The sequence below is a fragment of the Ixodes scapularis genome, unplaced genomic scaffold (assembly GCF_016920785.2).
Source record: "Ixodes scapularis isolate PalLabHiFi unplaced genomic scaffold, ASM1692078v2 PGA_scaffold1__304_contigs__length_218370807, whole genome shotgun sequence".
NCBI classification, from domain to species: Eukaryota; Metazoa; Arthropoda; class Arachnida; order Ixodida; family Ixodidae; genus Ixodes; species Ixodes scapularis.
Window position 1 is genome coordinate 21,205,027 of NW_024609846.1, and position 71,593 is coordinate 21,276,619.

The 71,593-nt window shown below is 45.6% G+C and overlaps 3 protein-coding genes and 1 non-coding gene across 4 annotated transcripts in view; 3 read left to right on the forward strand and 1 right to left on the reverse strand.

Annotated features, from left to right (window-relative positions):
* Nucleotides 1-562: 562 nt before the first annotated feature.
* On the reverse strand, nt 563-40,577 carry LOC121045842. The gene is made up of 9 exons (XM_042290095.1): nt 38,753-40,577; nt 32,362-32,515; nt 28,269-28,419; nt 24,571-24,774; nt 17,602-17,854; nt 15,453-15,618; nt 14,730-14,889; nt 11,027-11,232; nt 563-806 (listed from the first exon to the last, which is right to left on the reverse strand). The coding sequence occupies exons 1-9, from the start codon at nt 40,575-40,577 to the stop codon at nt 563-565; spliced, it is 3,363 nt and encodes a 1,120-aa protein (XP_042146029.1).
* On the forward strand, nt 1,264-1,336 carry Trnat-ugu. The gene has a single exon. It is a non-coding gene; the product is annotated as a tRNA-Thr (tRNA).
* Nucleotides 40,578-51,090: 10,513 nt separating the features above from the next.
* LOC120836671 (coagulation factor IX-like) lies at nt 51,091-61,518 on the forward strand. Its single transcript, XM_040205680.1, has 4 exons — nt 51,091-51,220; nt 59,122-59,302; nt 60,489-60,625; nt 61,319-61,518. Exons 1-4 carry the CDS (start codon nt 51,091-51,093, stop codon nt 61,441-61,443), a joined length of 573 nt encoding a protein of 190 aa, XP_040061614.1. The 3' UTR covers nt 61,444-61,518.
* Nucleotides 61,519-69,767: 8,249 nt separating this feature from the next.
* The window catches only part of LOC120836224 (chymotrypsinogen A-like), a 3,715-nt gene continuing 1,889 nt past the window's right edge, over nt 69,768-71,593 (forward strand). Inside the window, exons 1-2 of the mRNA XM_040205679.2 lie at nt 69,768-69,916; nt 71,195-71,334. Of these exons, the coding sequence (XP_040061613.1) occupies nt 69,775-69,916; nt 71,195-71,334 (282 nt within the window). The 5' untranslated portion in view covers nt 69,768-69,774. The remainder of the gene's footprint in view (nt 69,917-71,194; nt 71,335-71,593) is intronic.

The window sequence follows — 71,593 nt, forward strand, 5'->3', positions numbered from 1 at the left end:
TTTCAAACGCACATATCTATGCGGTTCCTTTGGCCTTCACATCGTGACGTCACAGTTGTAGAACGCTGCGGTTTGCCGAGATTCTGGTTGTCGTGTCTTCTGTAGTAACTTCATCAACGGCCGGTCAATCTGCAGAAAATCCAACCCACACGCTTGGGAAGCCCCATGAGCGTACCAATCATCTTGCCCAATTCTTACTTCCCAAAATTATATAGTCACATTAGTTGCGGAACGATAAGAAGCTGCTTGGAACTCGTCAGCCCTCAGTTTCTCAAGCTGCCACTGCTTAAGCTTTTGCAATAAAATTACATTGAACGAGACCCAATGCCTTGAAAAGTTCTAACCAATCATCTGCTGACAAAAACAAGAATTGTCGAAATAAAACAAAGCAAAAAGATTCCGCCCTCTTATTCTTTTAATTCAATATTTATGTAATAAGACACTGATAACTGTTTCATACTTTCTAATCCCGTAGAGTTTATGTCGATTTCAAACTAGCTTAAGTATAAACAGAAACCAAAGTTTTATGCATCCTTTCGGGGGCACTGTGTCCGGTTTTCTCTCAGTAAGCCATGGCGACACCGCCACATCTTTGATCCGCGCCGCACCAGAGAACGCCATCCTCAGTCCCGTGGCCATCTGATCCGCGCGTCTCTGGGTCCCACCACCTGCCCCTGGAGATGACGTGGACGTGGCCCATGTCCGATCTATCGATGCCGCTGACGACCTGCTTGAAGGCGTGGCCTCTTTCCTTCAGGCCCTCGATTAATTCAGCGTCGACGTCGTCTTCCACCGTGAGTGGGTCACTGAAACGAAAAGAAGGGGGATTAATGTACGGAAGCGCGTTGGGAGGATAGGTACTTGTACGATTGGGCATAACATGTACCTTACATCCAGATTATTTAATCTGGCTCATTAGAGAATGACAGTAGGGTGCAATCTCAAGACGACACAATTTACACTTTTGGACCTGGGCACTACTTAGCATAGAATCCTATACAGGTCTATAAAAGAAACGTGTAAAAGGTAAATACCTTCCTTAACGAAAATAATCCACGGAGAGAGAAATACGAGGGACAAAAAGACAAACACAATTAGGTTTCCGTCATTCTTGTCCAGCCCACTTGCACCCTTTCATTTACTTGCATTTTAATAATAACCTTCTTTAATGACGAAAGTAATCCCTGGAGAAGGGGAACAAGAGGGACAAAGGACAAACATGGTGGCGGCTGATAAAACCCGTTTGCTCTACTGGCGTCTAACCCCTGGTTGGCTCAGTTGGTAGAGCGCTCCACTTGTAATGGAGAGGTCCCGGGTTCGATACCCGGACCAGGCGGATTTTTTCGGTCGCTCACCAGTCACCTAGCTGTGTTTGGAGTTAATGTTTGTCCTTTGTCTCTCTTGTTCCCCTTCTCCATGGATTACTTTCGTCATTCTTGTCCAGCTCGCTTGCACCTTCGCATTTAATTGCATTAGAATTATAACCTTCTTTAAATCGGCATTATCTCCTTCGGGCTACATTGTTAAGGCTTGCCTGGAGATAGTGCTCCCACACTAAAAAAAAAAAAAAAATTCTCGGCGTAAACTATTTTATGCTACGTCACCAAGGCTAGCGTAGCCTCCCCTCCACGGTACTCCAGCTTTGTCAATGCTTTACTTGGTTACAGCTTACGTCCAAACGCAGCCGATGCTACGATTTTACGGAAGCAATCAATCGGCGTGAAAAGAGCGAGTCACTGGGCCATTTTTACCATGTTGAATTAACCTGAGACATGGCAAAACATAGGACGGGCAGAAAATTGGCAGGACGACGTCTAAAAGTAGACAGGACGACGGAGGAGGGTCCGGCCTTCAGACGTTTTTCTGTCCCTTCTACGTTTTGATGGTTCTTTTCTACTGCATGCTTAGCTTAATTCGACGTGGTGAATATTCACGAGCTCGCCCTAACCCTTACTGTATTTTCTCCGGGCCTTTGACGTTTAGGATTGGTTCAACGAAGATCGAACACGTATAGAAACATGACAAACACAATGATGGTGAGGTTTTAACGCTCTCTGATTGATTTCCTCTGCTCGTAGCGTCGATTACGCCAGGACTTAAAGGGACACTGACAGGGTACGTATGGTCGTCGAGATTTTTAGTTGTACATGGCATATGAGAGCCCAACTACCCAGAATACAATTGGTGGCTCGAAATTCGGTTTCTTTACGCTCCAATACCGCCAATCGAAAACTCGCCGGTTTGAGTCACGCTCACTTTCTCTTCTGTGGTCACGAGCCGTTTTCTAAGGTTTAGACACGACCACCAAATTTTATCAAAGTCGTGGGTCATTGAAGGCACACGCTCAATATCGAAAATAGAAAGAAAGATGAAACACATTTTTCGTGGCTATTAAAATCTGCAAATGCGTTGATTGAAAAAAAAAAAAGAGTTGCACAGAAAACCGGAAGCACTCTGTGCGTTCACTGAGTAATTCTCTACATGGCGTCGCATCGCGTAATGTGAGACTCGCGTGCTGGGCAGGGATGGAACTTGGCAAAGCAGCTTTGGAGCGGTCTTGGGAGAAGAAAAAAACTATTGCTTGGAGTTGGCTGGGAACAGCAAAAACGAGGCCCTGGAGGAAGTTGGGAGCAGCATACGAGTTTTAAGTACGTTCAAATAGAGGCTAAATGTCACCTGGTTCTCAAAACTCAAGGAACTATGGCATTCAGATAACTTCATATTAACTTAACGGCAGTTTCAATTAACATTTTGTTTAAAACACTTTTCACAAAATTACGTGGAAATTACACAAAACATGTTAAGCAAAACTCTACGACAGTGTCACGCGTGATGGAACTGACTTCCAAAGAGGTAAATATCAACAAACAGAAACAGCTTCCAGCTCGTACCTTGCTCCGTCATAGGCCTCACCGCTCGCTCACCTTCGTTATACTTCCAAGTTTTCTGCGCGGGGCCGCGGGGTGGGCCAGCAGGGGCTGCGAGCTCGCAATACACCTTTCCATAAAAGCGTATTGGTGCGCGTTCATGGCTGTGTTTGTGTGTTGTGTACGCACAGTTTCTGACTGGCCGCAATTGCGAGCGAGCGCTGGTTGGACTGTGAGTTTGCACGTGTGGACTGTGATTTTTGTAAACAGTGGAAACGTCTATAGTCACGCAAGTACAGCCAAGGGGGAGGCGCACATAAACACATTTTTAATTTATCTCAATACGGTGGTGCTGTTTGCTCCTCTCTTCACATGAAGTGACTCCAGGATTCCAGAAAAGCACACAGCAATGGCAATCATACTTTGCCTCAACTAATTATGCCCAGACGCAGCCGATGCTACAAGCGCCAGCATAGCCTTGAACAGTGCTTGCACTGCACGAGCGCGCGTTCTTGGCAGGGACGCTTAAAGTCCCGTGCTCGCTCTTGTAGCATCACTTAGACGAGGCAGAGGGACAGCGAATGGCTTCAAAGTCGTCTGGCAGCAGAATCATCTCAATGAGGGATGCTGTAACAACTTGTTATAAGCTGAAACCAAGGGTACTAGATTAGCTCAGTTACGGAACTGCTCATAGACGCTGCATGCACGAGCAGTAACCCCCTCACTCACCACGACTCGCCTGCCGTCGCTCGACGCGCCGGACGGCTGCTTTGGTAACTGCAGTGTATTATTCTATGGGATACGTGCGATTCGAAGCACGGCGTCTAGATGGAATTTCAGCTCTGCTTTATGGAACGCACACTTATGAAACGAAAATCTTGATGGCACTTCGAACGACGGCAGGCGGATTGAAGTGGGTGAGGGGGGTACCCTTTCCCGCGGGAGTTCCACAACTGAGGTAATCTAGTAAGGTAACGTTGGCTGAAACAAAGTAATAACCATGGCAGCGACATTTGGATACAGAGCTTCGGATTCGAATCCACCAGCCAACGTTACTAAACAACTCAGTTGGGAAACTGCCATAGAGACTGCTCTCAAAAAGTGGTCCCGATCTGTCCTCGAGAACCGAGCTAATGGCGAACACAACGCCGCCATACCTCCCGCAGCGGCCACTCTATTTTGGCTTTTATCGACCATTTCGGCGCCAAAACAGATACGGTGAAGAAGGTTACAGAGGTGCCCACCTCAATCTCCCCAGCGGACGCGCCGCGTTTTACTACCGAAGTTAAAATCAGCCTAGGTCGGGACGCGCTACCTGAAAGCACCGCTGAGGCATGGTTGTATAAAATAATATTAATTGTGCCGTAAAACCTTGCAAACTAAAGATTTTAAAAAACATCACGCGCCCATCATTTTGTACTAAACTCCAATAAATTTTATACAAAAAGAGTCTTTTCCGTTTGTTTTTACGCAAAAAACATGCTTTGTAAAAGCTCGAGGTGACCACAGTACAGACAAATGATAAAAAGTGGCGCTGTTGTCGTATTTAGCTCGGTCTCGGTGGGCGCCAGCGACCCAAGTTTCGACGGCGAGTTTCCGAACTGAGTGTTTTAGTAAAACTTTGGCTGGTGGCAACGTTACTAAAACAATCAGTTGCCAACGTTACTAAAACACTCAGTTGGGAAACTCGACGTCGAAACTTGGCTCGCTGGCGTCCACCGAGACCGAGCTAAATACGACAACAGCGCCGCTCTTTATCATTTGTCTGTACTGTGGTCACTTTGAGCTTTTAGAAAGCATGTTTTTGCGTAAAAACAAACGGAAAAGACTCTTTTTGTATAAAATGTATTGGAGTTTAGTACAAAATGATGGGCGCGTGATGTTTTTAAAATCTTTAGTTTGTACGGTTTGCGGCACAATTAATATTGTTTTATACAACCATGCCTCAGCGGTGCTCTCAGGTAGCGCGTCCCGACCAAGGTGCATTCTAACTTCGGTAGTAAGTCGCGGCGCGTCCGCTGGGGAGAGGGGGATGGTACCCGTGTAACCTCTTCCGCTGTATCTGTTTCGGCGCCAGAATGGCCGAATAAAGTCAAAATAGAAGTCACGTGCAGTTCCTCGAGTGGCCGCTGCGGGAGTAAGGCGGCGTTGTGTTCGCCATTAGCTCGGTTCTCGAGGACAGATCGGGGCCACCTTTTCGGAGCAGTCTCTATGGCAGTTTCCCAACGGAGTGTTTTAGTAATGTTGCCACCAGCGCTCCTTTGGGCCGGAAGTTTCGATGTCGAAGTTGTCAACAAAAACTGCGAGCCGGCTACTTTCGACCAGGCTGGTTTATAATTTCAGTTTGGGCGCACCTTGGCGCAATTTCGTTCTAATTTATTATTTTGTATCAGTGTGGCGCACGAAACGTCATTAGGCGCACAATAGCGCAATTGGAGCAGCAGTTCCATCCCTGCAAATCAATTGCACGGCCAACAGTACCCGCAACGCTGCAATGTCGTCTGCTGCGTGCAAAAAAACAACAAAAAAAAAAAACAGAGGAGGAGAAAAAGCGTGTTTGGGGGTAGCCTCATGTACTTTACTAGGGGAAATACATTCCACTCCGCTCATTTTTTATTTTTTATTTAATGGCTATTATAAATAGCCATTTGCATTAAACAGAACGCCTACAGCGCCGAATCCAACCCTGACGGAGGGGAGGTCCGCGTCAGTCCACGCGCATGTGCACGTGGATGTTCGCGGCGGCCGCGGCGGTGTCGTTTCCGATTCCACCTAAAGCCCCTTCATGTTTCAAAAGTAGCGCAAGCTGCGTTGATGCACGAGGCACGTGCAACGCGCAATGTGCAACCCTTGGGAACGTGCAACCCAGCAAAGTATTTGGCTACCTCTAGAACACTGTAATTTGGCGGAGCACAGAGCTAGATTTTAGACGCCATGTTCTTCCTAGAAGTGGCGCGCGGCATGTGTCTCGAGCATTTTTGCAACAATGAGTTTGGTCCACCCGATAGCTGAGACCTCCCCGACGAGAGATGGCTCTCGCCAAGCTCAAAAAAACCTGTCCGCACCGGGGCTATTCCCCCTAGTAAAGTATTTGGTAGCCTTCTGATTTCCGACAGACTCTCCTCCATATTTCTCCGACCTCCGTGCACAAGTTTCGGTTTCGGTTTCGACGAGTTGCGTTTCTTGGCTTTATTAAAAATATACGTGACTCAGTAGCAAAATATCGATTGGGTAGTCCTCTGGAACCATATTAAATAGCCTAATAAACAATTAAAAAATTGTGGAGGTGTCAGTGTCTCTTTAAGGTGACACACAGTATAGTTGCGCGCGCGCGTGAGAATGATACGAAAAATGAAACCATGTACTTTTTCAGGAGCGCGGGTGAGCAGCGCTGTGGACGTTACGCTCACTTTGGCAATGAAACACGATATGGTTGACGCCTAGTGTAAGTTAAAAAGCCTCAGAGCTAAATTTTCCTGCCTCCCTAAAGAAAGGCACCGCACAGATTGGACACGAGAGCAACGTCAGCTATCGGCTAGGATTTGTGTCCTCGCCGAGTGAACACGAGTTCGACACGGACGCTGACACGCCACTCCTGTCCAATCCGTGAACTCTACCTTGTTTCGTAACGTAGGAAAATTCAACACTAAGGCCTCCTTATCTAGCGGGAGTTGGCAGAGCTCCGGTACGCTGAAAATAATAGCATAGACAAAATAAACGAGCGCAGCAAAACGAGCAACCAAATTAAATTTTCTCAAGAACACTTTTTTTCGTCTCTGAAGTATCTAAAGTTCTTCAAAAGCGCCATGGACGTAGTGCGTTGAATTTCTGGTTTTGAAAAGATGCGTGGACGCAGTCATCATGAGCCTATTTCTCACTGCCGCCAAATTTGATGTGGAGAGACCAATGTGGTCTTGCGTTAATGATCCCTACAAACCATACGTTGACATTAGTACACTACATGGTCTCCGACCAGCAAAGAAGTGCAGGGCGTGGCGAGCATCTTATTATCACGGCGTAGCCAGTGAGATTGCGACAAATGCCGAAGAGAATTTGTCACAATCTCAATGATGAGTCACACCGGGCGTTTCTTCAGCTATCGCTGACAAATTAAAAGTTTCGTAATTACAGCCGACCGATCAGACGCCGTTTTAGGGCAGGATTAACTCCTACTCCCTTAACACTCGTACCCCATTATTTGTTTTGAATTTAGAAGCAAAACGAAATTGCCCAGTTAATTGCATTTTTTATGCACCAGCTTTTATTTAGTCCCCGAATCAAAATTGCATAAACAGAACTTAATAATGCCAATATTTAGTTTGAAATATCTATAGTGCGGTGCCGGTAGAGAGAAGACAACGCGAATCTTCAAACACAGCTGAGGAAAAAAACCGGAACAGATCAAAATAAGACACGGGAGACAACGAGGACGTCAATCGTACTCAAGCAGGATACATGTGCCCAAAGTGGGTACACATCAACTCCCAACCAGATTCCGCAACAAATAGGTGGTATATTGCAGCTTGGTAGGGACAAGGACAACCGATAACATAGTCAAGGGGAACAACCGAACGACCACTAAGCAACAAAACATTTTGGTCAAGCAACAGCTAGCAGAAGAAAACAAAATATTTTTTTTATAAAGAAACGTTTTCATGTTATTGCCTGGATAAACGGAGATGTTGCTAAAACAATTCGCGCGACTATCAATCATCAACTGAAACAACACAATTGCTTCCGGAAGAGATAATTCACTAATTCTTAACAATCAGACTTGTCCTTCAGCGCTTGTTTATGCGCAATTAACATGTAATTAAGTCACCTAGAAGACAACGAGCGATGAAAAACCAATCCGAGGGTTGAGAATTAAGGAGTCATCTCTCTTCCTGTTGCAATTGTGTCGTTGGCTGGGAAAGTAGTGAGGTGCTCCACAGGGAAGGGGATTCTTGCAAACGCTTAGTGAGAGTCGTTGATGATTGATAGGCACGCGAATTGTCTTAGAAACATGTCCGTTTCTCTAGGCAATAGCATGGAAACGTTTCTTAATCTATACCTTTTTTTATTGCTTTAGCATAAGTGCCTGCATGGCAGGAAAATCTGATGTCGTCCGTCTGTAGACAAAACGGTGGAAAGGGAAGCGCGCCGCGTAGAGAGGAGGAGAATAGTGAACGATAAAGGCGAGAGGTATGTGACGTCACGGGGCGGAAGCCAATGTGCGTGCGGATGCCGGAACGAGCCTAAACTTGCAGGTGTGCGCAGCGCGTATGCCTTGGTTTGGCCTACAAAATGGAGTGTGCACCAAGTGGCAGCGGAAGACGGATCGTGAATGGAGGAGACGGGCTGCCGAAACCGCTGAACAGGGAAACCAGAGTCACGCATCGGATGCCGATGTGCGAAAAGGGCCAACGACACAAAGGACCAGTTCTGATTTTTATATGTGGAATAGGTCTATTAATTACTGCAGAAAATGTGAAGCCATCAGGCCAGGAAATGATGGCCATAATACTCACTCCGGGTGAAAGGTGCGGCTCCATCCAATTCTGAGACGGGGTTTGTCAATCGCCTCTTGGGGGTTTAGACCGTGCTCGACCATGTTCAATAAAACCTGAAAGACGAACCATTTCCGTTGTAACGTACTACCTTTTCGGCTAATTAATATGTTCTGTCGTGGGGACTACTATCATTGACAGCTTAAAAACCTCTGGGCGTGGCGAATCTTGAGAGTTCTATTGTAGCGACCACGAAGATTGATGCATTAGCGAACGCCAGAAAAAGAATTGCGAACCAAGAAGAGCAAACATAATAACTTCATTAAGCTACGCCCTTCTTAGGTTGTCATTAAGTATAGTGCTTCACAAACTACTTAATAATTTTCATTTTTGAAAAAGAGTGCGGGCGTGCAGCCGGAGTTGCAGAGGCGCACAACAGATTGCAAAGGTTGTTTCTTTGGGCTGAGTGTAACTTCGATCGATTTACCTCCACCTCCTGCACCTGCGCAGAAAAGTGTAGGGCAATGCACTTCCGGTCGTATCTCAATAGACATACCGGAAGTACACTGTCCTACATTTTTCTGTACCGGTCCAGGAGGTGCAGATAAATTGAATGCAGCAAACTGATTATCATCCCCAACCGATTCCAAGGCTTAGAGTGAAATCAATGTTAGATGCTTCCTGGACAAATCAACTGGAGGCCCTTTTCGGATTATTTGAAGGGAAACGAAGCGGTTCTGTACCTGAGTAAAAACACTTAATACAGGTTCACGAATACTGAGATCATTTTTCAATTCGGTGCACGGAGTCTGCGAAAATCATTTTCAAAGTACCGATGAAGCCCCTCCCTCCCGGAGCGTGACGTCATAAAAGGAGTCTTCCACGGAATCTCCGATCCCGCGCATCTTGAGCGCCTATCAAAGCTATGCACGCGCACTTTTTCTATTTTCAGAAATGTCAGAAAAAGACGTCACGACTGGTGTCAGTGCGGGGGAAATATACCTGGCAAGCTTGCAATTGCACCCGCTGCCCACACGAGCGACACGCGCTTGGTGGGAGAAGGATCCTTTATGACGTAACGACTGGTCGGAGATTTTTCGTCGTTTCTCGGGTTTAGTTATATCAAAATGGTTTGTTGGGTTAGTTGGTTCATGACTGGATAGAAGCGTTGAAGGACTGGAACATTGTGACGGAGGTAACGAAGCGCTCTGTGTCGCCGTTACCTCCTTCACTTGGTCCTTGTCCATCGGCGGTTCTCTCCAGTTTAGTTACATCTGCGGAAAAAAACGCACGTGATGTTCAGATTTACGGGATAAAAATACGCTAAAAGTCAACCCTAACTCATTTGTTTTAAGAACCTCTTCAGCTCTTCTTTAAGTTCAGCTTGTCCTGACAAATTGAAGTCTCAGTAACTCTAGGCCCTTTTAAGGTTCACAAACATCAGCCGCTGCATTCGTCCCATGCGACTTCCGGTCTCTTCGCCTTTGCAAGCTCGCCGCGTTTGAGAAGTCACCAGTGTTACAAAGCATAAATGCAACACAGACAACAAAGTTGGAGATTAAGCGAGGGCCTTAGTCTGTATGATTCAGCGTCTTGGAGGAGGCAAGTCAGTTTACGAGATATGGCAAACATTTGAACCGATATGTTGCGCTTTATGGTTGCTGTGGCGTTGACCTGGAGAATCGGCGGTCAGGCGTTTCATCGACGTTTCAGCCAGCGGTGTGAAGGTGAGCTTTGTTCATTATTTTTTTATCGCGTTTGCAAATAAAAGGGGCTATAGTCACTGACAGTTGAAGAAACGCAGCGCGTCGGCTGTTCTGAACATCGCATCGTTCTGAAGCTGTTAGTTGTTAAAGAAGCAAAGCTGATGGTTAATTGGTGAAACCTGGGGTTAGCTTACACGGCACTAATAGTTTGGAGCGCATTAGAAGTGATTTTAGCCGGGCTTCTAGAACGTATGCGGTTCTAAGACAATTTTTTTTTTCTGTTGTTTTTTTTGTTTGTTTTTTTTAGTGCAACTTTTTCAAATGCAAGGGGCGGATGGAGATCGCCCGAGTCTGCTACGCAGATTTACCAACGCCATTGATCGTTGACCTGCGATGTGTTGGCTTTAAAATTCAGCTTAATAATGACAATACTTTATAAACGCAAATATACATAAAAATATAAAGCAAGAAAAAAGAGTTCATTGCAGTGTCCAAGTTGGCGAACAAAAAAACGGTGCTGGTGGGCGATGGTTTGATCAAAAGAAACCTGATGGTAACGGCTGGGGGGTTGAGTAATCTTAAAGATTAAACTGTCTTCGTAAAACATCTGTAATTTAATATTTTCACCAGCGGTAATTTAAGCAACTTAGACAAGAGAGGCATAGATTTTAGTTAACATGTTTTCGATGTTAGCAATAGCACCACAAATTTGTTTGTGGCGAGATCATGAGATAGAAACCAATGTGTTTCTCAATATAATTCTCAGAGCCTAAATCGTTTTGTGGAGTTTTGTTTAAAAACAATATTGACTTCTAAAACTTTATCCCTACAAAATGTGTCATGAAGTCCACTCCCCTCGTGAAGGTGTAACCACCTGTGTCGAAGCTGGTACATGATTTCCCAGATTTTCATCAGCTTCTCAAACGGGCATCCAGTGAAGCAACATTGTACTAATTCAGTGTACCTTGAATTGGGCTCACTGTTAAGCAGAGTAGTTACCTGCAGGATTGCTTGTGGTTGTGCACTCCCTCCCACTGTACCAACTAGAGACAACAGTTTTCCTGAGGAGCTGTCTGTGACCAACACTGGCATCAAGCTGTGAAAAGGCTTCTTGCATGGCGCTGCGCAGTTGGGGTGTTCAAGCATTGTGTTGAAACCATCGCCACGTGCCTAGAAGTACAAGTTCCGAAGTAGATCGAGAGTCACTTTCAAGCATCACCACATCTACAACATGCCTTGTTAGTATACGAGCTTTGGGCGGGAAATATCGACGTCTATTCTGTGTCTCACTGAAGCTTTGAACAAATAAGAACACTGACGATGATCGCCAACGCAAACACACAGCTACTGCAGGATGACAAATTTTAAATGCTAACAAGAGATTCGATTAGTGATCTTTGTACTCGTCGACACACAAATTTAAAGAAATGCAGTTTTAGCTTTAAGAGAATGGATATACGCGCACACACCCCGCGACACTGTTAGCGAAAACTGGCCACCGCCGCCCCCCCCCCCCCCCCCCTTCTCCCCTTTCCGTACGGAAGGAGTGTCATCAAAATTACTATAGTTGCGAAAAGCACTCAGCTTGGGCATTACACCGAGGTGGTAAATTGTGATGCTCGCTTGACACCTTTACAAGTAAAATGCGAAAAACCGCTGAAGTCCCGTTCGCGCCAGACTTGTCGCGCATTGAACAAAACGTATGTCCATAGATGCTCAAGGACGTGATTCACTTTGTCACAGATGTCTAATGTCTACTCTTCTCAGGGGCTCCAGTTGAAGCGACGTGACTTGCATCTGCATTTGTGCTCTTCTAACACCACTTCGTCTCAAATCCAGAGGCTATAACTACATAGTATTCCCATTATTATATGGGAAACAAACTCGAAGTTATAAGGGCCTTTAAAGTGAAGCAAACGTTACTAGAACCACTCAGTTGGGAAACTGCCATAGAGACTGCTCTAAAAAAGTAGTCCCGATCTGTCTTCCAGAACCGAGCTAATGGCGAACACAACACCGCCATTTCTCACGCAGCGGCCACTCCAGGAACTGCACGTTACTTCTATTTTGGCTTTAATCGGCCATTTTGGCACCGAAACAGATACAGCGGAAGAGGTTACAGGGGTGCCACCCCCGTCTCCCCAGCGGACGCGCCGCGAATTACTACAGAAGTTAAAATGCACCTAGGTCGGGACGCGCTACCTGAAAGCACCGCTGAGGCATGGTTGTATAAAAACAATATTAATTGTTCCGCAAAACCTTGCAAACTATAGATAATAAAAATATCACACGCGCTTCATTTTGCACTAAACTCAAAAAAATGTCAAACAAAAAAAAGTATTTTCCTTTTGTTTTTACGCTGTGAGCATATGTTAACCGTAGCCATCTGTTATTCTTCCATCCCCTCTGCCGCCCCCGCTCCGTTCTTTCCTTTCAAATTGCTCCCCGCAACCCGAGTTCTCCAGAGCCAACGAGCCCTCGCCGTTCGATCCACCGTCCGTTCTTCTCGTCCTCAGTTCTACTCATCGCCCAAATGTAAACACCAGCCAAGTCGACTCTACTCGCAAGCCCCGGCAGCCGACCTGTTCGCCGCAGCTGTAACCTTGCCCCTCACCTCATAAACTAGCCTCGCCCTCGCCCCTGCCCCGCTGCCATCGTCTCTTCGCCTCAAGATTCTCCAAGCCCGCGTTCTTCTCTTCCAGTTGCTTCCGCCCGTCCCCCACTGACTCAGACATACCCTCCTTCTCAGTAATAAACATCTTAATCTTTAAACTTGCTCTTTCTTCCTGGGGCCTACCACCGGCCCTCACAACGCACAAACATGCTTTCTAAAAGCTCAATAATAACCACAGTACACACAAATCATAAAGAGCGCTGTTGTCGTATTTAGCTCGGTCTCGGTGGACGCCAGCGGCCCAGGTTTCGACGGCGAGTTTCCCAACTGAGTGTTTTAGTAACGTTGAGTGAAGCATATAACCGGCGCTCAAGGTGTACCCGTACAAGCGCGACCTCGCCCTTTCACTGCCTTACACCAGAGGGTTGTCCCCCAGGATAGAGTCAACAAACTATAGTCACTGACAGGATGGAAACGGCAGGGTAAATTTTCAGTTGTCTTGCCTCCAGCGCGAGACCTTTAGTAACGCTGCGGCGTGTAGGCTACATTCGCGAGCTCCCTGCTCTAGGGCACATCTCGGCGGCACAAGCTCCCGTGCGTTAAAAGCAGCTCCCAACACTATGAGCTCGCGCTTCTAGCCTTTTCTGCGGTACAAGATAAGGTGAAACAGAGTATAGTGAGCATCAAGTATGCACGCGCCTTCAAAACACAACGAAAAGCAACGAACGCGTGCTGTAAGAAGGACGTTTGAAAGAGACGCTCGATAGCCCTCACCTTGCCGTCGACTACAGAAACTCTAACAGTAATATGTTTATGTTATAGGCCTGTAGCTCTCAAGTTCTGAGCAACGTTTCAGGCGAGCAAAATAGAATATTTGACTCGCGTTGCGTCAATGCGCTTCCCCACCGCAGATTTTTTTTTTATATATATATATATACTTTGAGTTCCATTTTAAGTGCCAGCGTAGCAGAGGGTAGAAGAGCGATCTGCGAGCTTTCAGCGTCCCTGCTAAGCACGCGCGTTCGTGCAGTGCGAGCGTCTTTCAGGAAGAGGTGCTTTTGCGAGTAGCTTCGGCTTTGCTATCACGTAAAGTGAAATATGCGTGCTCGCGGAAGCTATGAGAAAAAGCAAAGATGAAAGGAATGTTTATTGGGACGCGAGCTGCATATTTCTTTTTTTATACGTTTTCTTACCGCGCATCTACAGATGCGTGGTAACAACCTTCTATTCGAACGTGGCACGTGCAATATCGAACGTCACAGCGCCACACGTATGGTGCAGTCAGCATAACATGGTCGCGTCTTGCGAACGCGCTCGCGCCTCTGCCCCAGAGCAACGGGTCTATAGAAGACTATAGGCCTCCTGCACTGAAGCATTGAACAAACTGTAGCGCCCTCATTTTGGGTAGTACAAGCTCACCTGATCGTGTTTCGCACTACTTAGAGCACGTTGGTTGAGCTTTTTTTCATTCTGTGTAGCGCTGAAGAACGAAAAAACACCTATGGACGCCAGAAATGGGCCTGACTCAACGTTGCAAGACAATCGAAAGTGCCAAATTCATGACACCACCGCTAGGGCACGCGTCTCTTATCTCTGGGTGGTGACGTCAGAACACCTGTGTCGCGACGCTTTCATTTTGTTTTCATTTTCATGTCTACTTTGGAACACGTGAAACGGCATCTCTTGGCTCGCTCTTAGCGTCTTAGCTCTGACGGCGTTCGAATTTTTGTTGTTTCTTTGTATTTTCATCGCGATTTCGCGCTCCGCACCAGAGCAGGCTCGCTTCTGCATGCTTGACAGTTTGAGACGCTAAAGTTTGTACTACCCAAAAGAAGTCCTAACAAATCCCTTTTCGCAGCACCCCCTGGGCAACGCAGGAGGCCTATATGGTGGAATGAGTGTGCACATTCGTTTGTTTGTTTTTTGCGTTTATTTGTGACACCTCTATAGTCCATTCTTTGTTTTTTGCCGGCCTATGTTTAAGTTAACGGGCCTTTCAAATGTGCCGTCCCTAGTGACAAGACATTTAATAGACGGGCAGTGCAAGCCTTACGTGTACTCCGAATCCATACTCTGGGACAGTGGTACAGCCAAAGGGATGAGCGATGCTAGTGATGAAGGAGCATGCGTTTCCCCAGGGGTCCACAGCGGCCATGAAGGTAGTGCCGCCCTGTTTGCCATTGGGCAGGTCCTTCGAGCAACGGGGCACGAACCTAGCCGATGAATCGGAGCGTTATTAAGTGGTAAAAATGAGACGTTGTTTACACCATAGTATGCTTTATTATTCCTTTTTTTTCAAGTTGTTCGTTTAGAACAAAAGTAATCTCTTGTGGACGTCCATAGCCAGCACCAAGTAGATAACTTCAAGGCGTTCACAGTGACTCCGTTTTACGGCTGTGACGTCACTACAATGACATTTTACGAAAATCGGGGAGAGTGGGCGGATAGCCAACGCCATCTAGTTGCATAGTGAGTGCCACAACGTGGCATAACTTGGATAAGCATGCCTTGAAAGGAAAATAATGCTGGACCTTCGGAAGAAGCGTAGTTTACGTTTCTGCCAAAGACTTGCTTCTTCGAACTTCTAAAGTAGCTCAGCCTCCTTGTGAAACGTTGCTCGGCGTTCAATCTTGAGCAGTTCCCCGGAATTAAGGATCATCTGAAGCCAAGCCTGAAGATGCTTCGATAGTGAGCTTCTCCCATCACCGTTAGAAGAAACAGATAATTAAAAAAAGGAACGAACCCAATATATGTGCCGTGATGCCCACAGCCTTACCTCTCGACATCAAGGAGTTCTTTCCTCTTCTCGCCATGTTCCTTCCGTATCAGTTGGTCTATATTCGAGAACTGTGGATCGGCAACGTGAAGCAAGCCGTCTTCTGAGGCCAACCTCATCGCTTCAATCACAAGGTGATAGTATTTTGCAGGATTCGACTTGGTAGCTAGGCAAAAAAAAAAAAAAGGTAATATTTTTATTACCATTATTTTACTTGGGTAGGTGGCAAGTCATAGTGAGTGTAAAGACCGGACCACAGGATGCGAAAAACGACCGACTACACTGCGAAAGCCACGAACGAAATTCGAACGGCCAGCTAGGCTTCTCCCCTCTTACGAAAATGGGAAACGATTTGAGATACAGAGCGCAAGATATTTTATTGGACGAAGTCTCCAATTTTCGATGGCTTGGCGCGAAAAAACCTCGCCGTGCCTTGAAGAAATAGTAAAGCATTGCGATTTCTGTGCGTGTGTGTGTGTGTGTGGGGGGGGAGGGGGGGAGGGGGGGGATGCCTCATGTGGCCCGTCTTCCGAAAATGGCGTACAACGGTTTTTCAATGGTCCGATTTCCGTCCGATTCTGTGTCTATATTTTCGCATCATGTGTTCCAGCCTGCACTTACAGTTAAAACTATGGTAGAAATAAATGTATTTCCCCTCTGTACCGATCTCCTACTATTTCTAGTAGAGCCGAACGGTTGGATTATCATATTTACAAGGTGGAATCTACATGCTTTCTTCTATCTGCAATTTGCAAACTCCATTCAATTTTAAATTGCTTAGTCCGTTTAGAACGAATTACGTTACGTGCAGCTTCGTTTCCACGGCAGTAAAAATAGATTTTAGAAACATACAACTTTGTTTGTTATTTATTTAATAAGGAAATTGAAAACTGGACTTTACTTCTTGGCAATATTTGAGTTACAAACTCTATGGTTTCTCGTTTGAGGTCATTAACATTTCAAATGCGTAATGACGTCATGATGCAACGAGCATGAGCATCTTTCTTGCTGGGAGAACTCTGTATAAGGATTTATCGCCAAGGTGCATAACTCATAAAGCCATGGAGATACCTAACTTCATCTCGATGTCTATACGTTAATGAAGGTTGACATGTAGCGAAACGAACAGGTTGTGCTTTTAATTATTACTAAGAGTCGGCTTGAACTTTGAGACGTGCGGTATAGAAAACGTTTTTGGCCAATCTGCCACATCCTTACATACACATCGCGACACTGTTAGCGCGAACACGACTTTGGCGTCTTTTCGCAATTTATTAGGAAAGAGTATTAGTGGGCACACATTTTTACCCCTTATATGAGAGCCCTAAATGAGTTCCTTCTACAACAATAATATATTTGATGACATCCTTTCGGTTCTAAGAGAAAAACAAAGAAAACTGTCGATCGCTTGTTCGCACTAAAAGTGTCACGCTCGGTATATCCGTCCCTCTTTTACGAACTAAAACCTCTGGTGTTGCTCTTGAGATTAGCAGCTTCTTATTGGTGTCTGTGTGCGTAAAGTAAATCCTGCTCTAATTTTAGATTGTTGGCCCCGCTTATTTATTCCGAAAAGACTTTTAAAATTAGTTAACCAAGAGCGAAAATATGAGACGCCAAAGGACACCGGTGCTGTAAGTTTCGATTGGCAAGGTATAAGCCCCAAATGTTTGAACTTCCCTGTAGAGGCAAATCCATCTCATTGCCTTTAATGATGGCACACAATGACGATCGAGAAACACAAAACAAATAATAATAAAATTAATAATAATAAGCGAACGAGAAAGAATAAAAATGAACTTGAAGAGAAAGGTCCATGAAAAAGAGGAGGGGGGAAAAGAAAGGAAGGTGAAGGAGAGAACAAACGATGACAGTAAGAAGAATACCTCCAGGCTAACTTCTCTGCTTTCTTTTATTTCTCTAATAAAAAGTGGAAGGGGGGGAGGAGGAACAGGAAAAGAAGAATAAGAGGGAGAAGTAAGAGAGGAGGAAGTAGAGTGACATTTGTTTTAATTTGCATCTTGCTTCGCTTTATGTGCCATGGAGCTCTAGGTCAGACGAGCAAAACTCTAATTATGATAACAGTAGATTTTTTTTTTTTTTTCAATTCTGCTTTCTTGGCTGCGTAGGTATACATGCCAGTTGAACGCACGTTCAAGATCGAATAGCTCGAGGATGTTGAGGGCGTCCAACAAAATGGCCCCCTGGCTCGGCAAGGGCGTCGTGTGCACCGTCGTGCCTCTGTAGGTCGTTGAAATGGCTGGCAAGACCGTCGGCTCGGAGGACTCGAGGTGTTTCCGCAGGTCATCCAAGGTCATGAGTCCTCCGACCTCCGCCACCGCCTCCACGATGTTTTGGGCCACGGGACCCGCGTAGAGGGCGCTGGGACCTTCGTCCGCTATCCTCTGTGAGCAGAAACGGCCACAACTATACAGCGTGTCCACGAGTGCTACTTGGGTGCAAAAAAAATTTAGAAATAAACCAACAAACAGAGTACAGTCAAACTTTCCACAAAGATGTCTTATAGATTATGCACTTGTTATACCCCAATTTCGTGAGTGGTTTTTTTTTTTTAGAAAAAAAAAAGGCAAAAAATAAATATACTGTTCTCAACTCCAACACCCTATAGATGGCGGGGCGGTAGTTCCAAGATAGCGGAAGAGACGGGGATATTTATTTTTTTAATTTCCCATGCGCCTGCTTGCTGATGCATGTAAGTGTGCAAAAACCCATTTATTTGACTACACATGCGAAGCGGTCAGGGCAGCAGCACAGTGACGGAGATGACGTGCTTGAAGAAAATGAGCACGTTGCTTTTTAAAAGTTGCGAAGCGGATCACAACAATTTATATTTTAAGCTGCTCACATTTTCTGTTAAAACTGCATGATGCACCAACATGCCTACCAGAACCATGCGGTAACAGCAACACTAAAGCCGACAGTCTCCGCCAACGCGTCCGCGCCGTCCTCGCTTCTCTAATCCTTTGTTCGTTCACGAGAGTGAGAGCGGCGGGCTGGAGTTGGGAATACAACAGGGGGAACATACTTGGATCTGCTGGATCTGCTGTACTTTTGAGATGCTTTAAAGTGTTTGTACAATAAGGTGCTTCATGTCAATCTACGCTTCTCTTCGGCTTTCGCCTCGTACGTATACAGGTAAAAACAAGCTTTTCTCTTGGATTTGTTCTGAGAAATCTACGCTCACAGAATATGACATTATAAATGCACCTCTTAAAGGCGTTTTTGTAAAAAAGTTTCATTGCGCTCAGTTTTTGGCTCATTTACACAAATATTTTTTACGTCCCAACAGCGCTCGGAAGCACCCTGTGGTTTCATTATTCGCTAGGGATTGATTTGGGGGAAAAGTCTGATAAATCACCGAAAAATGAGAGGCAGAGTAAATCTGGCCACCGCTAACAAAGTCTGGGGGAGGACACCTTGGAGGTATGTCTGCATCATGTGTAAAGTGAATAGACGCGGACTGCTCAAATGTTTTTTTTTCTTGTTTTTTTTTGCATTTGTGGCTTCTGATTTTTTTCGTTCGAGGGTCCGCTAGTATATTAATATGATCTTTGAACGTAAGTGTTTCATTCGAAATTACATTATGTTGTTCTTCACTCTAAAAAAAAAAGCCCGTGCGTCTACTTTTCTGCACAACACTTGGAGAGCAAATCACCGCAACTTATGAAGGCAGCTCAGGTCGCCTGGCTTCCGAGCTATCAAGCCGTATCGCGATGAGCTCCGTAGGAGCGGTAACGGCCGCTGATAGCCGTGGGATTTCTGCTGAGTTAGGCTCCCAAGGATACAGGATCGTACTGCCTCCCCTGCCCAAGGGCGCTCACGCCCTGAATTCTGTCTTTCTGCACGCCGACATTACGGCGCGGCCTTATCGCATTGAAGATTTTAAGCCGGACTGGAGAAAGCGGGAGTACTAGGCGAAATAGCCGCATGTGGTTCATTTCGGATGAACCACGTGTGGATGGTGACTCTGAAAACACCGTCGGCAAAGAAGAAGCTGGTGGACGCCGCGTCCTTCGAGGCTAAAGGGAGACGCTGCATCGTCGTCGACCCGGAGAAGGCCGAGGTGAGGCTGAAGCTTCATTGGATTTCTTTTCACCTTCCGGACGAAACCGTGAAGAAGGCCGTAGAGCCGTATGGCAAGGTTGAGGACGTCGCCCGAGAGACCTGGCGTGTCGGAGGCTACGAAGGTGTGCAGTCGACCACCCGAGTCGTGAGGCTGACCCTAAGGGAAGGCGTCACGCTCGAAAACCTGCCGCACCAACTACGGCTCCTAGGCTGCGCGGCCTTGGTGCTGGCCCCGGGTAGAGCTCCGCTCTGCCTCAGGTGCCGTCGAACCGGCCACATTCGTAGGGAGTGCCGAGTGCCGCGCTGCGAGAGCTGCAGGCGTTTCGGACACCTACGCGACGACTGCAAGAAAACCTACGCAGACGTGGCTAACGGCGGCCCTGAGGACGACGCCTCGGAGCTACTCATAGACCAGGATGAAGCTGAGGACGCGGCAGGCGGAAACTCGGAGGACAGCCAACCTCAGGGGCGGGCCGAGACCACCGTGGTCGTCCCACCACCCGAGACGTCCACCACGACCGAGCCCCCCGCAGATAACACGGACATCCCGAAACCGGTAGGCGACGACGTCGCACGCGTTTCGGCCCTCCAGGGAGACGAGCGCGGGCACGACTACACCCGCCGGGAGTCGACCCTGGCTGCCGTTGAAAGGAAGAACGACCAGAAGAACGGCGAGATGGACGCCGTGGGTGGCTCTGCCAAGCGTTCCCTGGAACCGACACCAACCCAGGAGCCCGGTCAACCGCAGAACCTGCAGGAGAGGGTGCTCCAGAGGTGGCAGACGGTGGCTTCCAAGAGGGGCCGACGCCACGCCCCCCCCCCCCCCCTCAAGGACCACCGGAGAGCCACGTGCCGAAGGCTCCATAGTGAATGAACTGTACTGCGGCTGAGTAATATTGCTTAGGCGGCCTAGTACAAGTAAGAGTGTTGTATTTTTTGTATGTGTTTACGTGTTTGACTTAAGCGGCTTTTTGTATCGTAGCCTAGCCTTCTCTCTATTTTAGCTCCGTGATTGTAATATGTCTCTTAGTTTCGCAACTTCAAACGTCCGTGGGTTGGCCTCGTCGAGGAAGCAGTACCAACTGCAGCGTCTGGTAGAAGACGAGCAGCCGGACTTTCTTGCGGTGCAAGAAACTAAATTACAGACAGAAGAGAACATTGAGAGAGCGCTGAGGCCTTATCTCCAGCGATATGAAGTTGCCTCTAGTCATGCTGCGGGTCGGTCAGGGGGCTGTTTTCTTTTTTAAGGAAGTCCTTGAACTATGAAAACTTGCAAGTTGTTATCGATGAGTGCGGGCGGTTCATTTCTTGTGATTTTACGCTGTCAGATGTCCAGTGGCGCGTGATATGTATCTACGCTCCCAATAACGCGAAGGATAGAGAAGTCTTTTTTTCAGTTTCTACGTAATTATCTGGAGTGTGACAAAGTGGTCGTGTGCATGGGTGATTTTAAATGTGTCTTTGACGAGCGGGATAGTACTGGAGCGGACACGAGTGGTGACAGCAGTTCGAGACTTTTGAAAGAAATGGTAAATGTTTGTGGGCTCGAGGACGTCGGTGCTTTATGCACCATAAGAAGTAGCGTAAGGTATACGCATTTTCAAAATACGTCACACGCTCGTTTAGATCGTATTTATGTTACAGTTGACGTACTGCGCACTGTGCACGGCTACCGTGTCCAGCCCATTTTTTTTACTGACCACTGCCTCGTAAGCGTAAAAATTGGCAGGAAAAAAAGCAGAGCGTCTCGTTTTAACTGGCAGCTTTGGAAATTAAACCGAACACTTTTGAATGATAAACTTTTTGCAACCACTGTCGCTGAGCTGCTGCGGGGTGTGGTCGAAAAAGAGACTTGTATCAGGGAGGCCTGGGAAGGATTCAAAGAGGGAGTTAAGTTGGCCGCGGCAGAAAGGGCCAGCAACATCACTTTCCAAGCTCGAGCTCGCGAAAGGCAGTTGAAGCAAGACCTTAACGCATTGTGTCGAGTAGAGTGTGAGCGCCCTCGAACTTGTGGCGATGACATTCGGCACATGAAGATGGAAGTAGATCAAATATACAATGAAAAGTATAAAGGGGCAGTCGTGCGGGCACGCTCGGAGAAAGTTCTGTTGGGAGAACAGCCGACTAAGCGAGCTCTGGCTGAGGAAAAGAAGTATGCCCTGACTCGAGAAATAAGAGAAATAGAATATAAAGGGAAAATTAGCAGCGATAAAGATGTTATAGAAGAAGATTTTGTTGAGTACTTTGGGAAACTTTTTGGGGAAAAATGGACTCCCGTAGGATTTCGTAAATTTAAAGATTTTTTGTCACTCATGCCCAAGTTGGATGAGGAGGTTACAACGTGGCTCGAGGGAGAAATCACGCTGGAAGAGGTTGAACTAGCAATATATTCGCTAGCGAGACAGAAAATCCCGGGCCCTGATGGGCTTTGTGCAGAATTTTACCAAACCTTTAAAAATGCCCTTAGTCCCGTACTCTTGGCCGTATTTAATGAGTCATTCGAAAACTACTGTCTACCGCGTTCCTTTGTGGAAGCTCACACCATACTGATACCGAAGTCGGAGGACTTGTCGAAAAGGCTCAGCATGACGGGATATAGGCCGATTACATTATGCAACATAGACTACAAGATTTTCAGTAAGATCATTACGCGTAGGCTCCAGTGTGTCATTCGAGAACTCATCGGAGATCACCAGACGTGTGGCATTAAAGGAAGGTCCATTCAAACTAATATCCATATAGCGAGAAGCACTTTTGAGGCTGTTGGGAGGGATAAAGTGGCAATGATACAGTTAGACTTGGAGAAAGCGTTTGATAGAGTTAGGCATGATGTTCTAAAGAGTATTTTATTGCATGTTAATGTAGGCAAAGTTGTCCTAAAGGGCGTGGATATGGCGTACAAAGGTTGTACAACCAGGCTGGTGTTAAATAATAATGTTTCTAACAAAATTGCAGTGCTTTCGTCAGTCAGGCAGGGATGTCCCCCACCTTTACTATTTGCTCTGTAACTTGAACCTTTCTGTGTGAGCGTGATAGCTAGCAAGAATATCCGGGGGTTTCTTTTCAATAATGTTGAAGTTAAAGTGTCCGCCTACGCTGACGATGTGGCTATGTTTTGTTAAGATGAAGAAAGCGTCATGGAAACTGTCGTCCTCACGAAAGAATATTGCAACGCCACAGGAGCGGCAGTGAACTGGGGGAAATGTAGTGGGGTGTGGCACGGGAGGTGGGCTTTAAAACCGCATTACTTTGCAGGCTTTAATTGGGAAGCGACGCCATGTACGTATCTCGGGGTGCCCTTGGAACATTACAAAGTTAGCACGCCGTACTGGACGGAGCTCGCAAAAGATTTGAAGACGAAGGCTGACACTTGGGTCAATCGGAACTTGTCAATTTTGCGCGCGCCACAGTGTGTAATATTTTTTTGATCGCAAAGATCTGGTACATTATGCAAGTTTTGGCATGTACACCAATGAGTATCCAAAAGTTCCATAGGGTTTTCGCCACTCTCATCTGGAAGTCCGGGTGGGAAAGGATGAGAAGAGATAACCTTTTCCGGAGCGTCAAGTCGGGAGGCCTTGGCCTCTCGCATCTTTTCGTCCGTAAGATTGTTTCGCGCTTCTTTTTCCTACGCGACCAGAATCATCCTTTCCTACGTGCAATTATCCAGGTGAGACTGGTGAACTCTTTGCCGGCCGTGTCGGTGACTAGTGAATGTACTGAACCCCCTTGTTTTTATGGTTATTTAAAAGAAGTGAAAGAGGCTGTATTGTTTTTGCGAGCGCGTTTTTCGATGGGACTACCTGGGTAGTGTCACTAAAAAGGAGCTCAGTCGTGACCTGATTGAGCACCTTTTCCCTGCGCCACTGTATTGATCGGTGTACAGCCAATGTCCGGGTCAAGATGTGCTGCGGCGTGTGAAAAGGATGTGTGTTCCACCAGGGGTTAAGTCCTTTTTCTTTAAATTGCACAGCGAGATATTGCCAGTAAAGCCATGGCTAAGAGATAAGGGGATCTTTGTTCCTTGGTCGGTGGATTGTCTCCTGTGTAAGACATCAGAAACTATCGAACACGTTTTTATTTATTGTTCGGATACTGTGTTTTTTTAGGACATTCTTCAAACAACCCCGAAAAAAGATTTTATGTTGTCCCCGGAGACCATTAGGTATTTACCTGTTGAAGAAAATGACACTGTGCCCTACGACCTTTTTATGATATTCGGACTGTTTAGAATTTGGAAAACAAGGATGGAATTTCGGCATGCTGACCCAAAAATTAAGTCTGTACAGAAGCATTTCATCGATATTGTAAACGAGGTTCAAACTGTGTATTGCAGAACACCAGAAACTACGCCTGAGTGGGCACACTTGTTCAGTGAAATTAGGAACATGAGAGAACTTTAGTTCGCCCACAAGTCGCTGGGCGTGAGCTCCTTGTAATGACATAGCGTTTTGTGCTGAAATGTTGAGTTTAATAAAGAAAAAAAAAATATGAAGGCAGCTCAGTGAATGACGATGCCCAAAAATACGTTTGGACCAAAAAACGTTGTCTGAGTTGTGACATTAAGCAATGCAAAACGCCACGCTTGCATTGCTTAATGTCACAACTCAGACTGCGTTTTTTGGTCTAAACATACGTTTCTGCATCGTCATTCGCTGAGCTGCCTACGTAAGTTGCGGTGATTGGCTTTTCGAATGTTGTGCAAGAAAGCAGACGCACGGGTTTTTTTTTTTTTAGAGTGTTGTGGGAGAAGAGTTATTCTTGAAAATCTACACCCATCCGCATCTCTCGAATCGATACCCTCATTAGATTCATTTAAAACCGCTTTTATTTGCAAGTGTCTTGGGATTATGTGTAACGACGTTTTCTCCTTATTCTTATTCTTTTCATATGTTGTTGCTCTAGTAGCCGCGTTCCCTCTTTAACGCCCCGTGGACTTTAAAAGTGCTGTTATAAATATATAGATATATAAAAATAAAAATATACTTTAACCACGCCACAAAATCGCCCGTGGACGACCTTTGATCTGACAAACCTTTAGCAGGCCTGCCATTGGGACGTTGTTCAAAATGTCTCCAGGAGACGGGACGGTCTCCCCGTCGATGAGATAGGCTCTTCCACCGTGCATCCTCAGCAGTTTAGGCTTGGCTCTCTCCCATAACAAGGCCCCCGGAAGACTGAGGGGAAAACCTTCTTTTGCGAAGCGAACGGCAGGCTCCAGGATCTCTGACATGGAGAGCTGAAAGGTGGTTTTCAATTCACATCGAACTTCAAACTATTGTGACGCTTTAGAGCTGGTTATTTAAGGTCACGTTTCTACAGCAGGTACTTCCGTTTTGTTTTCTTTTTTCGGGCAGGGGACAAAAGAGGGGCCAGTAAAAGAGGCTAAGAAGCCTGACGAGGCACCGATTCCTTGTAATTCACAGAGGTACATAAACTTAATGGACAAAAAATACATTCATATGAAACTTACAAACTCACAATGATCGGCATCTTCCTGATGATATCATATAAATATCACCTCAAAGTACTGAAGAAGTCAGAATAAAACAGAAAGTTTTGAATATATAAGCAAAAGCAGATAACGCAAAACCCTTAAAGGGACCATGAAATGATTTTAAAATCGAGTTTCATCCACCGCACGTCGTAAAAGGTGTGAAAAGAAACACAAAAACACAAAAATAGGGAGCCCAAAAAAATTATTTGCTATAGAACTTTTAAAAGAAAACTGGACTCTTTTGCGCCTTCCTTCCTTCGCCTGTTCACTACGATGCATACGCAGAATCGGTGCACGTCAGCCGAATCCACATCGCCTATTGGGTAACAGCCAACCTCACCAGCACCGCGATCGTAAACAATAAATAGCCGGCGAATGTTTCCTAAAAGTTTTGTTAAATAATATTCAGATCCACATTTTGTAGCATAATTAGAGATGTGTGGCGAAAATTGCCAAATTTGATAATGCTGAGAGCCAAGCGCCATCTATCGTGTGGTAAACGAAGCAACTACTGCGCGTGCGCAGTAGGGCAGGGCCGCCAGTTATTTGGGTGACTGCGACCGACGAACATTTATTTTCTTTGTTTTCCTTCCTCTCAAAGCTCTGACTGACTGAACGTTTATTTTTCTACGTGTTCTTCCCGCGCGTGCCGACTTCAAGCAGCAAGAAAACAGTACTTAAAACAGACCACGACGAACAAGAACGCTGGATTCACCGACTCCGACGAAGCGTATAGGCCTAGCAGGCATTCCGACTCGGCGCTGCGTTGCTTCGTCGCAAGACCGTCTGCCTACGACCGGCTGGCGTGCTAAATGGAATATGCCCGCGCGACCCTTGTGGACCCTTCCCGTATTATAGTTTGATCACTGACCTCAATTCTAGATTAAGAGGTGAGGAGGTTAATCTCTTCCCCTTGTTTTCCGAGGCAGTGTTGACGAACACTCGTCGAAAAGGGACTCTCGTCGATTCTATCTTCTTGTTTTGTGTGATATAGAGCTGAAATAAACGCCGTATGGATTGCCTTCGTAACACGGTATGTACACTTTGTTATTGGTATGCCATTTTTATTCTGACAGACTGCACGTGTCGACCCCGGTCCAACCTTTCTTTGCCGAGTGTCGCGTGTGTCGCGAAGCGCTTACCAACAGCGCGAATACAAGACTTCCATCAAGCGCGCGCGTCCGCTCCGAGTGTAAACAGGTATTTACGTGGCTCTTGCTGACACTCGTAGTTCAAACGTATCTTTTTTAACGTCGGCTCGCTCCTGCATCTCCGAGGCCGCGAAAAACGCCATCTACGTCGCTTTGCAAACGACTGACACGGGCCGGCCCTTCTGCCAACAATGACGGGGTGGTGACAAGACTCGCTGCACTTCCCAACAGGCATACCGGCGTATGGGACTAGTCCCATGCTGTCGCTGTAGCGCAACATATCTCATTGAATTTCGCTCAGCTGCGATGCGGCGATGAGAGGCGCCGATTCAGGAAATACGTCGGTGACATCAGCGCAGTAAAACCTACCGGCGCACCCCAACTCGTTGCCGCTAACACTCCCATTCTCCTACTGCCGAGAGAACTTCCGGTTCCGGAAACGGTCTACGTCACGGCTTCTTTTGCGGTCAGTTGGAGAGAATGAAAAAGTCGATATTTCAATAATTTTTTGTGTAAAAGTTAATAAACCGAGACGAAAACGGATGCCTGTTCGGCATTCAGTGAACATTGACGGTTTAATGTAAAAGTTATCTGGAAAAAGTAAAAAGGTCATTTCATGGTCCCTTTAACAGCATGAAGAGCAAAAATATTCATACACGCATGTTATGTTTTATTTACAATACAATGTGGCGTACATTTTATTGAAATTTGTTATGCCTGTCTATTAGTTCTCTCCACTATTTTTGAATAAAGTTAAATATTCTATTTAGTTTATATCAAGTGAACTATTATTAGGTTAAATGTTTCATATTGTGAACTTTGCATTCCGTAATAAGTCCGGGGAATCCTTCGTGCACCATGACGCAACGTATACAACGAGGCTCCTGTTTAGCCGGCAGTAACATACAACTTTTGTTCTAAGCATTGATATGTGAGGTTTTTATTAGACTGGCTATAAATGTGACATTAATAACTTCCTAACCAAATATTTGACTAAGCCTCTGGGAGTTTTTTTTTTTTTTTTTTTTTTTGTGCAAAGCCTGTCATTTATTAGATAACTTTCGCGACAAATTGTAGCTTTTAATTAACGCCTCCTTTTCATCACTCAGACTGCCCAACAAAAATTGTTTTATTACAAAGCACAAAGGAACTAGAATAAGGTAGAAGTTTCTTATTATCTGGCAGCGAAAACGATTTAGAAATTTATTAGGAATTTATGTTTGGTGTTCCTGTACTTTCGCATATGCTACACTCTGTTACACCATCTCAGTTATCCTGGCTGTACGGTCTCCCTGCATTTAGCACTTGTGGCCTAGATAGTAAAGTGAACAAGTTACGACTATATCTGCGGCTCTTTTTTTTTGATTGCGTTATGAGATTCGAAAATGTTTTCTAAGCTAGAAATGCAGGCCTCGTAAGCATGTGGCAAAAGGTGATTGTGGGTATCAAGGCAGCTTTACAAAAAGGGTCGACTAGAATTCGTTTCGTTAACAAAAAAAAAAAACATAATCGTTGCATCACTATTATGAATCTGTTGACTCACTTCTAAATTTATGGGGAACACAGCACGAACTAAACGGGTGACAGATTTCTTCTTTTTTTTCTTTTAATATGTGGTGAGCAAATTGGCTTCATCGCTTAAATGCCCAATATTAATAAACACAAAACTGCAAAGGCAAAAACCCTTTGAAAGTCATATTCCACTGAAAGCCTGAGTGTAAACATTTTAAATGCTAACAGCAATATAGTCCTCTGTGGTATTCTCACTATCACTCGTTCAGGAGCCACAGGATATGCCATCGCCTGGCGAACACTTCCTCCACATTAGAACACCATGGCTGGATACTACTGAGTTAGATACATTCCCATTTAATTATAATAAACTTATGGCACTATTGAAATGTTTACCTACAAAGAAAAATTGGCGCCTCAAAGAGCGGGACAGAGAACAAGACGGCACGGAGAGCTAATTACAACTGCATGTCGCCCTCTTGTTCTCTGTCCCTTCTTTGAGGCGATTATTTTTTCTTTCGTGCACCACCTAGCCGGATTATTCATTTTGCTGTAATGTTTAGCTAGCCTCACCTTTCCACTTCCGAAGTGCTCCACGGTCTCAAACCAGGCCTTTACCGCTCCCGGTACCGTGGCTAGGAGACCCCGGGAATCAGCTTTGATGAATCCATCGGTTTCCGCAGCCATCAGGTGCTCTTTAGTCAAAGCAGCGGGGCTCCTTCCGCTACGAGGTTGATTGAGCAATGATTTCAGCATCGTGAGTCTCGAAACCTTCGCGCTTTTGAAGCATTTTGAATCATTTCATTTGGAGTATCTCTGAGAAATATCTGTTTCTGTCTATGTGAAGGTACCCGACTATCGTTTAGATATTGCTTTTCCTATAGCTCACATATTTAATCGCTTTGGTTTGTTTCAACACCAAAATATTTGTAGTGTGGTTTTTCGAGGGGGCTAAAAATAAAGCAGCACGACTAGAGGCATATTAATCAAAGCCACCCACTTTGAATACTTGCAGACGAACTGTCGGTAAGGTTATTCGAGCGTTCACATGTTTGTTCAATTATTTATGCATTTACGACGTAGAATTTCCAGGTTTTTGTTTTCGTGCAAAGGACATATTTTAATAATTCAGCTATTCTTATTTTATAGCACTTCAAAATTTCGATGCCATTTAGTGTTTCTAGACGATTTTCTGGCAAGCATTTCTTTGCAGAAATATTTTGGACAGCATTCTTTCGTAATTTATAACGATTCAAGATAGTGTTCCTCTTCTGTCGATCGAGGCGTCGTCCCCCATTTCCATGCAGTACCTACCTTTTAAAGGCTTGTGATGAAGCACCCATTCGTGTTATCGTACCTACAGACTAATCATCCACGGCCAGAATGTCTCATTTGTTGCTCGTAAGAACAGAGCGAAAATGATTAGACGGTACATTTTTATATTTTTAGAAATTAAGAAAATTGGTTTGTCTCGTATGAAGATCAGAGATCGAGATTTTTGGTTGAATTCATTTAAAACTCGCTCTCATGAGAAAAGTTAAAGCTCACTTACCCTGTCCCTCCCGGGCACACTCACATTCAAGTCCTCACTCACCAAACTCAAATACGCGTGAACTTACCGAGCTCATAAACTCGCCGAACTCAGGAACTCACGCCCATCACCAAACTAATGAACTCACCGAACTCACAGCCCTCACCGAACTCATCAGCTCACCAAACTCATGAACTCACGCCCCTCAACGAACCCACCAAACTCACAAACTCACACTCCTCATTGAACTCATGGACTCACTCTCGCACCGACCTAACTCACTCGAAAGTAGTTCTCGCGCTCACCGTATTCGAAGCGCTGGCGCTCGTGCTGCGCGCGGATTACGCGGCTTCTACAACTTCTCCACGGTCGCTGCCGCCTACCGCTGCTTCGCGCCAGCCGTCACGTCGCCAAGTGAATAAATGTTTTCTAGTTTTGTTCGTCTCGCTTCGATTCCTTCCGCTCGCGCGGCAGCCGAGCGCTTGAGGAAGGCGCGCTTTGCTGGCATACAGAGGTGCATCATCCCGGGTTTCGGGAAGAAGTATTCTTTACGGTGTGCAATGTTTGTTTCAAGCATTTGCGACAACTTCGGGCAAGTACTGAGTGAGCGCCTGCATCGCCGTTTACTCAAATGAGTAGCATTGTTATTCCAACGCGCACCACCGCGGAATTGTACTTTATTTCTGCGTAGCATATTGCGAAATTCTCATTAATGGCAGGACGGTTTGCAAGGCAATTCATTGTCGAGTAGAACTATTTCAGGACGGTATGTTTGTATATTTATCATCGTTCACCCAAATTATTTTACCTAAAATAACTGCCTGGTGGATATAGTTTTTCTTGTAGAATGAACCATTGAAGAACTTTGTGCGCGCCATATTATTGTATAATATTTTTTTTATCGTGTCTCTCGTTTTCTGTTGTGCGCAGATACCAATTCAAACTGGAATGTTGTAATTTACCGACTCGGTGCCTCGTAAAACGTTATATTTTTTAGATCTTGACATAAAATCGTCAAATGCCTACCGTATTTGTGTTGTTTAGACAATGTTTGCTTGTATTAAAACGTCAATAGGTTGAGTACGAATTTTGACAAAATACATGCGCACAGTCGCGTTTTCTGTTAAAATCATTTAATATTTCTAATGGTTGGAAATTTTTAATTGCTATTCACTAATTTGAACGAATAAACGTCCCACTGGTGTAAGTGTAAGTTATTCTACCTTGTATATTTAGATTACTTAACTTGTAACTACCGATTGCCTAATGCGGATTGCCAGGCTATGTTTGTTGAGGGAGAAAGGCGCGCTCATGCAACCTAATTAAAGGCTCTACATTTCTTCGAGGTGTGTTTTGCGAAGTACAAAAACATTGGGGCGCTTAATCTTTTCCGGCGGGTAAGTTTGCTTCCGTACACGCATGCACATGCACAGATATCAAATATTTAGTTTTATTACTTAGGATTGTTTCATACACCTTCCCCCCGTCTTAGTTACTCGTATAAATATAAACCGTGTTATTAAAAAGACAAATAGCGCTCCTCCTAGTAAACGACTGAGATATGCACCTGGGTCAGTGCCGGTTGAGAAATAATAATATATAAAAATCATAACTAATTATGAACACTATAGGAGCAATTAAGAAAACACTTTCTCCGACCCGCGAAACGATTTAAGGTGCAGGCAGTATTCCGACTACGCTCAACGGTCCCCTCTTAAGTGAATAATGGGGTGTCAAATAGCAGGTTAGAAACGTCGATTTCTTATCGCGAATATTGAGTGAAACTAAAAAGATCGCTTCATATCGCTTTTAATATAATCTAGAAACTGATCGTCTTCAATTGTCTACGGCAATCCACAATCAAATTAGTGTTTACACGCTACCGAGTAAATATAGCAGCCTTTAAACCGAATTGCGAACAAGTCCGGCGCTTCGAACGTACTCGAGCACAAAGACGTGTATGCGTGCTTTTTTATACCGAGTTCTAGTCTACAACTAGGACAGAGAAGCATATCATGATGATATAGAGGGCAAAACGACAATCTTGTTGTTTTGCGCTATATATTCTCATATCGTAAAACCAACTAGCCCGTCAGATTGTCTCAAAACAAGCATAGAGGCGAATCTCGACAGTTCCCAGCAGGCCTTTCTTTTAATATTGGATTCACTATTAGCAAACGCGCATAAGACCAGCGCACTCCAGATAGCAACATCTGCCTTCGGGAGTACTGACGTAGCGCCCGTGTGCCTCCTTCACGAAACAACAAAATCCCGCTCGAGTACCGGTACCTCGCAGCCTACAGGAAAGCGGCCGACGCGAGCGGGAGAGTCTGCCCTGTCTCTCGTCACCCTGCCACGAAGCAGCGACCAGCGGCAAAAGACCACGCCAAGCCGCCGAGAAACAAGCTAGAGCCCGAGAGCGGAGATTAATTATTAGGCACCACTCCTCTCTCCTTATAACTCGCAGACAAACAGCCGTTCGAGCTAACAGCGCCATTGCGAAGCGAGCGTCAAATAAACTTCCTCGGAAATGCACGGAGAAGTCACACGACCCGCCCTTCCTCAACGTCACCCCGCAAACTTTCATCAAACCCGCGGCCCCTGAGGAACCTTATGCCTCGGCAAACTTATGAACTCACCGACCTTATAAACTCACCTAACTCATGCACTCACCGACCTCCATAACTCACGTCATTCACAGAACTCATGCACGCACCGGCCTCCAGAACTATTTTCACCGAACTAATGAACTCACAGACCTCACGAATTCACGCTTGCACCGAACTCATAAACTCATCGAACTTATGAACTCACTTAACTATGAGCTCAATAAACTCATGCATTCACCGAACTCACGCCCCTTACTGAAATCACGCCCCTCACCGAACTCCCCACGTCCCTCACTCAACATCAAACTCACGAGTTTTCGAGGCTTACGAACTCACTCGCCCTCACCTCACACCTGATCGGTGAGGGTGAGTGAGGTGAGTGAGCGCAATCGGGATAAGAAAATACTCCCAGTCAGACGCTGACGCAGCACTCATATCCAATCTCCGGCCCGTGCTGGCCTCCATTAGGTGACGTATAGGTCGAGCCCCGCGGCCTTGTTACCTAGGGGGCATCGGTGGGGCCTACCTTCCGTCAAGGCAGCGTATCGTGCCGGTGGAAGCGTCGTAGAAGATTCCGAAGCAGTCTCCGCCGACGCCAGAGGCAATGGGCGACACCACTTGAAGGACAGCGGCCATAGCCACGGCTGCATCGCCAGCGCTGCCTCCCCTTCTCATCGTCTCTGGAAAACGGACGGTGCCATACTAGACATAGGCTGGTAGAGAGCCTACGTTTCAGATAGTTTCCAACTGCTCGACCGGATCACGTGACCTGTGGGCCGCGTTTGCAATACGAGCTGCGAGGAGATGCGGACAGCGCCGATCGTCTGCCAGCGTCTCAGCCTTTGCGCCCGCTTTTGTCCTCGTGATTCGACAACGCAGGGAATGCGCACTTGCGACCAAATGGAGCAATAGGCGACCGCCATGAAGTTGCGAACGCTCCCTTTGGTTGAAGTTGCTCCCTGTCTTCGGTCTAGGATCTCTACTGGCCGGACGAGGTATGAAGCACAGTCTTATTTGTGTTATTGCGCTTTCGCGTCGGTGGGATAGCTGTAAGGGGGAGAACTCGCGTGCGAAAGGGGCAGCCGTTTTCGTAACTAAATGTTTGCTTCTGCTCTCGACGAGAGAAGGGAAAGAGCGTGCTCGTGCTGCGCCTTCTCGATAACGAGGTCGCAGCACTGGATAACTAAGTCATCCACCAGAATTGGACGCGAGTGACGTGCCAGCGCCCGGCTGGGTCTCGAGTTCTCCCTGGTTAAACCACTCTTTGCGGAACAGTGAGCAGCGCTCGTGTGCCATCTCCGCTGGATTCTAGTAGGAGAAGCGAATATTCAACACTACGATTTTTCTCCCCAGGAGGTGTTGACTCACATAAAAACATACCTCCTCTTCGTTTTAGAAGTGAAAGTTTTTTCCCGCCATTTCAGATTTCTCACGGAATGTTCCTCTCGCTGGGAAGGTACTGGGGTCTAAATAAGCCCGCAGGTCCTGGTCCATTCAAAAAGAGGTTCGGGCAGTTTCACTGATCTCAAATAAGGGGATGGATGATGCAATGAGCAAACATGTATGAATACGCCTGAAGTAAGTGGCTTATCACTGAAGTGAGCGCTTTACAGGGCTTTGGAACTCTTCCGAGTGCTGGTTCGAAAAGCGAAAAGGGCGCTGCATTTTTGCTTGTCATCTCAAGAGAGCAAGCTTTCTGCGTAGTAAGAGCGCATACAGACCCAAAACGTATCGTGGGAAGATATTTGATACTAACATTTTTAAACACTAGTTGATCGAGTGTATATATGTTTCACTTTCAAATGCGTTATTTGGGCGTTTTAATTCAAAACGTGGTTAATAAGGCCCACTCAAAGACACGAGAAGGCATGGACCAAAACATCGACTGAATACCCTAGGAGGTCCAGCAGACGCCCGACTTCCGGTACAAGCATTGAACTTGCGGAGGCTTCACTTGCGCCCGGCTCGGAGAGAAGCTATGCGCCGGCGCCAACCAGCCTTCTATAGTAAAGATCAGTTGGTCAACCTCGTGCGAATGGAGTAGTCTTTACAGGCTATACTGTCCAGCCCCCCCCCCCCCCTTTCTTTCTACCGAATACTCCTAAAAGCAACGTTCCAGGAGCGATATATTCTAAGCAGAGGGCGTTAATTCCCGTTATGAGAAATTATTGTGTTGTTTCTTAAAAATTGATTATTTGAAGCGTTGATACGTACCGATGCCGGCCATTGTTGCCAAACCGTCGTCACTCACAGCCGCCGCTCTTCTTCCCAACACGGGAAAGCAGCTGAATCCTGCCGCGGTTCGGTGAGAGGCACCAAGGAAATTCGGCCACCATTTCTGCTTTGCCTGCAAATACGAACGGAGGACGCGACGGGCTGCAGCCTGCAGCATTTCGAGAAGCGCGAAATTTTCGCGGAGCCTTCTGCGATCCAACGGGCGCACTGCGGCGTCTCTGACATCACTTCCGCTCGTGGGTTTTACCCGTACATCGTCGGCTTTGTGCCAGTGCGTTACTCAGCCCAGGTGTAAACCTGGATTCTTTGTGAAGCGATCAACCACAGGGAAAACACTGGACTCGTTCGTGTTACAGCTGCTATTTCTGATTTTTTTTTATTACTTCTCTCTGCCTGCGAGATTTATTCTCTGTAATTTATGTACGTCGGATGGCACCGATATCAAAACCGCATCTGTGACCTGGTTGGTGTTGTCTTTTTTTAAAGTTTCTCACCTTAATTTGGTTGAGTACCATAATACAATGTATGAAATATGCTCATACCAAAAATGCTACAATATTCAACTGATGAGACAAAGTTATAAGCTGTCTAGGGTGCCTCAATACCTCCCTTGCCATAGTGCGTATGTGTGTGTGTGTGGGGGGGGGGGCGCATTTTTAGCTATAGCAAGTTCCACCTCTGTATGAAAAAAAAAAAGATAAATAAAACTTTCGTCCATATAACGGCACCACAAATTAGTAAATGTTGTAAACGTTTTACACACTAGAACGTAGTAGGCCACATACGGCATGATTTCTTCTTCCTCCGTCAAGGCCGAATCAGGTGTAGCACAGAAAAGCATGCTGGAACGGCCTCTGCTGCTGCGTACAAGGAGACCCATTTCGCATTTTTTTCAGTTCGAATATAAACCTCGTTGAAAATTGTGTCATTTACCTTAAATTTTTTTAAATCTCAGAGAGCGCAATCTTACAATCAACCTAACGAAGACAGAGAACACGCAGTCTACAACAAAACGAAAAGTTTTATATTATAGTAAAAGCTGTATAGCAGCGGTATACAGAAAGTAGTATTGAGAACGAAAATACCTTGGCGTGTTTCTGACAGCTAACCATACATGGAAAACTCACATGACAAGCACAGTTACAAAAATAAAGAGTTTGTTTTCTTATATTAAGCAACATTGATATTGTTAATGTGGACAACATAATTTCATTATTACGGGACACAAAGGTAGAGGAGTTCAACTAGCTCAACAAAATACCGTAACGTCATTTGAAGTTCGGTTCTTAAGACGCAAAGATTTTCACCCAAAGATCCTTTCACAAGTCGCCTTCTAGATCACTAGGTTTCGGCATTTGAAAAAAAGGTCACGGGAGTGACGTAAAAGGATAAAGGAACCTATCCTAGCAACACATGCACCGTTGCTCTGCCCGTTTTGACGCCTCTACGTCATCGCGAAATTAACGCCTGTCCCCCGTCTGAGGGACGCGCACAGCCATCTTCCGGCGAGACGAAGTAGATAGGCAGTCCTCCCCGAGGCATACCTACACGCATAAACCGGGGTTGGCTTTACTAGAAAGCGGGGAGCAGTTTCTCCGTTTAGTAGAGCGACAGTCACCAACCCTGTGTGTCGCTGACCGTCACATATGTTCCAATGCGTGTAAAGGTCTTGGAAAGTAACATAAACCCAATGTGTTTTGACAAAACGAACCGCTTTTTGGGTCCATTTTCGGGACGTTTAGAATTTAATGAAAGAAAACGCTGTTTGAATATTATGCGGGATGCACGATTTCATCAGAATCCTATAAGAGTTACTAATTCATGACCAACTGTCTTAAAACCCGTTCTGGGGTTTCATCACCAGAAATTTGTGCCGTCGTATGCTTGCACCATCTCTTGGCGGGTTACGACAGCGCTCCCATAGAGGCCCATGTATTTAATATACCAATGTGGTTACAACGCCGGAACGCTACGCTTTGAGCAATTTGATATGCTACTACTCTGCTCTGTCATATACCACTTCTCTTGTGCCAAACTTTCAAGAAGACGACGTGTAAACTGCAGGTTCTTCAGTCGAATAAACTTTGTGATATATTGCCACTACGCATACTATTTAAGTTAATCGAACTCTACAGTTTATTCTTGAGTATAACAAAAGTGTTATGACAGTACGAATTAACTAGGATTCCTCCCCAATATTACGGCAGAATATATAGTGTCCAAGATGTGCACTACATCTGAGGAAAAATATATTTCCCCAAGGGCACCTCACACTAATTTTTGAGAAACAACAAAAATCAAACAAGCAAAATTAAAAAAAAAGATACAAAAGCTACAAGATTAGCCATTCGACTACAGTAAACCACGAAAAGCGATAATGTGCCGGGTACATTTTGTTTTTTCTCAAAATTAGTTTCTTGGCTGCCTGAGACCAATTTACCAAATAAGGCGGATTCATTCTCGTTTAGATGTTTACTATGATTTCCAGTATTCTGCTACTGACATAAGCTAGAAAACAAAACAACAGCTTGTATTGACATAATATAAAAATATTTAAAACATTCAAAATACATTTTACTTGTGAATATTGCTACGTGATTACAACAGTGACCTTTTTTGTAAGGAATGGAAGCACACCGGTGATTGTGCGATTTATGAGAGGATAATCGTTCTTGTGAGCTTAACATTCGATGGCAAACGTAATCTTTCGGCACGCACTAAATATTCACAGTAGATTAATTATCCCAATCGCCCTGATTACAAACAACAAAAAATAAAGGAAAAAAAACGTACTGAAATATCCGACTTGTTATCACATTCTTCGAAGAGACCAAGATTTTGCAATAGCAGAGGCTTGTGTTCGGCGGCCTTAAAGTCTGTGTTTCTTCGCCAAAGGAAACTTCGGCCGATCTCAAAATGTTCCCGAGGCGCGGCTGCCCGAATTAGAAACCATGAACGAATTCCTATAATCGATCCAACAATGTCTATTTCGAGTCACGTTTACACAAATATGGCTTATTTGAGAGGATTTTCCATGGTAGCCGCTTAATCTCAAGGGCCCTACATTTTGCATTTCAACACCAGTTAATTTCTTGGCTGACCTCAAAAAGCTCCTGGATTAGGCGCGGGTGCAAAACAAAACTCAAAAGATGAACGAATGCGTATAAAAATCCGAACCATCCCCACTTTGAGATCGATTTTCTCGAGAAGGATTCGTTTTTGAGTACTTCTTGTTGTACCAGGATGGGCTAGAGGGCTTTAAATTTTATGTTCTGTCTTTATAAAGAAACTCGGTAGTCAACTTTCCGAGGGGGAAGGGGCCCGGTCAAGATGGTGACGACCGATGATGGTGTTCGCCCGATGGTAGCCCCCCGGGAAGTCGAATAAGAAAAAAAAAACACTAAGAGTTGTTCGATCCCGCTGGACACATTACGACGTTGGTAGGTTTACGGTGGCCAGTGTGGCCACGTTTATTTTGAAAACAAAACGACAAGTCGACGGTAATATACAAAACTTCCAAAATTAAAACCCCGTACTTTAGTCCCCAGTCTCAAGAGCCGAATCCCCCGAGAACCCTCTCGGCAGCCCTTTTCTAGCCTCGTAGATGCCTCCTTTCTCTCCAGAGATGGACCAATCACTTCAAATTTCACCACTCCCACGTGGTACACTGTCGTCCAATGGTCGGCGAGCTGTCATCCTGTCGCTGTAACGGCCAAACCTAAATTCCTTGTAGGGTTGTTCTCTGCAATTTTTCCAGTCTGACTGGCGCCAACCACTAAGTTATTGCATCGGGCAAAAAGCGACAATTTTACACTAAGCGGCGAAACCCTCTATATACAGGCACATTCGGCTAAAAGCCACAACCAGCTGCAAGAAGGGATCTGTCCGAGCAGACTACCGAAACCCGAGACGTTTCTTAACAACCGCGGGGAAGCCGCTCCCCACTCCCGGCCGCTCTGCCCCCGCAAATGCTCCCTCCAAAACGCCGACACTCACAAAGAAAGCTAAAAAAAAATAAAACGATGCCGACGCAACTGTAGAAAGATAGACTTTTCTAAAACAAATCTTACTTATTTCTAACAAAATCCTTCGTTACTTAACACCTCCCCACCAAGAATGTTGCAAGTACACTTGCTGTTCGCGCAACATCTGTCCCCCTTTTCGAGACAGACGCGTAGCATACGAAAACAAAACAACAACAGAGGAGCTATACCCCCTGACAAAAAAAATAATCTGTTGGGCGACAGGGAAAACCAACAACACAAAAAAAAAACACAAGCAAACACAGTCCGGTGAGACCCAAACCCGTACGTTCCAGGTTGCACCATGACCAGTTTTTATACAAAAGCAGAAAAAAAAAAATTAACGTTGGCTACAGGCAAGGAAATGCAAACGCGAACAGAAAAAAAAAAAAAAAAAAGGTTTGCTATACTTAGCCATACCCGAAACTGTTTCTCCGTGCCTGCGCGTCCCCGTCGTCTCAAATGTCTCGCGTGACCGAGGCAAAGGTCTTACCCCCGCACTCAGACACGCGGAGGCCGGTTTGTTCCCGGAGTCCACGGCTGTATGCACTAGTCCAGGGCAGTTCTGCTTCAGGTGCCCCAGCCTCCCACACGAAAAGCACCCTTGCGGTCGAGGTTTCTCAACCCTTCGCTGGTCGCCCCCAACTTTCGCAGGCCCACCCCGCATGTTCACCTGTGGCCCCTCGGCCGCCCTCTGGGGCTCCCAGTTTCGATTGTTCTTTTGTGAGAAGTGCCCTCCACATGGCATGTCGTGCGCCAATTGTAACACCTCTTCCCTAAGGGGCTTCGGGAGCACCAGCTGTTTGCATTCTTTCCCGTCGATTTGTTCTGTGTGATACAACAAATTACCTTCAATCAACATGCCATGCGTGCCGCTTCGGGCCTGTTCCCACGAGCCCTGCAACGAGCCGTCGTCTCTCTGTTCGCTTACGAACCCCGTTTCGGTCGCGCTCCGTTCCGTAACTGTCTCGACCAAGTCTACATCACACGTGCTCCCGGCCGAATCAATGCCCTCTACCACTTCCTCGAACTCCAAAGGGGGATCGCCGGAGACGTGGTCCTGTTCCGCTCTGATTTCTGCCTCCAGCCTTTGCACCTGTTCTGCCTGCTCAGCAGACTCAGCGTTTGCTCGCGTAAGTACCTCAAATGCGTCCGGCGTCAGCAGCGCCTCCACCCCCTGCGCGAGTCTTTCCGTTACCGCACACAGCACGGCGACATGTTGGCCAGTCCCGCCGTCTGCGGTGCACAGCCCCAACGGCACATACCTCAGATCTGCCGTCACCGTCTGGCCGAATGCACCTCTGAGCATGATTTCTCCCCCTCCCCGCCTGCGTGACTCCTCGGGCACCACCTCCCGCCTCACGACAGTTATGTCAGCGCCCGAGTCCAAACAGGCAGAGAAGGGTGTGCCCCCTGCCGTAAGCTGTACCCAGCTTATACCTGAACCTGTTTCCCCATGCCTGCGCGTCCCCGCCGTCTCAAGGGTCTCGCGTGACTGCGGCAAAAGCGCTGCCCTTGCACTCAGACCCGCGGAGGCCGATTTATTCCCGGAGTCCACGGCTCTATGCGCTAATCCAAGACAGTTCTGCCTAAAATGCCCCAGCTTCCCACACGCGAAGCACCCTGGTGGTCGGGGTTTCTCAATCCTACGCTGGTCGCCCCCAACTTTCGCAGGCCCACCCCGCAAGTTCACCTGTGGCCTCTCAGTCGGTCTCTGAGGCCTCCAGTTTCGATTGTGTCTACTCTCCTCAAATTTCTCCGCAAGTCCCGCCACTTCCTTTGGCCTTAGCCATTCTTTGGTTTCGTTCTGAAGGACGTAGGCGCGTACATCATCCGGCATGGCATGCTTTAGGCGATCTGAGATGGTCAGCTGCCGTAAATCATCTAGTGTCTCCACTTTGCGGCTCTCCATGTAGTATCCATACATAGTATTAAGATTTGTAGAGAACTGTGCCCACGACTCGTTCTCTTGTTTGCGCGCGACATTAAACCTCCGCTTGTACTCATCCGGAGTCATCCTGAGCTCGTCGAGGATAATGTCTCGTAGCTCCTTGTACTTCAATACCCGTCCCTCTGCTCTGTTTGCCACCACGGCGCTAGCTTTCTCGTTTAGAAAAGGTAGGATGATTGCCCCGTGTAGGTCCTGTGGAATCTCACAACTCGCCAACATTGTTTCCGCGCCCTTAAACCATGCAGGTACCAATGTGTCCGTCTCGGGCATTGGCGCCAGCACCGCACGTAGCTCCTTTGCATACCGTCCGACTCCCCCCTTACCCCGAGTGTTCTCTTCATGAGGCTGCCCCGTCATTTTGAGCTGCTCTAGTTTTATTTTCTCGAGTTCTATCTTTAGTCTCATGAGTGTTATCTCAGCACTAAGGTCATTCGAATCTGTTGGCTGCCCTCCCTCACTGGCGCCAGCGTCTGGTTCCGAGTTGGCGCCACTGAGGGAAGACCCTGGGGTCTTCGATCTGGTCTCTCTGGTCATGGTGAGCCTCGGAGAAAACGGGAATGGGACTCACCCACTGTTGCTTGGCAAAATCCAATTTGCTGCTCCTCCAGTCGCCGCCACCCACTTGCCATAGTGTCCCAACTCGGCCTGGCGATCGTGCCCGTCGTCTGGAAGTCTCAGCCAACTCTTCGTTCACCGAAAAGACGAAGAAAGAAAATCACACAGAAAAAAAAAAAACGCACAATTTTCCGGCACCACAACGAAGTTCAGCACTACAGCGACGATCTCGTCTCTCCTCTTGAGGCTTGCCCCGATCTTCTGTCGCCGCTCGCTGAAGATGCTTCGCCGGTCCGCAGGTGAAGCCACAGGTCGTCCTGTTCTCCGACGTAGATGACGCCCAGGACCACCTGTCAGCTGCCACCACTCCTTTTGGGTAATTGTACACCCCCGGGCTTCTCGCGTAGATATTGCCACGGTCCTCACTCCGGCAGGAGCGAGCCTTGTCCGCAGTCCAGCAGACGACTTCTTTGGGTAACTGTACCCCCCCGGGCTTGTCACGTAGATATGGCCACGGTCCTCACTCCGGCAGGAGCGACCCTTGTCCACAATCGAGCAGACGGGACCCTTGTCCGCAGTCCAGCAGACGCGACCCTTGCCCGCAATCCAGCAGACTAAACACTTGTCGCATAGAGCCCAGGTACGCTCCACCGCCTCCGTTGATGCCGTCGTTTTCGCTCACCGCCCGTCGCAGGAAGTCAGCAGGATCCTGTCGACTGCGCCAGTCAACTTTCCGTGGGGGAAGGGGCCCGGTCAAGATGGTGACGACCGATGATGGTGTTCGCCCGATGGTAGCCCCCCGGGAAGTCGAATAAGAAAAAAAAACACTAAAAGTTGTTCGATCCCGCTGGACACATTGCGACGTTGGTAGGTTTACGGTGGCCAGTGTGGCCACGTTTATTTTGAAAACAAAACGACAAGTCAACGGTAATATACAAAACTTCCAAAATTAAAACCCCGTACTTTAGTCCCCAGTCTCAAGAGCCGAATCCCCCGAGAACCCTCTCGGCAGCCCTTTTCTAGCCTCGTAGATGCCTCCTTTCTCTCCAGAGATGGACCAATCACTTCAAATTTCACCACTCCCACGTGGTACACTGTCGTCCAATGGTCGGCGAGCTGTCATCCTGTCGCTGTAACGGCCAAACCTAAATTCCTTGTAGGGTTGTTCTCTGCAATTTTTCCAGTCTGACTGGCGCCAACCACTAAGTTATTGCATCGGGCAAAAAGCGACAATTTTACACTAAGCGGCGAAACCCTCTATATACAGGCACATTCGGCTAAAAGCCACAACCAGCTGCAAGAAGGGATCTGTCCGAGCAGACTACCGAAACCCGAGACGTTTTTTAACGACCGCGGGGAAGCCGCTCCCCACTCCCGGCCGCTCTGCCCCCGCAAATGCTCCCTCCAAAACGCCGACACTCACAAAGAAAGCTAAAAAAAAAAATAAAACGATGCCGACGCAACTGTAGAAAGATAGACTTTTCTAAAACAAATCTTACTTATTTCTAACAAAATCCTTCGTTACTTAACACCTCCCGGTTCTCCTCAAAAATTTTCCTGGTGAGGCGCGAGTACACAAATTTCAAAAGATGACCGAATTCCTAAAAACAGCCGAGCCATCCCCACTTTGGGACCAGTTTCTCATAAAGAATTCACTTTGGAGTACTTGCCATAGTAACAGGATGGGCTCGAGATTTCTAAATATGTATGTATGTATGTATGTATTTCTGGCGGCAATTGCCCTTTTTAACGAGCGTCTATAAAATAGACATGCCATTAAAGAAAAGAAGATAAAGAGAAAGATAATGAAAAGGAACTAGAAAGTCTGAGAAATGGTTCGTAGGCACTCTGAAGTGTCACGAGTGGACTTTCCACCATGCCTCGAGCCTTCTCTTTGAGCACATCACATGTTTGTTCTCCTCCGTAAAACCGAGGGCCTGCTCAATGCGGGTGCCGACGTCTGTCGCAGGTACGATTGCCGGACACTCAAGGAGCAAATGTTGGATAGTTTCTTCTACCTCACCACATGCACTGCACACGGTTTCGGTCACGTTCACATCGTACCGATGCCTGTAGATGCGGGTGCGTAAGGCACCACCGCGGGCCTCGGCAAGGAGTCGGCTGCCCAGTGTGTTTCCACACCAGCGGACGGCAGCGATGTTGGTCTTGAAAGTCGCGTATAGGTGCATGCTGGAATGTTCTTCCATGTCGGCTCTCCACCGATATATATATATATATATAATATATATATATATTTTTTTTATATATATATATATTATATATATATTTTTTTTACTAAATAATATATATATATATATATATATATTTTAGTTGGGAACTGGAATGTCCTCAAAAAGTTCCATGGCGAGGAGCGTGTACCCAGTCTTGGGTAGTAACGCGTTACTGTAACTTCGTTACTTTTTCGGTAACTTGTTACTCTAACGAATTACTTTTGGAAAATGTAACTTGTAACTGTAGTTCTATTACTTTTCTGAGGTAACGATGAAAGTGAAAGTAACAACGTTACTTTTGTCCGTACTTTCCAGTTTTTTATGAATAATATATCACTGAACGAGTACAATTTAGCCAGTCTTTGTGCTTTCCAAATTGTCTGTTCCGACATTTCGAGTGTGAAGTTATTTTTTGCACAAACTAGTGAATACGTTTTTTCTTGCCAGTCACGACTATAGCCACGTGTAGCCACGTGTCATATACACGTGCCACGTGCCGTATACCCGTGCCACGTGCCATATAGCCACGTGTAGATTTGGTGAAAAAAAAATATGTAGTTACCTTTAGCACGCGCTTGTACTTTGTGACTGAACACTTGCATCTTAGTATCTTGAAGAACTATCTCTTTTGCGGTTTTTCTTTTTTCTGCACAAACGATTTTTAATCGGGTGAATCAAACGTGAAACAACAATACACGCGGAGGGCACTGCGAATGTTTCGTATTTTGATTAGCGCCACCACTCCGCACTGCGCATGTTTCGTATTTTGATTTGCGCCACTACTCCGGTGTAGTGTCGAAGTCGAGGCAAAATTTACTGCCCTTTGCACGTGGTTTGTTTCTGGCTTGCCGGGTACGAACTGAAATATGTCCGGGGACTCTATGAACCCAGCGGAACCGTCAACGAGCCAGCAATGTGCTATAGTGCTACCAAGAATATGAATGTTGATAAGAACAAGGAAGAACTACAATGGACGGCGTACAGAGAGTATCTTGCTGTGGTGGAGGTGGTTACTAACAACATGACCGCAGAAAACGGCACTCGGTTACCTCAACGCCTACCCGGCAACCAAAACCTGTTCCGGCGGAATAACACAGGAATCCCATCCATTGCGTTAGACGAGCGCCTGTTGAGCAAGGGCAGGGACGTGTCCGTTATCGAACAAGGGAAACTTTCAGATACTAATTTTGAGAAGCAGCTGCTGCTAAGTTACAATATAAAGTAAAAAGCACACTTTTTAATTTTATGCAAACAAACTTGGTTAAAAGCGTTTTCTAGTTTTTCCTAATTTGTTTGTGTTATAGAAAAGTAACTGAAAAGTAACGTCGTCACTTTTAAATGTAACTGTAACGAGTTACTTTTTTGTTGCGGTAACTGTAACGGTAATTTCGCTACTTTTTTCTGAAAGTAACTGTAACGAATTACTTTTTAAAAGTAACTTAGCCAAGACTGCGTGTACCCAAATTTCAAAGGCTGAACTAATCCGTAAAAACAGCCGATCCACCCCCGATTGGAGAATGGATTTCTTTAAAGCAAATTTGCTTTCGAGTATTTGCATAATCCCAGGATAGGCTCGAGGGCTTTCAATTTTATATTCTGCCTTTAGCTGGAAACTGGGTTGTCGTCAAAAAGTTCCCTGGCGCGGTGCGGGTGCCCAAACTTCAAATGATAAACGAATGCCTAAAATCAGCCGAACCATCCCAACTTTGGGACCAGTTTTTTTCTAAATTATTTTCCTTGAGATTACGTTCTATAGTACAGGGATGGGCACGAACTCTCAATTTTAAATCTTGTCTTTAGCTGTGAACTGGATTGTCCTCAAAAGGTTCCCTGGTACGTTGCGTGTGCCCAATTTCAAAAGATGGACGAATGCCTAAAATCAGCCGAACCATCCCAACTTTGGGACCGATTTTCTCAAACGGGATTCGCTTACGAGGATTTGCCATGTTCCAAGATGGGCTTTAGGACTCTAAAGTTTATATTGTGCCTTTTTGCTGGAAACTGGGGTTGTCCTTGAAAAGTTCCCTGGTGAGGCACGAGTGCCCAAATTTCTAACGATGAACGAATGCCTTTTTTTTTTTGGTACTGTAGAAAATTTACTTTGGAAAACTTTCTACAGTTCCAGGTTGGGATCGAGGTCTCTAATATTTTTATATTCTATCTTTAGCTGGGAACTGAGTTGACCTCAGAAAGTTTCCTGGCGAAACGCGGATGCCTAAAATTAAAGACATGAACCAATGGCTAAAAAACTGCCGAACCATTCTCACTTTGAGACACCTTTCCTCAAAAAGGATTTGTTTGCGAGTATTTGCCATAGTACCAAGGTGGGCTTGAGGGCTCTAAACTTTATATTCTGCCTTCAGCAGGGAACTGGATCTTCCTATAATGTTCCCTATCGAAACGCCCTTGCCCAAACTTTAAAGAAAAAAAAAGAAATGAACAAGTGTGCAAAAAGGGCCGAACCATTCCCAATTTAACACCGGATTTTCAATAAAATATTTCATTTACGGCTCTTTTCCGAAAATGGAAAATGGGTAAAATAATTCCTACACCAAAAGGCAGCGAAGAAACATCTTTCTTCAACTATAGGCCCATTGCCTTAACTTCGTCGTCATGCAAAGTTTTAGAGCATATAGTTTTCAAACGTTTCAGATGGTTTCTTTCTTGTAACAAGTTTCCGAGCGATTACCAACATGGGTTTCGTGAGGGCTATCGGCAGTGACCCAGCTTGTAGAAACTGTGCAATTTCTTTGTGACTTTGATGATGGTAGGGGACATGTAGATATATTTGGAACTTAAGCCATTTGGCAGGGTCAGTTATAGAAAACTAGTAATTAAATTGAAATTTGTTTTAGGACACAGTAAAAGTAAAATTCATGCAAGACGCCGCATACAATCGCCACCAGCCCTCGAGTAATGACTGGTTCTCACCTTCGCCTTTGAGTTCAACTAGGACGATTTAAAACACTGTCGGAATCGCCTGTTCTGCAGTAGCTTGCTAGACAGTTGGCCAATCGGCGGAGAAGACAGCAGCCAGAATCGGGAAGCCGCATGACAACTCGTATACGATAATGTCAGGCCAAATTAGAATGAAATATTTCATATTCAATACAGATCTGTCATTGGGCGTGAACAAATATCTAGTTTAAAACCGGGCGGAAAATTTTCCCTTTTTTTTTTTTGTTTGGAGACTGGAAGCAGGGCAATAAAGAACGTTCTAACAACAACACCTGCTCAATTTTGTGTCCACTTTCAACAGGTCCTTCGCGGCGGGGCTTGAGGAGCTCTTCAACGGAGCGGCGGTGTGCCGGGGGAGCGGCGGTCGATGCTGAGCGAAAAACAGACTCTTCGGCCGCCGGCATGTTGTGAGGAGGATCGGTGTCCGAGTGGGCTAGCGCACACCAGCTTGGAGTACGTAGAGCGAAAGCTCGCGCTGCAGAACCCAGGGATCCTGGGCTCAATCCCCACCCCTACCCGTTTCGATCTGGGTGAGCATCATACCGGCGTGCGGTCGTTTGTCACTACTGCGTGGTGCACGTTAAATACGCCAGGCTAGCACTGGCTAAATTTCTCATCTACAGCTGGGAGACCACTCGCCTCTTTCCGCTAGGAGACCGAGGAGAGGGGAGTCGGGACTTTGTCAAAAATTACTCTGTCCGCCGTGCCGCTCGAAACAAGCGAACACGAGCAAAGAGGGCAACCCAGGTATTCCACCAAGAATTGCGCAACGAAGGGCGAATCATCGTGTCGTCTGCTTGAAAGACTTGTTTTCAAACTCCCCTCGCGTTATGCGAAGTCCCACTTTGGCAGTATCCAGCTGCTACGCGTAATATTGGATGGTTTTTAGAAACTCCTACTGCGCTTACCCATTCACTTCAGCAAATGGGCAGTTGTAGGTGGCATTCACGACGCAAACCACGACAGATGTGCGAATTAACCACGTCGCACCTCCGTCCTCGGGTACCTGGCGGCACCATTCCAACCGCATTGCACGACCGTGATACAGCTATCGCTTCCGTTTCTTCGCGTATTGTGGGCGAAAAATACCACTTTTTTGTTTGCACGAAGTCGATTGAAAAGCCGCTCAAAATTTGCAGAAAAAACGAACTCGAGTGATGTCTTAAATTAGCCACATGTTTTTTATTACAACACACAAAGAACGTGCCGCATACATGTGAGAACATTAAAGCTCTCTGCATAGCACAAATCGAACTACGAAATAGGACTGCGGCAGGATTCCATACAAAACACCCAAGCACGCAATGCCAATATATCACTTCCACACCGCAAGATCGAGTGACAATTCAACACTGAATTGAGGGTCAAACCAAGCGCAACACATTTCTTGCGACAACCTTTTTTTTCCCTCAAAGAAAAATTAGTTTACACGGAATAGATTGATAATGCGCTAAATTTACCTTATAGTACGTAAAATGGGAAGAAAAAATGGACGCAAGTAACTTGTTTTAAATTATTTACGTTCATTACTGCATCAAACGCCTCCTATTCAACATAAAAGTTCGAACGTGAAACCACTCTGAAGAACGCAAATCACAATGCAAACAACTTTAGTATTAGCTGTTTAAGCGTCATGGCGATTGTACGCTAGAAACCGGCAAGAACAGGGCGAACGTCCGTTGAAAGCATGGGGTGGGCGCAATGTACTTACGAGAACAACAAACTCCAAACGTGTAATCTAAGATCCCTGGTTCACAACACAATCGAAAGTGAAGCTGTCAGACACACTCAACGCCGCGCACGTAAAGCCTGCACACACCCTCTTCAAATGCGAAATCGGCACGGAAACGAAAACCTTCATGCGGACAATGACCGCACACTGCACAGCCACACGGACAAACGATGAGTCAGTGCCCGGTTAGTGCCATAGACCCAATGGAGTCGATTTCTGGGCAACTGGACGCTCAGCAGCGCTTCCGTGGTTGGAGGTGTTCATTACTATACGCGAAGCTACACACAGTACAAGCGGAAGTCTTTTTTGTTTAACGCGTATATGTTTATGTTGTTTGTGATATACTTGTTTAATAAGCATGGTACATTATAATGTAGTGACTGAAAGTTATAGTTTGTGCGAGATTGAGGAAGCACATATGTCTCTGTACGGCGAACATTATTTTTGTTCAATTTGAGTACTGAAACAGTCTACGAATGTTTATAATTTTTTTATTGAAATATGCAAAGTACCGTGCTTTTGGGACGCATTTTATCAAATGACTTCTCGATTCTGCAAACCGTCTCGGCCGACTTTATCAAAGTCTAAACTCGTTTAAAATTTGTCGCAACAACGTTCGAGTTGATCTTTTTTTCTGTCCGGTCGCATGCTTGACGGTAACAACTTGCTCTTCTTACGTCGATCCTCTATCTCAGAAAGATTATCGCGTAATGTTCAAAGAAAACCGTTAAAGCCTTGAACAGCACGCAATGCGGTTCCTGATAAGGGACGTATGCGTGCCCAGATTTTGGCAGAAACTCGGCCCCTAAGATACCAACTACCGAAACAAACTTTTTCCGCCTATTACTGTTTTTGTTTGTTTTTTTTTCACAAAAACGTTCGGTTGAGAACAAGCTACTCTGTGCTATACTCAGTTTCAGCTTACATCCGGCCGCAGCGGACGCCACGAGCCATCCCAACCAATCCAGCTCCGTAAAATGAGCACGTGACAGCACTTGACGCGCGTCACGGCACTTCCTTAGACGCGAAAGGACCAGTAGGGGCTCTGACACTGAGCATGATGTTGCACCGGGCTCTGTGGAACAGCGCAGACTATTTTTCTATGCGGAGTGCAAGTTCGTCTGCTTCTTTTGCAGGGGTTCTGGTGAGGTCAGAACGCCGAGCTCTGATTGGTTCTGAATGAAAGACAGTGGGTAGACCTCAAGGCAGCTTGCTTTGAGATCTGCCCGCTACCCTTTAATCAGAGCCAAGCATAGCTCGGCGTCTTTCTGACGTCACCGCGACTTCTGCGCAACAAGCAGACGACTTGCTCTCTGCATTGCCACTGACAGCTTAAGAAACGCTGGGTATGGCTTTTTAGTTTACACTTCTTGCTTCGTGATTGGCTCGTCAGCGCTCTCAAGGCCAATGCAACAATTTTATTGGCTGCTCAGCGGTGATAGGATGCTCAGGATTCGCCACGTCCTGCGGTTCTTAAGTTGTCAGTGACTATGTTTCTAGACACATTCTAAGCCTCGTCATCCGCCGAAGTTCCTCCGTAGATCGCAGCCATTAGATCTCCCGAGAGTTCTGTGGAAGAGCAGATGTTCGAGATTTCTTAGAGCGTATTTATTGACCTCAGTATACCCGAGTTACCAATGCAACGCCAAACCTTGCACGTCAAAAGCCGGATGGAGTAGCGTACTGCTTTGACAGCCTTTAACGCATTCCTAAATATTGAGGCTATATCAGATAACGTTCTTTAACAATGAAAAAAGTATGTATGGAAAGAATCAAGTTTGTCGTGCAGGGCACATGTTCGGTGGTTCGGCCGATATACATTTTTGGTACCTCGCTTCGTGTACGACTTCTGCGATAGGAGGGCAATGCTCTTGCAGGTGCATCTCCGCGCGACTTTCTTCCCACCGGTTCAAATCTCGGAATCCTTCTCTCGTCCGAGACCTCAAGAATTAGTTTTGCTGGGACTACAGGACAAAAATCACTCTGGACAGATGTCTGTGAAAATTCCTGGCAGGAATAATTCGAAAAAACATCAGCTTCAATAAGTATTCAAGCAAACCCAAGAACACGAAGCTATAAAATCGAACGAAACGCAATTATCTTGTCTTTCGTGTAAATATAAAGAACAAAATCTATTTTATATCGCTGTTAAACTCCTGAGACGCGTTTCTTATGACTTCGGTACTAAATATGGTTATCTTTATCGTTGACGAAAGTGCGTAGTAAGGGAATTTATCATTATTCTTCTCTACAGTAGCAACATGTACGACACAAACGCCATATGGCGCTATGATTATCTTTCTATATCTTCGTTTCAAAGACGTACTTTGTAACACGCAGTTGGAAAAAACGTACTGCGTCGCAGCTGCAGTACATACAGCAACCGCTTTGTTATCAATGGCACCAGAGCAAACGGAGCTAGGGGGGGTCACCGATCTTGGTTTTATCAGCATGCTGTTTCATTAATCACTATTTTCCTCGATCCATTTCTTTTTTTTTTACGCTTGGACAATTGCTAGATGGAAATTTTGTATTGAGGTTATCACAGGAATGTTATCAAGTACTCAGAGAGCAAGCTAGCTTAAATAGCGCAGACACCTTTGGGAGACAATCATACCAAGTATTATCTTACTGGCCCACGCCACAGCTGATGACCGGAGCAATGCTGAGAGTTACGGCAGTCGTTCTGCTTGTTGCTCCATCTTTGGCGCAATTGACAAAAGGCAAGTGGGGAATGGGGATTGGTGAAGTTGGTCCTGGTTTTATTTGTTCTTAGTTTATCCCTACGCTAAGGTAATAATAGCAGCCATGACCCTGCTACCGAGTCTACAAATTTCAATTCACTGCATGGGCTAGAAATTTCACCCGAGATAGTAGCTCTCTGAATTTATTTATAAAATCAGTTCCATACATCTGCACATTTCATAATCACAAGAAAGCGTAGGGGTACTGAATTAAACCATTGCGTTTATTTTCATTACATGACATTTTTAATCAATAAGACCGTAATTAAAATCTAGCCGAACTATTGTATTGGTTGTACAAATCGCAGAATGAAAGAACTAACACTATATGCGTGACACTTATTCAGGCACCACGAGTCATATTGTAAGGTCAAAAATTATTGATTTCTGTTTAGAGAAAAGACGGTGAGAGTGCAGGCGAGCTGGTGATAGCTATTCATGTCGTATTACACCTGAGAGTGCGGTGGAAGAAATCGGAAGAACTTTCAGTAGAAGGAACAGACACAGAGAACGTCTCAAACTCAGCTCAAAGTCAGATTGGACTGATTGTTGAGGTCTGGTAGTCTTCCACATGCTGTCGCCTGATTGTTCCTTTGGATACTCCTTAACACTGTTCTTCGCTTTACGCTCCAAAGACTGTCAAAAAGTACCTTCTTTCCTGCGTTCCAGCGTTGGAAGTCCTGATCGTGCTTGTATTGCTGGCCCCGAAGGATGGTCCAGATGCGCTCGCAGGCCCGTCGTAGTTCTTCAATTCTCTTGGTCGCACCTTGTCTGTATGCCTTGATAATCTTCTTTTTGGCGCTCCATGGGAATCTTGAGGATGATAGATGTTTGAAGAGGTTCGGATCCACATACCGCTTTCTCAAACTGATGCCCAGGAAAGCGACCTCCGCTTCCAATTCAGCCAGACGTCGTCCCAGGTTGTCGAGCGCCGTGAATGCTTGAAGGAGCAGCGAGGTTGGTTGGGGTACAGCCGCGGGGCCATGGTTGAAAGGAAATAAGCCTGCTTCCGGAACTATTAGTGAAAAGACGGTGAGAGTGCAGGCGAGCTGGTGGTAGCTAATCATGTCGTATTACACCTGAGACTGCGGTGGAAGAAATCGGAAGAACTTTCAGTAGAAGGAACAGACACAGAGAACGTCTCAAACTCAGCTGAGTTTGAGACGTTCTCTGTGTCTGTTCCTTCTACTGAAAGTTCTTCCGATTTCTTACACCGCAGTCTCAGGTGTAATACGACATGATGGTTCTGTTTAGACTCGGTTAAATCTCTTGGACAGCAGTATAAATATTATTTAGATAAAGCCATTTTTGTTCTCTTTTTTATTATAAAATGCCGCTTAGAAAAATCTATTTCTACTTGTTCGACAACTGCGGTGCTCCCCCCAACTCCTACGGCTTGCACGCGATCCCCTTTTTTCTGTTTCGCATTCCGTACGCGAGGCCGCGCCACTTTTCTTTGCACACTCGGATAGGCGGAAGACCCCCGCTATTATCCTTTTCGTATCTTCTGCTATGTAGCGTCATCTCCTCTCTATTTCGTTTGACATCTCGATGGACGGCAGCGAAGAGTATATCAGACACTCCAGCCTATCACTGTTAAAAAAAAAGACCGTTTAACTACGGGACATATCCCTGCTAGCCTTGCTGCCACATGTTCCATATCATTAAATTACGGAAGATGTACCATAATTCCTTCGTACGGAGCATATTGTGGCAACAAGGTTAGCATGCATGTGTCCCGCACACCGCTGTGATAGTGCAAATGCTGTTTGCTGCTAGCTACGGGAAGTGTGCCATCATGTTCAAAAGCAGCACATGTTCTGTTGGAAACAATGTCAGTACATTTTTACAAGGTGTCCCCCACAAAAAAATGTTATTTTTTGTTTTTTTTACTGGAAAAATCATCTATGCATTGTCCAACGCTCAGTTTGCACCTAAATTTAGCGCGAGCAGCCTACCAAATGACAAAGTTTCAGAGCTTGTCGCAATTTGACTCAAGCGTTATAATTGAATTTGGACATTTTTATAGGAGAAAATGGCTGCCCACCAGTACATGGAGATGAAAGGTTTACCCTCACAGAAACGGGCCATACTTTCACACTGAAACTTTCCCAAAAACATTTAGGATTTTTGAATACGATGGTGAGTTCTAAAACACTGGCATCCGGTTCGCACTGCCACCGCTAAATTTTAGCGGAGACTGAGCGTTTGACAATGCATAGTTTATTTTTGCGGTGAAAAAACGATAAATGTTTTATAGGACATGCTGCGTCATTGGACAGGTTTAGCAAGTCCAGTTCTGCAAGACGTACAATTTTGTCAAAGTATGTGTATACTCCTGTTGTGGCACACATACATGCACATATAGCTGGTGAAGCGGAAGTTCCCCATGCTGTGAATTCCGCATCTTTTGTGCAAAAATCTTCGGTGGTAGCCTGCGATATTAGCACATACCGAGGAGGATATATACTTCTTAAATCATAAAGGTTCGAAGGAAAGTGAAATGTTCATTCTTGAGTCCTGATGGTATTAAACCAGTACAGTAAACAGACTGTGAAGGAAAGCCAAGTGTTTATTGCATCAAAATTCTCAGCAATAGTACCAGCTTACAAATTACAACTTGCCGTAGAAAATAAATTGTGAAAAATTTATCATAATGAATGAACAAAGCCTCTTTGATCAGTACTAAAATCTCTCTATTGGGTTAAGTAATGTTGACAAAAAATCGACTAGATAAATCAAACAAATCTAACCTATAGTCTGTCGCAGAATAAGAAACGAGGCCCAAGGCACTCCATAAAGCTCTCTCGTCACCATTAGTGATATCCCCATTTCCACTTGCATTTTCTCCAGCGTTCGCTCAACTTAAATAGAAAGCAGTGGAGGGCTTGGCAGAGAATCGTATCCCCTGTTTTTTGTGGTGCAGAAAACTACAGTGCTAAAGTCTCCTGCCCCTTCTTGAACTTCGAAAGTTCTTGAAGGGCTCCCTGGAACTCCGGGTGCACCAGAGCCACCTTCCGAGGAGAACGCCGGTCCCCTCGTCCGGGTTCATGCCCACGAGTCGACTCCAAGAAATGTTATGTTCAAATGTGATATATATATAAATGTGATATATAATTACATAATTACTTATTTATCCATTTATTTAGTGCAGATTTAACTAATGCAAATATATTCCTCTGAGTTAGTATGTCTGATCCTCTTTCAATCTCGCTACAGCGACTTCCCCGATATAGAAAACCACGCTAAGTCGAACATATCTTGAAGTAGGTCAGGCTCAGCGAGTACCCACATATCATATACCCTATGACAAACATACCTCAGAGCTCAACCACCGCTCTAAGTTACATAGTTCGAGTACAAACCACAAGTTGTACCAGTTCGAGCTTTTACTGCAGTTATGTTTTTGGTAGAAGCTGGAATCAAGCTCACAAATCAGCGTCATCTTGTTTTAGGTATAATTTTCTTGCATGAAATCCTCCCTTTCTGATGACTGGATGGCGGTAGTCACCGGGTTGTGTCGGGTTCAAGCTCCTTGATAGGCCGAAGAGGGGTTAGGGCGTCTCCGAGATGACCGAGGACCATGCCGAACCCTCCTGGGCGGTGGTGTAATCACGAAAAAGAAAGTTATGGAGTTTTAGCCCCTCCCCTTCAAGAAAAAGAAAAAAAAAAAAAGAAAAATTTAGCCGGCTCTGTAGATGTGCAGGTCTCAAGTATCGAGCAGCGCCCCTAGCGAGCAAAAGTAGATATTTTTAGGTCGCCTTTCCGTTGTGCGTCACGTGACGCTCTTCAAACGCTCTGTTAGTTCCCATGGGCAGACGCTAAAAAACGCCGAGATACGCTAATTTACGTTTGTGGATCGTGCTTGACGGGACACTAGGCGGCGCCGCTTCCCACCAGCATTAAATGGTCGCGCCTCCCGAACCCCAGCCGAGGTGCCTCTTTTGTGATAGCGTCTCATGGACGTTACAGCTCACCCTCGCCGAGAGAAACAGGCCCAAGGCCAGTAGTTTTCAAGTTCATAACAGCGTCCCTGGAGAGCAATAGAATATTTTTAAGTCACATTTTGTTAGCGTGTCATTATGCTCCCCTGAGTTGCTCGGGGACGCTATAAAATATAGAAACAAAGAAGTTTAAAAGAACGCAATTTTTTGCTTTCGTTTTTCATTCAGGCACTTTGTTATAGCGCATAGAAATACGCTGACAGACGCTTGCAATCGTACCTTCCTCGTGCACGAACTGACGCTACAGCGCCGCCTTCATGGTCGCGACCGTCACTACTACATCGTCGCGCATTCATAATGCGCTCGCCTGAACTGGCCGAAAGAAACAGGCATATAATAAGCACATGCACATGTGACTTGTCCGCCTCAACCCCCCCCCCCCCCCCCCACGCACTCCAAGTCATGAATGTATCAACCACCCCAGTCTACGCCCCCCCCCCCCCCCCCCTTAAAAATAAAAAAAAGAAGACATTCCTGGCTAGCCGCTGCACCTGGGGCCCCTCAAATTAGGCTGAGCTCGGCGTTAGCGTCCGGGAGCGCGAAAATCTCAAACGGAGCTAAAAAATGAGGGAGGAGCACCCAGAAAGCTCACTGGGGTAACCGCTTAACTTCCTGCATCGGGTGCTCTCCAAGATGCGCGTGTTAGTGGTCATAAAATGTCAAAAAGATAGATTTTTCGGAGCACAATATATCACCTGTTGCTCTCGCCCTGCAGGAGAGAGGTGCGCATGCACAGCGCGGCCTCATGTCAATGGTGCATTGGATGTGTACGTATACGTTGCAAAAACAGCGGTTGAAGACTTAAACACGGAGCACGCCGTGCTCAATGCGTTTTGCAACGGCCGGTGCAAGCGCTGGCTCGATTCGCTTGAGTTGCGTGATGTTGGTGATATTCTCCTCCGCGCTCTGCGCGCTGCTTGCTGCGTTTCGCATAGCCTTTATGATCTCGAGGAGTTATAAAGTTCGATACAAATGAACAAATTTTGTCCTTTTTAGACAAGCTCAATGGGCCGGGAAGTTGTAACACGCACATATAAGCTTTTCTGTAAGGTCATCTTTATTGTCATGGGGGGAATTGACGTTCATTACCAAAATAACTCATTTGCGTTTCGACGGTACAGCTCCTGTTTGTGAACGCAAACGGAACATTGGATGTAATGCAGAAAGACGGGGCATGTTCTATTCGACTTTTCTCCGTCGACTGATGGCACAGCTCGTGTCTGCGAAGAAAAACAGTACATTGAATGTAATGCCGAAAGACGGGACATGGTCTTTCCGTCTTTTCCCCGTTGATTGATGTTACTGTTTTGTTGTTGTTTTTTTGTCTTTCTTTTTAACAGTGTGGAGTAGTCTTATATGCCCCGCTTGAGGAGCAGGGCATCGGAATGGTGCTCTCAGGGCAGCCATGTCGCCATGTTGGCATCAAGCACGCTGGGAAGCGACCGTCGTTTTTGCGGGAGTAACGGAGGCGCGTCGGGTGTGGCCGTGAGGCAGCATGCGGCGTCCCGAGCAGATAAAATAGTGTGGCAACGCGCAGCGCCTACAGTGTCGTCCCGTCATTTGTCTCCTCTATACTCTCGGCGAACTCGCAAATAGCATTCTTAAGAGTTGCCCATTTCCTTCCCATGCGCAAGTGCCAAACGAGGCGGCGTCTGACATAATTTCTCGTAGTCGGTATTCTGTAGATGCTCTTGCCACTACGCGCGCGATTAGCGCCGTTCGTAACACTGCAGCCCGTCATGTTCACGGGACTCTTTCTACGCGAATGCTAAAATCATTGCGGTAGAACGTAGCAGGCGATGTAAACGCCGTCCCTTCGCTTTCGGATGAACGTGACCGCTTCTCCGCCAATACGGAGTTGGCGGCGGAAGGAAAGGGAACGCGATACTCTGGTTTTGCGAACAGAGCCTATACAGTTACTCTATTCCAGCCAAGGGAGGGTTGTGAAATTATCATGAGACAACGCGCCCGCAAGGTCATGTGACACTGTTGCGGCGCTGGATTGGCTTTGATGGCTCGTTGCGTCCGCTGTAAGGTGTACTCTTAAGAAATCTGTAGCGTCTGCTCTCCCACCAAGCATTTGGGAGAGCGCTGCAATCTACGGAGGGCGTTCAGTGAATGACGGGGCTGATAAAAAATAATTTTAGAGAACCGTTTTCGCCCATCCGGTACGGTACGATGTGCCCTCTGATACGAACTGCGCATTTGCGAGTCTTCTGCGGCCTTACCGCAATGTGCCGTTCGAACCGTAAATCACGACCAATCGCCGACATCGACAGTCTCGCTTCGTTACATAAACAACTATTCTGCTGACAAAGGGAGCCTGCCGAGACTTCATACATGAATAAAATAACTCGGGGTAGTGCCTGCCAGGAGTGATATAGGTGGCAGCAAGTGTATGGAATCAGCAAATAGGAATGAAACTTCGGAACAAAACGCGAGAGAGGTTCGTCTTAAGAAATAATTCAACGTTTAGTAAATGCCAGACACGCTTGCGCAGTAGCTCAGTTGGTTGTAGCGCTAGTTTTGGTCTCGAAGGAACGCGAAGATGGAACGTTTTCAATCCGACTGACCTGCAAAATGTTGATTTTAATGTTATTACACATTTAGAATTTATTACTTAAATACAAACATTGGGACGTGCAATTCGGGCACTTATGACCCATTTCTACAGCTGCCATAATGATTATCAGGGTTGTCTGTAGTGCCGACCAAGTTAGCAACAGTTTTTTTTTTTTTTTCATCAAGACTCTCGATACTTGCTTTAAACATTATGCGTGAATTAAAGTTTTGTGTTCTAAGTCTAGTCACATATGTCCTATAAAACGAGCCCACTGGATACTGGGTGATAAGTTTTAAAAAGAAGGGCACAGCATTAACGTGACAAGTGTTTATTTTTTTTTTCCTTCGTGGTCGTATCGTACACGGCACGACGATCGGTTCGCTGAAATACGACCGCGATCATCTGCTATCTACCGTAAGCGATCGCAAGAGCAACGTGAGCGCCGAGGCGATTGGTGTAGCCTAGCCTCCTCAGCCCAATCGCGAGGGCCTCGTCCCCTGACACCCGGAGCCAGCCGATGGTTGTCCGCGTCTCCGAGATGCGCAGCTCCGATCGACCAAAGGTTACATTCCAAGCTAAGGCTACCAATCCTGGCTACGTGACTGAAGACAGAGGAGGTGTTTCACCTTCTCTGTCTTCAGGCACGTAGCCAGGATTTTGTTTCGGGGGGGGGGGGGGGGGGGGCCCACCCATGACAAATTCCTGTATGAGAGGGAGGGGGGAGAGGAGGGCCCCAGAAAAATGGACGGTTTCGGGGGGGGGGGGGGGGGGGGAGGCCAAGCCCATGCCCCCCCCCCCCCCCCCCCCCTGGCTACGTGCCTGTCTGTCTTCCCTTCTAGAATACTCTCAGGCTGTGTTCCAAATCTCACTCAAATGAATCTTAGTTACTCCGGCCGGTCGTGTCACGTAACAACACAGACTGAAAAAAAACCGGACGCGGGTAGGTTTTAAAACAGCAAAGTACAAAACCCTTACCCTGGAGTAAGATCGAGTAAATTTTGGAACACGGCCTCAGTCAGTAGCACCGATCGGAGATGAGGCATATCGTTTTTCGTGAACCTGAACTGCCGTACGACACCTTCCTCGTCCATCCACGCCAGGTCGAACGTTGCAAGCCTCGCGCCAACAAGCGCCTTCGCTTTGTGCGCAGAGAGTCGTACAAAATAGAATGTTCTCAATTGTTTTCGCCGAATGCGGAGACCAAGTCGTTTGCTTCTTGCGTAAGAGTTGCGGCGACGTCAGAACGACGCCGAGCTCTGATTGGTTTTGATTGAAAGGATAGTGGATAGACCTCAAAGCAAGCTGCCTTGAGGTCTGCCCACTATCCTTCAATCAGAGCCAAGCAGAGCTCGGCGTTCTGACGTCACCACAACCCCTGCAAAAGAGGCAGACGAACTTGCTCTCCGTATAGCTCCGCAACTCCAAGACGCGACCAAAAAGATCGAGCTCCAGTGTTGTCGGAAAGCTCGTATGCTCCTTTAGCAGACGAACAATTTTAACTTAACACTGCCCGTGGCGACACCCCATGGAACGCCAGGGGCTGTACCACGGAAGCCCATTCATTTTAAGAAAACAAGACGAAGTATGAGTAGATATACGAAGTTAGGTTCTTTATATTTTCGAGATGCGAATGTTATTTACTTCAGTTTCTGCGATTCGTAACCCCCCTTACGCACAAACGTAAATCTGTCTTTTCTGATGAGACCGATGTAGCTTGCCGTTGCCAGGGGGCGCGACCTGTGCCAATCGTCTGCAAATAATGTTCCACCAAAGCCGTGTCAAGGTACACGATCGGTCCACACGGCCGATCCAAGGTATCAATCGTTTTTGTCTATCGATCATATTTCGTTTCGGTTCAATAAACTTTCTAATGGGGAGTTTTAGGGAACAGTTTTTTCGCACATCCGATACGGTACAATAGGCCCTCCGGTACGAACTGCGCATGCGCTACCGCAGAAGACACTCATATATGCGCAGTTCGTACCGGACGGCCCATCGTACCCTGTCGGATGTTCAAAAACGGTTCCCTAAGACCAACGGTATGCGCTCTGGCACTGAGCATGGTGAAACATCCTGCTCAGCGGCAGAGCGCAGACAGGGTGTTTTAGGTTTAAAGAGATTACCAGCATCGGTCATTCGTTCAACGCCCTCCGCGAATTGCAGCACTCTCCCAAGTGCCTGGCCGAAGAGCAGACGCTCCACCTTTCTTAGTGTTCAACGTAGGAACGGTGTACAGAATTGCGAAAAGTTCGAACTTGGCTGAATCAATCGCACGTCCTCCTGTTCTTCAGGGTCCTGCGGTGTTTCCCCAATCCAGCCAGTGCTGGACCCCGAAGACCGGATAGTCGGTGGAGCGACCGCCCTGCCCGGAAGCTGGCCCTGGCAAGCGCAGCTGCACAACTGGCTAGGAGGTTTCTGCGGCGGCGCATTGATAAGCGACCGGCATGTCCTCACGGCTGCCCACTGCGTCAAGTGGGTTGATGGAGACCCGCTCTACTCACTTCGCTGACCCAAGTCAGAGGCGATAGTGGGGAGTCTTGGTATATCGTTTCGGTACCTCCGATACCGAGAACCGATACTCCCCTGACGCCTCTGCATTTGAGTACAATCGTTATCGGGCATCCTTGTCGGCTAGCTTAACTTGTGCCTGCATCACGAGTGGTAACTCTGTCGCAATCCCGCGATTCCTACGTGCTTCTAACATTTCTAGATTTTACTTAGGAGTTGTTAATGTGACTCAGCGAGTTTCTAATTGGAACCATATATGGTTCCAATTCGACAAAATAAACGTATACGTTGATTTTGTTGAGTTAAAAAGTTATTTAACAGATGTTACTTAATTATCAGACTTGTGAGGAATATCCCCCTATATTATGTTCCATGCTTGGCCGTATAACTCAACTACACAGATCGCATTAATGTACCTTTCACGGATATTTCAATGTATCCATTGGAATCAAAATCAAACACCCTGCATATAGAAACGTGTACCAGTTGTTTTCAGGATGGTTGTCTCTGCATTGTGCCGGGCCGCCCTCACCAGCTTGGAGATAGCGTATATTTTTAGCGACGCATCATTTTTAATACCATAATACGTTACGCGAATTTATTGTAGGCCCCAATTCACTGTGACGCATATTTGCCAGGATCCCATTTGTTGAGTGCAGACTTTTTTTCTAAGTAAACGTTTAATAGATCCGCCGAAGAGTGGCGACTTTTCTAGTGCAACATTCTTGTCAGCCCAAATATTTAACGTGGGTCGCGCAATTCTGATTCCACGACCGCAGGCAGGAATGTACACGGCTAGAAACTAAGGGAGAGGAGAAAACGAGAAAGCACAGAGGCGCCAGTGACTGCTCTGAGTGCAGGGATTAGTGGTGAGACGCAGGCAACATTGTCTCTACTCACTGTTCATAGCCTTCCATATACTGACAGAGCCTGGCAGATCGCCACGAGAAGCGGCCGCCGAAATGGGAAACGTGGAGCGGCATAGAACGGATGAGAGGAGAGCCACGTGACAGGCGCCCCGCTGCGGCAAGACGCCGAAACACACTTCTCCCGAGCGAAAAAGTGTGTTTCGGGTACTTGGCGCTGCAAACTCTGTGCGCTGACGTCCAGGTTTCCCGACAAATGTCTCCTTGATTCCCTGTGCTACCAGATCCTCGCGCTCCAAACCTGCGCCCGGTCACTCATGGCTCCGTCGTCGAACTGACAGGCTGTGTGAGCAAAGAGGAGGCTATGCACCGTTCGAACACAAACGCCGAACGCCACACGCCGTCCTTCCACGTTCTTCCGGTACAAAATTACACGTTTTGTTTGTGTTTTTTCTTGTCTTTTTTAGTTATGTCTACATAAAACAAGTTGTGGTTTGGGGGTGGGGGGGGGGGGGGGGGGGGGTCGGATCAGGATTCTTTGTCCTGAACACTGACCAACTTTGGCTTTGCTTTTTTTGTTGTTGCTTTTTTTGGTTTGGCGGGGGGGGGGGGGGGGGGGGACACGCTGTACATCGGTCTAAAGTGTGACGTGTTGCTTGACATATAGTTTTAGAGCGCAGCTCTCAGGCGCCCGTTTCCGGCTTGGGCGGCGTCGCCGTCGGCATCGGCGTAACCGTGAGGTCACATGATTCCCGTGAGGTCACGTGACCCTGGTGACGCCACATGACCCCCGTGAGGTCACGTGATCCCGGTGACGTAACATGACCACCATGAGGTCACGAGGGTCACGTGACCTCACGGTTACGCCGACGGCGGCGGCGAGGCCGACGCCGCTCAGAGGGAGGAGTAGCATTCAGGATGAGGTGGGGAGGAGGTTATACGGTCCTTTCAACACCCTTCCCTCCTCCTCCTCAAAAGCTGCGCTCTAATTTGGAGTTACAGGGAGTTGTAAACGGCTTTCATTTTCTAATCTCTATTATAACGAGGAAGGTTTATTTTGTCTATTTGCTCTTCATTTGCATGTTCATAAACAGCGCAAATTATTTTAATGCAGGCGGCGTTTGTTACGAGAAATACGTGTTTCTCTCGGCTCTCATCGTCGGTCAAGAAAGGACGACACGGAGCAATTTTTTGATGTCGCAGAAATTTGCATTCACCCTCGATACAACGAAAGCCTAAAACTGGTAAGGTCTCGAGTGACAAATACCGGCATGGCTGGTTTAGCAGTAACAATAAAGGGGCACATGTGCGATATTCAATTGGTATGTTTTTCACGTTACACGAGCTTAATGTCACTGTACTCTGACCGTGTTTACATGAATGCGACCGAAGCGCGTCGAATCAAGGAGGGACCAATCACACGCATCCTGTTTCCTTCCTCCTTCTTTTTCTACCCATCTAGTACCTATCGAAATAGTCGAATCTTGATTGGATTCGCTACAGTCGCTTCCATGGCTGCGTTTACATGGATGCGACCCCAGCGCATGGAATTGGGATTTAACTTTTGATTGGAAGTAGATGGGTAAAAGAGGAAAGAGACAGGGTTTGTGGGATTGGTCACTGCTCGATTCGACGCGCTACGGTCGCACTCATGTAAACCCAGCCCATGTAAATGCAGCCTATGTTTCATACTTAGTGTACAACGCTGTCAAAACTGCCGTGTCCTTCCGCGAACGAAACCATAGATGAAGCCATGCGCTCGCGCGAGTAGCTCTGCCAGCGTTGTATACTAAGTATGAAACGGAGTGTAGTGGAACCAATGTACTGACACGCCATTCCACTGACCAAGAAATTTCTTTGTTGTGGTGTAATTTCAAGGATAAAAGCGAGCGTTTTCTTTCAGTTTCTCTTTCGCCTAGCTGGATGACGTATAGCACGGAGGTCGCAGTGTTGGCATATTCAACGTTTCTAGATCACCTCAGTTGTGGAACTTCTGCGGAGGGGATGTCCCCTTTTACACGCTGCAGTTCACCTTCCGTCGTTGGAAGCGCAATCTAAATTTTTGGTTTAATAATTGTGCATTTCATGGAGTACGGTGAAAAGCCATTTAAACGCTGTGCTTCGAAATATACCTATTCCATATAGAATACGCTGAAGTTACTATAACAGCCGTCCCCCCAAATTGGGAGCGCCTCAAACCGCGGGAAGCTAGAGTAACTGTACGTGCTCCGCTTGCGGAGCAGAGTACTGCAATGGTGCTCCAAGGGCGACCATGTTGGGTCCAAGGCCGCACTGTGGGAAGCGACCGCCGTTTCTGCAAGAGCCCCGGATGCGCGGATGGTGTGGCTGTGAGGCGGCGTGCTGCGACGTGCGGAGCAGCACTGTGTGTGCCTACCGCCTTCTACTCTGTCCTTGTCCTTGCGCTGTTTGTTTTCCGCGAATATGAATGACCAACTACCCCAACCGTCAACACTGCGGAGCAGAGAACATGTAGTGCGGCGAAACGATGTGCGTACGCCGTCGTCCTGTCGTTTGTCTCCTGTTTCTCGGTATGCTTTCAGTAGAATGTAGTAGCTGACAAAAACGTCGTCCTTTCGCAAGCCAAAGCTACGCGTTGTTGTCTGGTCCGAAGTTCCCGGATGTGCCACTCGCATATCACTCCGCGAGCGCCGCAGACGGGAGCTACGCGATCGTCCTCCGTGTCGTCTGCTTCCTGGACTTTTAAAACATGTTTTAAAACATCGCTCGCGTTATGAAACAACGTGCTTATACTGTATTCAGTGGCTACACATACTTGTGAATTGTCAAAGAACCTTCCAATTCATTCCATTTTAGTGTAGGATATATATTTCGCAAACGCGAAGCAAGAAACATGATCCGCCCCAAACTTGTCACCTGGAAGGTCGCTTTTCCGCACAAAGAATGGACCCAGCTCGGTGCACGTGACCGTTTCTCTGCCAATGCGGAGTTCGGGGCTAAAGGGAAAGGAACGAGATACTCTAGCTCTGCAAGCAGAGCCTATGCAGTTACTCTACGGGAGCCGAGCCGTTGGGACAGAAGGTGGTACTGTTCGTGCAAGCAGCGTCTATGGCAGTTCCGTAACTGAGCTAATATAGTAACGTTGCCATAATCCCCCCAGTGACGATATTTCTAGGTTGCTCATCAAGCGGATTCCGAGCATTGCGTGAGCACTCGATTTGGACTCCTGATAGCTCGACAAGCATGCGGCGACTGGCTGGTTTCGAATCGCTGCAGTGACGAACATAGAGGAACCCTAACAATGTCTGGAACTCAGCGCATGTACTGTGCCTTGCCAATCCCTGCGCGTGAATATGAGAAACATCGACGGTATATAATCGGCTCCAGATCACGTAACCGCTTGGTCTAGCTGCGAGCTCAAAACGTAAACGCTGCGCGGTTTTTTTTTTTTTCTTTTTTTTTTTTTGAGACGATATTAGCGTGGGAAGACAAAATACCGTATGTTTGATATGTAATAAAAATCGAGGATTTATTGAAAGTGGTATTTGCGAAAAGTAAACAGACATATTATCTAGACTGCCTGACGAACCTGCATATTTTACGTGTGACGTCATCCCAGCAGAAGAGGCGGGTAAATTTGAAACTCGGTTTCGCATCACCTTCATTTGCCTCAAGTACATCTCTAAATTTAGGGATAATAAATAGAATGCAGGTAAAAGTAAATCCCAGGTATTTCGATAATTTAGTCACTTGTAGAATTTGGACGACCGTGACGGGCCGCGTTTTCGGGAGCTTCGCCAGGCTCGGCTGCCTTTCGCACAACAAAGAAACTTCTTACATGTTTTGGTTTTGGTTTTTTACAATAAAAGAGCCAAATGTTCATAAATAGGTGTTTTGCTTTTATATATTTTGTAATGAATCCAGAGTCATTGACAATAATATACCTGGTATTGATGATGATAATTTTGCTGCATTCAATACTATGGAATAAATTATGATATCAAATGTATAAAAGCGAAAACAAATGTCTAGTCGACAAGAAATATCGCTGTTGACAAATGAAGTTAACTTAGCAAATATCTCCATTCAATGTGAGAGAAAACTCTGAAAGCATATCTTTCAAGACCATTTTTAATAATGTTTTGCTTGTTTTTGTATAAATACCCCTGAGAATGGTTTAAGACATCCACTAAAGATCAGATGCAATACCTGGTTTGAACATAAACATTGGTACATTTAAAAAGACGTTGTATTTGAAGTTTTATTGGAAGATTCGAAGCTGCGTCATAGCCGTTTTTTTTTTCTTCCAAATAATTGATTATTTGCTGGCACCTACTCATAGTGTCGGTTGGCTTCAAACTAACAAATAGTAATGCAGTTAGTCGTGTACAAATATAAAGGTTTTCATACACACGTCCAACTTGTGCGGTAAAAAAAAAAAACATTTGTCTAAATTGAGTGAGGAAAATCATAAGTCCGTAAATATTACACTTTGAAAGTATTATCCTGGATGCTGTGACAGTACGACCAGCAAAAAATATTGTTACTAATGCACCGAAAGTCGAGAGTGAAATTTACACATTTTTCAACTGCTACTAAGCCTAATGAGAAGCTGGGCTTGACTAACCCTTCCTAAGTTCGTTTTTGTTCATAAACGTAAAGTCCGCATACACCGTGGGGAAGTGCACTGTTCCCCAAACTTAACGCTGCCATCAAATGGTTCGTACCTAGCACTTTTTGTGCGATTCTTGAACCTGCCGGTCCAACCGCATTGTGGTTTTGAACCCCCGATCACAATCCGTCATGGTGAAGACATCCCAACTGCTGCAGTGCCAATTTAACCTTAAGCAGCCAGCCATAATCAATGTTTAGGTAAACGAGTGGCGACATCAGGTTTGAGAAGTACTGTACATAAATTATATAAAATATCGCAAGTTTCGCAGGAACCTTTATTGTGGCCACAAAACAACGTTAAAATTGGTGAATGGTTCACTGTTAGCAAATTGTTTTTACAACAAAGTTAAAGGACCGTTCTTATTTTGTCTTTTCGTCCACAAGTGACGTACCGAATGTTCTTAAAACGCTAAAAATCTTGTGCCTTTCATTCATTTTTTTATATTTTTTTTTTGTCGCAGCAGACGTGCTAGATTACTTAATGAGAAAATAATTACAGGCGCTTCAGGGGCCACTAACCTTACGAACTCATCAGCACGTCCAGTTTTTTTCAAGTTCTGTTGATTGTGGTTGTGCCTATATGCTTCACGCTTAAACAGTCCTCCCACGCCACCAAACGCACTTGGCATTCCCCACATGCCGTCATAGCCTCGTCACAAAAAAAAGGGAATGATGCAAGTTTCATTAATAACATGCTTTCAGGCCACTTTTGAACGAACATGTGCTCAAAAAGTGACAAAAATGACGGGTTTCTCAATGTTGCGTTAAACAAATTCAGCTGAGCACCCACTTTAACGGCCCCTATATGGTCACAATCAACGTTCTCATGTGCTTCCGGTACCAGATATTGTATTGCAATTGTTTGTAATTTACCGCGGTTTCTGTGGGCGTTCTTCTTATCGTAAACATATAACGGTTGGTCTAAACGAGCGTACGTTCGCAAAAAGGCTTAGCTCGTGTGGAGAAACGACAGTTTCAAAAAGCAGAAGTTTCGTGCTAGGGCTGCCGGCATAATAAATATATCTTGTTTGCCTAAAAGTCTCTATTCCGCATAAACCTTTTGGGGGGAACTATCCATAAGCTTTTAGTTTTCGTGATGCAATTCAAACTATTATTTTACCTGCGATTTCTCAGATTTGTTCAAGTAACTAAGTTAGACGTGTGTAGGTAAACCATCACAGATTAAACATAACATCCCACTTAGGCATCAGCTTTATTTTATTTAACTGTGAGTTAAAGCCAAATTAATAGGCGTGCAAACGACGACGACCATGCTTTGCATCATGGAATAGAAATCTTGGAATAGAACTTCAAATATATCGTCCTCTCAAATGTACAAATCTATGTCCAAAACATATATTACATCTGATTTTTATTGGGTGTCGTAAACCATACCGGAGGCTCTTCCTGCGAAAAAAATATTCAAAAGAAATCTTTCATAAAGCTGATTTTGAAATTTGTAATTTTAGTGTTTACTCTCGCGTTCAAAAGCTTTTTTCACATAAATTATCTTAAAACAGCGTTAGTGTTCTTGTAGAATAAGTATTTTTTTAAGTTTTAATTATTTTGTTTATAATATACGATAAAACAAAACTCGAAGTACATAAGTTAACATCGTCCAAACCGCCCAAACTATAGTCAAAGGGGCTAGGTTCAAAATGCTTTACAGGAATAAAACCAAGAACAAAATTTTATGAACATTTGGCTCTTTTACTGTAGTTTGAAAAACCGCATAAAATATTTCTTTGTTGAGTTGAAAGTATCTGAGATTTCCGAACCTCCCAAATACGCGATCTCTGACAATCGCACACATATAAATATATGTATATACCGGAGTCACAAAAAACAAATTACAGTTTTTTTTTTATTAGCGCAAAAATAAGTTAGGCATCGCCGAACGCTCATTCTCCACCCAAAGGTAGCGCTAGAGGTCACAACCAGAGGCCAAAGTTTCAGCCCGATCCTAGACCTTATTTAAAAGTCATAAGTGATTTTCTGTATATTTCAATGGGAAAATGGAGCCCATTTTTGCCCGTTTTCAATTTCTGGTGCCATAGAGCCCCATGTATTCGAAAACTCTGTCGGCCGCCATTTTCCCATTGAAATGTTCAGAAAATCACTTATAACTTTTGAATAAGGAATCGGATCGGGCTGAAACTTTGGTATCTGGTTGGGACCTCTAGCGCTACATTTGGGTGGAGAATGAGCGTTCGGCGATGCCTAGTTTATTTTTGCGGTAAAAAAACCTTGTAATTTTTTTTATGTGACACCCTGTATATAACGAAGTTAAACACTCACGGTGAAAAACAACAAACAGCGGAAGTTTAATCAACAATTTCGCCGAGAAACTTGGCTTCGTCAGGGGATGTCTTAGAAGTGAGGACATACCGCTGCGGCAAAGAAGTTGAGAATTGGAGAAAGAAAAACGTAGCAACACAAATGCAAAAAGAAAAACAAAGTTTTATGTTGTAAAGCAAGGTAAGCGTTTCTACACAGCAAACAACTTGACCTGAGCCCGCTCCTCCTGCGGGGCGGCGGATTACAAAGTGCGCTTGAACGCCTACAGCTACAATAGGTCGCAAACGGGCGATGTCGTCGTGGCTGATGGCACTTAGTCCCCCACGAGCCAATGCACTTCTGCGACGGTCGCCGGACCTACCTAGGGCGCCACGCGTGTAAAAAAAAAAAATTAATCAAAACATCGCACGAAAAAACAAAGTATCTTTTCTTTCTTTGTCGTTTGTCAAAAAAACAAAAGAGGACGAAAGGATAGGGGATGGGGGGGTACGTTCGTGAGATGTGGTTAATGAAGCACGCGTGCAAAGGAACATCACGGTTCCACAGAAGATAGCATTTACAATATAGGAGTCGTAATAGAATAATCACGTGCTCCAATTCCAGCAGAAAATGCCGTACCATTTTGAAAAGGTAGGGTTGGTTAATGCTCTTATTGATGCAAATGTTCCTGGTCTCTCATTTATTCCTTTTTCTATTGTATTCAATGTGTATCGGGTCATTCCGCGTGAAACGTCCCACATGTTGCGCTCGACCACCTCCGATCTCTAAAGAAATTCATGGGCTTCGGCCGCAATGTCCGTAGCCATACGCTAAAATAGTTTTGACGAAAAAAAAATGTGTGATGACGAGAGCGCGATTTTAATTTTTGAAAACAGCGTGAAACTAGGCATCACTCGATAATTGACGAAAAATCAGCTTTTTTATGAAACACCCAACAATTTTTTTTTTTAATTTGCATGGTTTTTTACTTACAATGTGATTGGGTTTGTGCAGTTTTGTTTAATTTTGATATTGTTTAAAAAAACATATTTTATATAAAAATAAACATTTTTGTCATTTTACTAAATACTATATATAATTGCTCCCGGGACCTTAATAACTTTTTACTGGCTGCCCCCTCTAGGTATATAATCTATAAAAAATATTTAAACCGCTCAAATAAACATCTTGCAGTAAAAAAAAATCCTGAAGTTGCCAAAAAGTGCGTTTTGACGCATAAACAGCCGTTTATTCCACCCTGATTCGGTCCAAGTAAAAATACAAAATATGGTGGGTTTGGAAGAACGATTGATCGTCTTTTGATTCTGAAAGTTTAATCAGAGTAATTTTTGTTTAAAGCGAGAAAACAATTTTTGAAGTTGAACTCTCGCACCACTACCCGGCGTCGCTTCTTAACGCCTCTTCGCCGCACAGCACGCCACCTGCGACGATAGCCGAAGCGATTAGGTCCAAAGAAACAACGGAGTTTGCTGCCCGCTTCCCCTCGTCTCTCTTTTCTGGCTGTGAGGGAAGAAACGGCGGGTATCGTGTAATAATCGGAGGTGCCGCAAGTGCGTCGCCATAGCAGGCACGAACCCAACCATATTGTAAGTCGACAACCGTGCAAATTTAATAAAAAAATATCGTTGGGTGTTTGATAAAAAAAGCAGATTTTTCGTTAATTATTGAGTGATGCCTAGTTTCACGCTGTTTTCAAAAATTAATATCGCGCTCACGTCATCAAACAATTTTTTTTGTCAAAACTATTTTAGCGTATGGCTACGGACATTGTGGCCGCCGAAGCCCAAGGATTTTTTTTTAGAAATCGGAGGTGGTCGAGCGCAACGTCTGGGATGTTTCACGTGGAATGACCATATATGAGGTATGGCTCTCGCTGTTCGCACTTCCGGTTTAATCTAAATCCAGTTTCCACTGATGTCACAGATAATGCATTGAAAGGATGCTCTGGGAGGCGGAGGTATTTTGAAGGAGGGAGGCTTGGATGAGGTTTAGAGAGAGCTCTTTGGTTGTTGAAGCGTAGACTAAACGCTCTCTCAGTATGTCCTACGTATTGCGTTTTGCATACTCTATACTCTAGCAAGTACGTTTGAGGAGTTGCATGTCAGTTCCCCTTCAATTTTCATTGAGTTCTGCGAATGCGTGCTTCTGGCTGGGTTTCTTAGCTGTATTCGCAGATTAAGCACTGCGGTGTATTAGAGGGCCTGCATTCGTTGTGTCGTGGCGTAGAGTTTAACCGAGAATTTACTAGCGTTTCTCTAATGTTGCGTGATCGTCTATAGATCAATCACGTTGGGGAGATCTTATATATACGATCAAATTATTCTTTCTGTTTGCGGCATAAAATATCGCATTTAGATTGCAGTCAGTCTGAACCACTGTTCGGTGTAGATTAATTGAAGTGACCTGGGCTGTCTTCACAATTTTGTTTTTGTAAACTGGTTGCTTTGTTGTCTATAATATGCTAATGTAAATAACCTTTCGATTGAAACCTTCATATTATGGAAAGCTATAGTTAGTGTTCATTGACAAGATAAGAAACTATTAAGCATTCTCTTGGCGGATTTTGACAGCTCGCCCACAAAACTGACAAGTCGTGGGTTTCTTCTGGATTTCTAGGTCATGGTACCCGACATAGCGATCATCAAATTGCGTCAGTCAGTAAACATGACGAAAGCAATTCAACCGGTCTGTCTGCCAAAGAACGGAGACAAGCTGGGTTTGGGAGCAACGCTTTACGCCACAGGTTGGGGCGCCACAGACGGTGAGGAAAACCGCAATCCATTCACATATTTCAATCGCATTTTTTTATTATTAAACTTCAGTATTAAACAATTTGGCCAAGTCAAATGCTTTTCAACGATGCTTCAGCATCCTGGTATTAAATGTCGTATATTGTTGACTGAAATAAATAGATGAATTGTATGCACATTTGTTTTTGTTTGCGATTCATATATGATTATTTATAGCGGTGCCCCCTTTGTCTCCATTGAAATCGCAACTTTTTACTGCCAAAAAAATAAAGACACGAAGCACAACGCCGATGTAAATTGGTTTGATTGTAATTATGCACGTTTTGCAACCCGCGCTCATGAACTGAGTCATCAGTTCATAACAATTTATGAAGCTCCATTGTCTCCTCTTCCTCTCTCTTCTGGTATCTTTCACGTGTTTTTGAGTACCTTTGCCGCGTTTCCAATCTGCATAAATTGCTTACGTATTTGTCCATGCTCAGATATAAATTTATTCCTTGGCGTTTCTATACTGCATTTAACCTAAAATCTCATTTTATGATCTTAAACGGATCTAAGCACGGTGACTGAAACGAGTGATTTGTGACAGCTAACTCTGCATATTCAATAAGTGCAAACTATGAGGTCCCCTCGTCACAAACCGTCACCACCGCCAGGTTATCTTAATAACTAATTCACATACTAATGAAACGAACACTCTGAGGCTCTTGTATGCTTTGTGAGGCTTCTAATTTCTTTGAGTTTGTTGTAATTTATTGTTTACTCTAAACATCGTGATGCCTGCGTCTGATCCGATGCCTGGTAAAATTATCATCTCATGGTATAAAAGTTATGGTTAAATAATAAGGACTTTATTGTACGCTGTCCTTAGCATTACTACCCTTTTAAAAAAATCTTTATATTTGTTTAATAAACGTGTCAGAGCCTACGAACATTAGATAAATTATTGTATTATCTTATCCGTTCTCATATATCTAAAGCTACAAATTAATGCATTTTTTTAACTATTTCCATGCAAACGTTTACTACCAAAATATTTTCATTTGGTCTCGCCGTAAACCAAAAGCTGTACTGACTATCTCATCGCTATAGGTAATTAAAAGGCTGCATGCTTGAACCCTTTACAAGCAAACCAAACAAGCACACAACACGACCACGCTTCATCGGTTCCAGCAAAACTTCTAATATAGTTGTTTTTTTTTTTTATTGCGCTAGAGACTGCAAAACGTGCGCGTATTCATCGCGGTAAGTACTGCACATTTTATTTCTTATTTCCATTTTTTTCTTAGGCTTACACACAAGATTCCCCCAGGAGCTTAAGCAAGCCATGGTCAAGGCCATGCCAATTGACATCTGCAGGAAAAAATGGGGAGCCAACAGGATCTCTGAACTCATCTGCGCCGAACATCAATACGGATCTATTTGTGAAGTGAGTGTAATTATGGGGCACATCTGCGAAATTAAGCTCCTCTGTAAGCTCTTGTTTTGATCATTGGCATTATGAAATAGCGGAATAAACCGTCACCTACCTGGGAAGTACACAATACGAACCTGGGCTATCATGCAAAACAGCCCTAAAGCACAGCCACCATTGACGCCTTCGATATCATTGTCAGGTCATGCTTCGAAAACTGAATGCATGACGAAGCAGACATGTTTATAGCATATAATAATAAATGGGCTTGCGG

What these genes read in the sequence shown, in the direction of transcription:
- LOC120836671 (XM_040205680.1), top strand. Translation starts at nt 51,091, where the DNA reads ATGTTTGAAGAGGTTCGGATCCACATACCGCTTTCTCAAACTGATGCC. An exon ending in ACGGCTGCCCACTGCGTCAA is followed by an intron (nt 59,303 to 60,488) that starts GTGGGTTGATGG and finishes CTGTGCTACCAG; the next exon opens with ATCCTCGCGCTCCAAACCTG. An exon ending in CGTCCTTCCACGTTCTTCCG is followed by an intron (nt 60,626 to 61,318) that starts GTACAAAATTAC and finishes ATTTTAATGCAG; the next exon opens with GCGGCGTTTGTTACGAGAAA.
- LOC121045842 (XM_042290095.1), bottom strand. Translation starts at nt 40,577, where the DNA reads ATGACCAGAGAGACCAGATCGAAGACCCCAGGGTCTTCCCTCAGTGGC. An exon ending in CGAGCTATTCGATCTTGAAC is followed by an intron (nt 15,619 to 17,601) that starts GTGCGTTCAACT and finishes TTTTTTGCCTAG; the next exon opens with CTACCAAGTCGAATCCTGCA. An exon ending in GAACTCCTTGATGTCGAGAG is followed by an intron (nt 14,890 to 15,452) that starts GTAAGGCTGTGG and finishes TTCATCGGCTAG; the next exon opens with GTTCGTGCCCCGTTGCTCGA.